Source organism: Cupressus sempervirens, chromosome 5 (assembly GCF_028749045.1).
Source record: "Cupressus sempervirens isolate cs-2001-9-10 chromosome 5, ASM2874904v1, whole genome shotgun sequence".
In the NCBI taxonomy this organism is placed as follows: Eukaryota; Viridiplantae; Streptophyta; class Pinopsida; order Cupressales; family Cupressaceae; genus Cupressus; species Cupressus sempervirens.
Genome location: NC_143122.1, coordinates 308,832,757 through 308,890,604, shown reverse-complemented (window position 1 = coordinate 308,890,604; position 57,848 = coordinate 308,832,757). Strand labels below are relative to the sequence as shown.

Here is a 57,848-nt window from a genome sequence, read left to right as displayed (position 1 = left end):
ATAATAACTTTATATATGAAAAAAAAAATTTGAACATGCACAGAAGATAAAATAACCAAAATTGTCGATAGGAAATCCAATAGAACCTACACAATGTCAGAAATGAGAGAAAAAATAGGTTAATTTATAAACATTTAAGTTAAATAGAAGAAGAAATAGAAACTTTTGAAGAAGAAATAAAAGTTAGAAACTTTTCTACAGAACTAACAATGATAAAGGAAACTCCAAATTTTTTTAACTGAGTCTTTTAGATCAACGAAAAATCATAAAACCGTGAAGGCTTACAATATTTTCATCCTGTCTTACAACATTTTCGTGCAAAAAAAGCAAATTGAGGAGCGAAGCTCCCACAATAAGCCTATCAGCTTAATTAGAAATTGAAATCGATGTGAAATGAAGATGAAATTAAATTAAATTTAATAAAGAGGAATAGATTAGTTAATTTAAAAAATGAATAATTATTATTGAAATTGTGGGAAATTGAATTTAATTAACTGATAATGATCAATTAAATAAATAAATTGGATTAATTTAATTAAAATTAGGGAATGATTAAATGATGCAAAGATTTGATTATAGAAAAAATAAGATGATTAATTAATAATTAAAGAATTAATAATTAATAGAAGAATAATAAGTGTGTTAAATGTAAATTTGCAAGTCTGTCCATTTTTGGGTGTCTACAATTAGACCCCATATTAGTGAAAAAAATAATTGTATACATACACATGTACCGAAAAGAAATAGAAGTGATTTAAGGATGCGCAAATCCTTAACCTTTATTAATTTCTTGATAACTCTGCCTTTTACCTCACATTGCCTAGGGTCCTCACATTCCCCATGACCCTAGTGTTAAATTTTGTAGCGAGAAAGTTGTCTAGCCCTACTTAAATAATTATTTATTTTATCGAGAACCTTGGTTAATTAAATACTTGTTTAATTATTAGATGCTTACAACCAATTTAATTATGGTTGTTAAGATTTATTTTATCTCAGCCAATGTCAGTCGTTATTTTCTTTTCAATAAGAGTAGAATAAAAGGAGGGCTAGGTGGTATTTGTAATCATCAAGTTTGAAGATCAAGTCTTGAAGACAGATTTTTAGTAATAGCATATGTATTTGCACTATTAGCAGATCAAGTAGAAGATCAAGTTTTGAGAAATCATTTGCAGTGAAAGTGAATAATCTTATAGCGGAAGTGAGGGCATAATGCTAGCATTGGGATAGTAGTGGGGGATATCAGCGGGAGACATTTGGAGTTTGTCAAAGTTCTGCCAGTGAGAGGCAAGGGATTCTTTTATAAATCTTATATTGTTGAAGATTAATATATTTTCCATCTGAAGAACTGGTTTTCCCTTAGGGGTTTTTCCAAGGACAATTTTGTTCAAAAATATTGTGTCACTGTGTTCAAATTTCTTTTCACATAAATTTTGTGAACTTGCAATTTTGTTGTTATTCAATATTTGGTTGTGAATTAGTTTTCGACAATTAAATAATCTTTCAAGATAGGAGATTAATAATCAATAATTGCAATAGCTCTTTTTCATAGAGTATTAGAGCAATGTTGAGTGTAAAGAATGTTAGGATTAACCTCAGACATAAATAACAATTACATGCAAATATAACCAATACCAGAAAATAGTAGATTGCATAAAAGAGAACACAAGACACCAAGAGTTAATGTGGTTCACCCAATCCTTGGGCTATGTCCACCAACAAGAAGTCCAATATTATTATTATCCAGTGATTACAAATTAATTATGATTCGTGATCTCTTACAGATCAATACCGTCGCAAGCAGCTACAATATCACCATTCCTCATGAAATCCCTAACCTTGAGCATTTTTGTACAAGCTTTTGTTGTTTACAAAATTAGTGCTAGAATGATAGAAAAATAGTAGCCTATGCCTTTTACAATATAAGGGCATTTTTGGTTTTTCGGGGGCATTGCCCCTTGACCCCACCCTGTATTGTGATAGGGAGCACACTTGGGGTGCTACCCTAGGACCTTGCAGGGGCGCTACCCCCAACCCCCCATAGAAATAATCTATCCTAGTAAAGAAATTAAGGGTTTATTAAAACCTGATCTCTTTAGATTTATTATTCCTTTAATCCCTTAAGATGGCTTCAGCTTTTGTGAGAGATCGAGATAGATTGGATGGTGCCTCAAATTTTGGTGTCTGGAAGGCTGGACTTTCTTTATTGTTGGAAGAGAATGGTATTAGCAATTATGTTACTAGTGTTGTACCTATACCTATAGATGTGACACAACTTGCAACATACAAGAAGGATGATGCCAAGGTGAGGACGATAATCCTTGATTGTGTCAAGGATCATATTGTTCCACATATCTTAGAGCTAGATACATCAAAGAAGATGTGGGGTGCCATTTTGAATATGTACCAGAATGCTACCACCAACATGAAGATTATTCTTAGAGAAAAGTTGAAGAATACCCTGATGAACCAAAGAGAAGATGTCACAAGATACCTCACCAGGATTAGACTTGTCAAGGATGAGTTAACAGTTGTTGGAGATAGTCTTAGTGATGACGAGCTAGTGAGAGTAGCCCTAAATGGGTTTACTAAGTAGTGGAGTGTCTTTGTTCAAGTTGTTAGGGGACGATGCACCTTATCAAGTTGTGATCGACTATGGATTGATTTCACTCAGTAGGATTGTAGACTATGTCTTGTCAATGAGGCCAACAAGAGTCAATGTCTTGAAGACCAAAGATGAGGTTTTTAGTCGATTCTAAGAGTTGAAGGGTCTTGTGGACAATGTGACAGAAAGAAGATAAAGGTTCTTTAGTCAGACAATGGTGACAGGTACAAAGGAAAAATCTTCCAAGAGTTCTGTACTAAGGGAGGAATCAAGAGAGAGTGGATTATTCCTTACAATCCACAATAGAAGGGAGTTGCTGAGAGGGAGAACCATTATATATTAGAGGTGGCAAGGGCTATGCTACATGACCAGGACATGCTTGACTATTAATGGGAAAAAGCATGTAGTAGAACACTTTACATTCAGAATATGGTTCAGCGCAAGGTGCTAGGGAAGATGATACTAGAGGAAGATTTCACAGGAAAGAAACCAAATGTTGGTCACTTTAGAATATTTTAGAGTTTTCCATATTCGCATATTCTAGGTGATACACGTACCAAGTTAGATCAGACAATAGAGAGGGGGTACTTTATTGGGTACAATGAAACCTCAAAGGCATATAGGATTTTTAATCTATGGATCAGAATAATTATAGTTAGACGTGATGTTAAGTTCATGGAGGACAATATATTTAGAAGGTCCAAATTTTTTCTTGTAGATGATCAGAGTGAGCAACCAACAGAAGCTCCAAGACCTCTAGTCAAGGGTAACAAAGCTCAAGTATAGTTACTAGTACGAGCATAGACTTAGGTGGTGAAGATTCACAGAGTATGGAGTAACATGCGCAACAGGAAATGCATCTAGAAGACTTAGAGGTTGATATTTCATCCTCTATAGTTGGCAATAGGAACCATGAGGTTCAAGAGGCACAAAGGGATACTCGGGAGTTTATGGGATCTCCTAGGAAGAGTACTATACAATGGAGGCAACCATCCAAGTTCAATGACTATGTGGCATTAGTTAGTCAATTGATAGACAATGAGCCTTCCAGTTATCAAGAGGTTGCACAACATCAAGTTGAGTATGGGACTAGATATGTTCAAGGTGAAGGTATCAAGTTGATGGGCTATATTGACACAGATTGGATAGGCAATGCGATAGACATAAGGAGCACTTCTATAATGCCTACCCCTACTTGACTTTTCTGATTTGTTTTGATTGGATTCTTTTAGGCATGTTCTATTATTATGTTTTATGATTAGCGGTGTTAGATTACCAGAATTGATTAGTTGTATTTCATATTCAGTTGATATCTATTTATCTATCTATCTATCTATCTATCTATCTATGTATGTATCTATATATATTATTTTAGTTATTCAATGATGTTAGTTAGACGAATGATTTTTATGCGATTTCTAGGGATACTTATCCCATAGTTGCATGTGTATGGTGTGCGTGTATGTTTTCTTTATGTTTAATGTTTCTGATGTGGTTGAGGAAGGGAGTCATAGTCACCTGCTAGTCGAAATCGGCACGATGAACCACTTCCTTCCATTGCTTTTTTAGTTTAGAATATTGTGTTTGTACATGTGTGGATTTTATGCAGATTATAGGTATCGGGTATCGACTTCCCTCAATTGCCAAGATGAGCGCACCTTATCACAGTTTTTCAATGGTATAAGTGGGGATATAACTCTTGAGTCCAACTCCTAAACCCTAAGCTAATTATCCTACAAATTAGGACAAATATTCAAGTTAGTTTACCCATCCGAATTTGTCAAGTGACGTGAATTCGTGATTTTGACCCTAGTGTTTGATTCAAGTGTTCTTTGCCTTCAGTTGAGTTGTCATTTTTTGTTTTATGGGTATGTGGTGATTTTTTGTTATAATTAAATAAAATTAAAATATAATTTAATGATTTAATTTAATAAAAAAATTATAAATAAATTTGATATTCAATTATATTTAATTAATTGAGAAATTAATTAAATAAAAGAATTAAATTTAAAGATTTTATTAAAGTTCTATTTTGACGTATTTATATTTATTTAATTTAATGATAATTATTTAGGAGTTTTATTTTAATAATAAAATCTAAATAATATTAATAATTAAGTTAATAAATATATTATTAAAAGTGTCTCGTGGATTAATTAAATAAAAAAATTAAATTTAAATATTTTATTAAAGTTTTATTTTTGATGTATTTATATTTATTTAATTTAATGATAATTATTTAGGAGGTTTATTTTAATAATAAACTCTAAATAATGTTATTAATTAAGTTAATAAATATATTATTAAAAATGTCTCGTGAATTACTTAAATAAAAGAATAAAATTTAAAGATAAAGTTATAGTTCTAATTTTGGCATATTTATAATTATTTAATTCAATAATAATTTATTTAGGAGTTTTATTAATAAAATCTAAATAATATTATTAGTTAAATTAATAAATATGGTATTAAAAACGTCTCATTGTTAATTAAAGTGATAAAAATATTAATTTAATAAATATATTCTAATTTAAATTGCTTAAAGTTGTCTTATAAAAATTGTATATAGAAAATTCAATATTTAATTAATTGAAAAAATAATTAAATAATATAATTAAATTTAAAAGATTAAATTAAAGTTCTAATTTTAGCATATTTATATTTATTCAATTTAATAATTATTATTTAAGACTTTTATTTTAATAATAAACTCTAAATAATATTATTAGTTGAGTAATAAATATTATTTGATTAAAAAGAAATATTAGAATATGTGAATATTTGATTAATTAAAAGCTAATTAAATTTATGATTTAAATAAAAAGTCTAAATTTAGAATATTGGTTAAAGAAAGATTAGAATATGATATTTTTAAATTAATTAGAAATTAATTAAATATGTACTTCAGTTTAAAATATTTAGTTTAAAAGTCTAATTTAAGAAGTTGGATAAAAATAGAATTAAAAGATTAAAAGATTAAATATTAAATATTATTTTATTATGATTATTAAATTAATAAATATTAAATTAGAGTTGCATTTAAATAATGAGCGCTAATTATTCTTATTAATTTAAATAATAAACTATGCTTTAAATAGTGCTTACACTAATTAATAAGTGGAGGAAAAGAAAATATAAAAGAATATTTTAATTAAAAAGTTCATTAAATGTGCATGAAAGAATTAAATTTAAAAGATTTGATTAAAGTTCTAATTTAGGCGTATTTAAATTTAATTAATTTGATAATAATTTATTTAGGAGTTTTATTTTTAATAAACTCTAAATAATATTATTAGTTAAATTAATAAATATTATATAAAAATCGTCGCATGATTTGATAAGGGAGAGAAAGCTTTAATTTAAAAAAGTTTATTTTAATTAAATTGCATAAAGTGTGTGCATGAAAATTAAAATATAGTAATTAAAGACAAAGGCTTTTCACATGATTGCATGATCAAAGCCTTGATTTGGGGGAAAAACTCTTTATTAAAGAAATTAGAGCTCATTTGTAGATACACAAGTTTGGAGGAGACAATTTTTGAAAATAGGGGTTTCAAAGGAAAAGGAAGATTCTTGTGTGTTTGTGCGTTCATTGTTTTAGCATCATATCCATGTAGGATAATGTGGGTTTGTGCAGTAGTTGCTTATTTTTCAAATTCATGTCTTCTTCATGTCTGTTGTGTTTCTATTTTCAGAAGTTCTTTGGGTTGAAACTCTTGTTTGAAAAAATTGATTTCTATTATAGAATTGTTTGTGATTTAATCTAAAAACTTTTAGTAAATATTGAACTTTAGGGTTTTCAAAACCTAATGAATTATGAAATTCACTTTGGTATGCACTTTATGTAACGTGTGATTTACTGGTGTTTGGGTTTTCGAGTTAGACTTAGATTTGGCGAGTCAAGATGTTTACCAGAGGCTCGAGAGTTCTATTTTGTGATGTCATGATGATGTTTTGATCTCCATATTTTATACTCAACCACAATAATGTGTCTGGTATGCTCTATGAGATATTTTGATGCATTGATTGTTGCTTTCCAATGTTCTTGTGTGAAACTGACGTGAATGGTGTGACTTATCTAATATAACCTTTGAGTCTTCGATGAGTTGTATTTGGATTTCTTTCTAGTCACTTTTATAGGACTGAGGTGTTTGTATGATTTGTTCTTGGTGATGTCATGTTATGACATGGATTTCTTTCTGTATACTTGATTTTGGGATCAGTCCCGTTATGATGATCGTATTGGTAGAATCTATGATTATGATCAATATTTTTTTAGTACTTGTCAGTTGCTTGTTTAAGAACTGATGTATGGTATGTGGTCTTTTGTGATCTTTTGATTTTATTGAGCTTAGAGTAAGTTATTTATAATGTCATGTCGAGAAGTGGCTTATAATGGAGGTGAGGGCCCAAAGTGACTGCTAGGGTAACCCATTGTAAGTTGTTTAATAAGTGAAAACATTACAATAAATGGGAATAAAATGAACCTAAGAAGAGTCTTTGTATTTCCTCGCCCATGCCTCGAATTCTAGTACAGACTAGGATGGGTTGACTAATTTTCTTTCTAATTTTAGAAGCAGAGTTAGAAATTAAGACCATTTGTGTCATTGGGGTTGGAGTTCTATCTATGCACTTTAAACTTATGGTAGGATCACAAAGTGCTTAGCACTAACGTCAATATTGTATTTATGTCATATGTATAAATTTATAAATTCTTAAGCCTTAACATACATCTGGGAGATGGTGGAGAACAAACATAATTAGTATAAGTACGTAATTTCTGGATTTGATTGTGTAGAGTTTTTTTATCATTAATATTTTGGATCATAGTACATGATTCATCAGTATAAGTACGCAATTTTTTGATTTGATTGTGTAGAGTTTTTTTACCATCAATGTTTTGGATCATACTACATGATCCATCATCAAGATACAAGAGAACGAGAAGATCTATAGTGAGGACAAAAATGAATACTCCATGCAAAATTTCTATCACGCCCTTTGCCAAAAAAAATTCTGATGTGGGACTCTATGTATGACAGAAGTCAAAATCCTTCTAAAAGTAGGAACCACCTTTATAAAAAGTTTAACATATTATTAAAATCAATTTGGACTATACTTATGTTTGATAGTTTTTAATTTTTAATTTTTTGATTGGTACATAGTTTTTAAATTTATTATCATGTAACTAAATTTAATAATATTGTTTTACTTTTGATAATTTAATTGAATAAGGGACTTGTATATATATTCATTTACAATTAATATACTATTATTTTATTTCAATAAATAATACATTTGACTTTTTAATTTTATAGTATACTATAATTTTGTATTAACATTTTAAAATTATTTTGACAATTAGTGGAATATATATATATATATATATATATATATATATATATATATTTCAATGTTGGTGAGCTAATATTTTTGTTATTCTAGAAAGCTTTGTACATTGTTATTAGTCCTTGCAAATTAATTTACGGGCATACAATTAATTTTTAAAAAAAGAAATATCTTAATAGTCCAAAATTGAAAATGATTTATTTTTAAAATATATTTATGTTTACTAATTTCATCATTCTTATTGATTGTTACATTTTTGTTAGGGGCTAAAAGTATTTTTACTGGGACTAAAAAGCCTCCATCAATCTAGATATTCTGTATCATTTTATTCTAGGGACTTACATCTTACCCAAAATATACTAGGTATGTTCAAATCAAATCAATTTTACAAACAACACTTAAATTGGTAGGGAATTTTCTAGCCTCAACCCAAAACCAGCCACTGTAAATTGAAAATTGAGAAGTCATTTCTTGTAATATGAGGCCCAATCAGCAAATCTTATGGTACGATGTCTGCTTCCCCGTGAAACTCTCTCTTTTTAATTGGAAGAAATCTACTTTAAACATCAAAATTTTTAGTTTTAAAATTATGAACCCTAGTCAATTTCCTTGTACTGATCAATGCCTTTTGAAATCAATTTGGTTTTGTATCTTTTCTTACCTGTCTTCTTATGTCAATAAAAATTTCTATTGATTTTTAAAAGCTTAGTGCTTTAGGAGAAGTGAAAGGAAATCACAAGTGTTATTTGCCACTAGAGGGTACATTTTCTCTTGCATTGTTTCCCTCCTATTGTCAGACTTTTCAAGCAATTATTAAATTTTGGTGGCTTGGCTCTGCTTCTTCTAAGAATAAAAACTCATACATTGAGATTTTTTTCATCCTCAATCTTAGATTATTACTTGGATCAGTAATCTGGTTTGATTGTTATTAATTAATATTGTCTCTCTTACCAACAACATTTATTAGTACCCCTCTACCTCTCCACTTACCTTACCTTAGATCATTTTCCTAATAAAATATAATATAATACTTACTCTGTAATAGAAACAAATTTCTAGATTAGTCAGATATGAATAAAACATATTTAAAAAGGTGATAAATGCTACTCCGTGCAAAGACCAAAACCATGACCTGCAACCTGTAACTACACCCTTTCATGAGACCACGGGGCATCCAACCAAACTGTTGATGTGACTAAATTGTTAGGATGCCCATGGCTTGTATTCGTTGCATTAAGTAGGAAATGTTTGAAAATATCTCAATGCCAAGTTAGATGACAATATATTGTCATTCGCTTTTTTCTATGCAATCGAACAGGTTGGAACAAAAAATTGTAAAAACTCAAACGTTAATGACAATTATTTTATAAACTGAAATGAAGCAAGGGGAAGAAACGAGCCCACAACCATCTAAGCAGTCAAAGCTTAGTGTGTTTCTTAAGCTCGACCATTTGAAAGGAACACATCTATTTTCCAAAGAAACATGGATGTAACTAAATGTCAACAAACCAAGATGTTGGTCTTTTCACTTAAAAAGGAACATAATGTGGTAACATACAAACTTTTACACTTATGTGGAGCTCCACGAAGATCATGACATAATAAGGATACCTATGCATAGGACTAATCTTAAATAATAAAAACTTAGTTGGGAATCATAGAGGATGAAGAGAGATAAAGGAGGTTGGAAAAAACTATATACTCTTCAAAACACATGCAGGTATCCAAGAACATGGGTTACTTGTCATGTCAATGGAGCTTTATGGATGGGATGTTTGGATAAGCAGCAAATCGAATCTCAAATGTAGGTAGACAAAAGAACTCAAAAGCAGGTTACCATGAGCAGATTCAACATTAAAGACTAAAATCTTATATGAGATCCCTCTATAGAAAATGGGTACTTGTCGAATTGCAAAAGTAGCTATAGTTCACCTACTAGGGTATCTCAAAAAGATCATGAAATCTGACAAGTGGCCCATTCTAGTATGGAACGAAAGTTGAATAGAATAAATAAAACTTGGATGAACCAAAATAATTGGTGGATTTTTGACCAAGTCATTAAAAGGCCCGTGGACTGATCAAGAGATAAAATACAATGAAAACATCAGACTAATCATATAAAATCAAACTAATCATGCAGACAAAAACAACTTGGGAGAAAGTGGCAAGCCATATGAACATGACCAAAATGTTTACATGGGTACAACAATCAGGTGGAAAATGAAGATACTCACTAGTCTAGCTATAGATTAGATATTAAAAATTTAGTTATGAGATTGGTAGATTGACAAACTTGAAGACTATAACTATAAATGGAAGTGACAATATATTGATATTGTAGGGACTGGGCTATTTTAGTGTGTTGGGGAAAATATCGATTAACTCTGTGTCAGTAGGAGGCTCAGGTTTTCATAAAAATGATTTATACTTTAGTTCAGACATAACTTCCCCAATCCCCTCTCTATTTAGACCTCTATAAAAAAAACTAGTTAGTGTATAGGCTTAAATCTACACACTCAATAAATGAGGATTAGTAACACCAAATGATCTAATAATGAAATCACATAAGCTACCAAACATGAGCCTATGAATGTTCAACAAAATAAGAAGCATTAAATAATTGGAATCACATAATAAAATATCCAAACCAATCAAATACTCCAAGATTTTGTTACTTCTCTTTGGTCATATGAAGTGTGCACACAGCTGTGATTTTGGTAGCACTTAGACTCCGAGCTCCAAGAAATATGATAAAAAGATAGGATTTCAAATGATAGCAAAATGACATAGGTTCGATCTGAAAGTCAGTTATGAAATTAAGATATATGAGAGTTGTTTATATAGATTTTTTGGAAATCTATAAATGGTTGAGATCAATTTGGGAAAATAATGATGAATGGACAAGGATGAAAGAGACTGGAGGAAAAATTGGAAAGTTTCCAATTTTAAATTCAAAAAGACAAAGGATAAAATTTGAGATATTTTCAATTTTGGAGAGATAAAGTTTCCAAAAATTAAAAATTGATACTTCAGAATCATTTCTGATTTCGTATTTTTAGAAAAAATAGATTTTTCTGTTTATGAAGATTTTCTAATTTTTAAATTTCAATTTCTCATAAAATTAATTTTTCAGATTTTAGAAGATTTAATTAAATTAAAACTTCAATTAGATTTGAAAGATGAAATCAACTAGCAATTGCGCATTTATGTACGTGCAACGATTAGCAATAGGAATGATTTGTGTAATTGAATGAAAGGAAACAAAGAACTATTATGGTTAAATTTAGAATTATAATTAGATTAGGTATACAATTTAACTTAATATTTAATTAGGGTTAGAGTTAAGTTTGACGTTACATGTTTCAAGTTGGCCAAGATTAGACTTAGGATTATGATTTAAATATATCTTAAATTTTTAATATCACTTAGGATTAATGCAATATTACACTAACATTTCTTAAAATCAATTGCATAGTGTAAGATTAGGGTTAACTTGTTTATGTGTAAGTATTCAAGTTAGGTTAAAAGCTTAATTTATTGGAGAAGATTTTGGACAATATTGAAAACTCATTATTTCTAGAGTAAGGGTTCAATTTCTAAGTATAATTTAATAAAGCTTAATTTTAGGTTAATGGTTAATTTATTAAGATAGATAGATTTATATTTTTAGCAGGTGAATACAATTTTCAATCCATAGACAATATTGAATTAAGTTAGGATTAAGATTATGTTTAAGGTTTAAGCCATAGTTAAGGTCATATTGTAGTTACATTATGGTTAAAGTTTGGATTAAGGTTTAGCCTAGGGTTAAGGGTTTGGGAAAATGATTATTGTTAAAATTGGGATTATGATTATAGTTAGGATTGAGATTATGGTTATTGCTAGGATTTACATAATGGATAGCTCTATAAGTTGTGAGAATATGATGATCTTAGAATACGTTATTATAATATAGGTAAATAAATGCTTATATTATGTATTATGTTGAAATTAAAATAAAATAATTTATTTTTAATAAATAAATAATTGTGAAAATTATGAAAATAAAAAAGAAATAGAAATTAATTTACATATATGACAAACATTTCTAAATTTCAAATCCTTTTAATGTAAAAAATTTCAAATTATAAAATTAAACTATAATTTTTCAACTAAAACCTAGATAAAAATAAAATCTCTCTATTTATTAAAGGTATGTAAACAATATTTAATTGCATGCATTTCATTTTTATCTTAATACTTACTAAATTAAAAAATAGAAATGATTTTATTTTAAAATAGAAATAAATTTGTATAACATATATTTTAATTTTTTTTCTAGTTTGTAAATCATTTCAAATTTTAAAACTAAACAAAGTTCTACATCTATTTCTCAAAATGAATCAACATAAATTAAAAACTAAAAAATTGAAATCTATACTTAAATGTTACCTTTCTATATTTATTTATTTTTAAAAACATTTCTACTTTATTTTATGCTTTTGCATGCATATTGATAAGAAAAAAATTATTTTATATTTATACTCTAAACAACATTTGTATTAGAATTTATAAAAAATATAGAAAGTAATCTATGTATATAACAAACTTTTCTAAATATGAAATTATTTTTGTGTAAAAAATCAAATGATAACATTAAACTACAAATTTAAAACTAAAATCTACTTACAAAATAAATATGTTTATATCTATTGAAGATATGTAAACTATATTTTTTCATACATTTTATTTTTATCTTAGTAATTACTATATCCAAAAAATATAAATATATATGTGCTAGATATATATATATTTTAATTTTTCTTCTTCCTTATATATTATTTAAAAAATTAGAATTATATTAAATTATATTTTCAATTTTCTAAAATGAACCAATTTAAATTTAAAACCAAAAAACTAAAAATAGAGACTTAATGCGAACTTTATATATTTTTTAACAATATAAATATTTGTATTCTATTTTATATTTTTGCATGCATATAATTTTAAATTGTAATTGAGTTTCAATATTTTTTCTTAATCAACAGTTCTAAATATAAAATCTAGATACAAATGCAATCTTTTTTTATCTTTTAAAATTTTGTATTCTATTTACTTTATGCATTTCAAGTTTTAATTTAAGATAATTTAATTTTTTAATTTTAAAATCAAAATGTGTATATAAATGAACTATCTTTATTATTTTTAAGATTTATTGAAAAAAATATGAATCATTGCCAATATATTTGATAATAAAAATAATAGATTTTTAAGATCTTTCATGAATAACATAGATTTATGAGTACATATATTTAGAAATGGATATATTTGCAAATCAAATCGAAGCTATGAAAAATGATTTGAATAATATATAAATTGAAACAAAACTAATATGATTTAATCTTATTCATATTTATTTTTTGTCATGCATGTATTACCATTTCTATTTGCTTCCTCAACTTCTCTATAATCAATATGCATGCATTTTGTAATTGCTCACTAAGCATTTATTAGTATATGAAACTTGTCAAACAATTCAAACGAATATATAAACTTGTTATAATTTATATGCATACATTTTGTAACTACTCATTATGTACTTATTATTATGATAAACTTGACAAGCAATTCAAACCAGTATATAAACTTGTGACATTATAGTTACATTATGGTTAAAGTTTGGATTAAGGTTTAGCCTAGGGTTAAGGGTTTGGGAAAATGATTATTGTTAAAATTGGGATTATGATTATAGTTAGGATTGAGATTATGGTTATTGCTAGGATTTACATAATGGATAGCTCTATAGGTTGTGAGAATATGATGACCTTAGAATACATTATTATAATATAGGTAAATAAATGCTTATATTATGTATTATGTTGGAATTAAAATAAAATAATTTATTTTAAATAAATAAATAATTGTGAAAATTATGAAAATAAAAAAGAAATAGAAATTAATTTACATATATGACAAACATTTCTAAATTTCAAATCCTTTTAATGTAAAAAATTTCAAATTATAAAATTAAACTATAATTTTACAACTAAAACCTAGATACAAATAAAATCTCTCTATTTATTAAAGGTATGTAAACAATATTTAATTGCATGAATTTCATTTTTATCTTAATACTTACTAAATTAAAAAATAGAAATGATTTTATTTTAAAATAGAAATAAATTTGTATAACATATATTTTAATTTTTCTTCTAGTTTGTAAATCATTTCAAATTTTAAAACTAAACAAAGTTCTATATCTATTTCTCAAAATGAATCAATATAAATTAAAAACTAAAAAATTGAAATCTATACTTAAATGTTACCTTTCTATATTTATTTATTTTTAAAAACATTTCTACTTTATTTTATGCTTTTGCATGCATATTGATAAGAAATCAATTATTTTATATTTATACTCTAAACAACATTTGTATTAGAATTTATAAAAAATATAGAAAGTAATCTATGTATACAATTAACTTTTCTAAATTTGAAATTATTTTTGTATAAAAAATAAAATGAGAACATTAAACTAAAAATTTAAAACTAAAATCTACTTACAGAGGAAATATGTCTATATCTATTGAAGATATGTAAACTACATTTTCATGCATTTTATTTTTATCTTAATAATTACTAAATTCAAAAAATATAAATATAAATGTGCTAGATATATATATTTTAATTTTTCTTCTTCCTTATATATTATTTAAAAAATTAGAATTATATTAAATTATATTTTCAATTTTCTAAAATGAATCAACTTAAATTTAAAACCAAAAAACTAAAAATCTAGACTTAATGCGAACTTTATATATTTTTTAACAATATAAATAGTTGTATTATATTTTATATTTTTGGATGCATATAAATTCAAATTGTAATTGATATGAAAACAATCTTTCAATATTTTTTTCTTAATCAACAGTTCTAAATATAAAATCTAGATACAAATGCAATCTTTTTTTATCTTTTAAAATTTTGTATTCTATTTACTTTATGCATTTCAAGTTTAAATTTAAGATAATTTAATTTTTTAATTTTAAAATCAAAATGTGTATATAAATTAACTATCTTTATTATTTTTAAGATTTATTGAAAAAAATATGAATCATTGCCAATATATTTGATAATAAAAATAATAGATTTTTAAGATCTTTCATAAATAACACAGATTTATGAGTACATATATTTAGAAATGAATATATTTGCAAATCAAATTGAGGCTATCAAAAATGATTTGAACAATATATAAATTGAAACAAAACTAATATGATTTAATCTTGTTCATATTTATTTTTTGTCATGCATGTATTACCATTTCTATTTTCTTCCTCAACTTCTCTATAATCAATATGCATGCATTTTGTAATTTCTCACTATGCATTTATTAGTATATGAAACTTGTCAAACAATTCAAATGAATATATAAACTTGTTATAATCTATATTCATACATTTTGTAACTACTCATTATGTACTTATTATTATGAAAAACTTGTCAAGCAATTCAAACCAGTATATAAACTTATGTCATTATAATAACTGAGTATATGAAAAAAAAATTGAACATGCACAGAAGATAAAATAACCAAAATTGTTGATAGGAAATCCACTAGAACCTACACAATGTCAGAAATGAGAGAAAAAATAGGTTAATTGATAAAAATTTAAGTTAAATAGAAGAAGAAATAGAAACTTTTGAAGAAGAAATAAAAGTTAGAAACTTTCCTACAAAAGTAACAATGATAAAGGAAACTCCATATTTTTTTAACTGAGTCTTTTAGATCAACAGAAAATCATGAAACCATGAAGTCTTACAATATTTATGTCCAGTCTTACAACATTTCCGTGCAGAAAAAGCAAATTGAGGAGCAAAGCTCCCTTTTATCGGCTTAATTAGAAATTGAAATTGATGTGAAATGAAGATGAAATTAAATTAAATTTAATAATGAGGAATAGATTACTTAATTTAAAAAATCAATAATTATTATTGAAATTGTGGGAAATTGAATTTAATGAACTGATAATAATCAATTAATTAAAGGTTAAATAATTAAATAAATTTAATTAATTAAATTAAAATTAGGGAATGATTAAATGATGCAAAGATTTGATTATAGAAGAAATAAGATGATTAATTAATAATTAAAGAATTAATAATTAATAGAAGAATAATAAGTGTGTTAAATGTAAATTTGCAAGTCTGTCCATTTTTGGGTGTCTACAATTAGACCCCATATTAGTGAAAAAAAAATTGTATACATACACATATATTTAAAAGAAATAGAAATTATTTAGGAATGCCTAAATCCTTAATTTTTATTAATTTCTTGATAACTCTTCCTTTTACCTCACATTGCCTAGGGTCCTCACATTCCCCATGACACTAGTGTTAAATTTTGTAGCGAGAAAGTTGTCTAGCCCTACTTAAATAATTATTTATTTTACCGAGAACCTTGGTTAATTAAATACTTGTTTAATTATTAGATGCTTACAACTAATTTAATTACAGTTGTTAAGATTTATTTTATCTTGGCCAATGTCAGTCATTATTTTCTTTTCAATGAGAGTAGAATAAAAGGAGGGCTAGGTGGTATTTGTAATCATCAAGTTTGAAGATCAAGTCTTGAAGATAGATTTGTAGTAATAGCATATGTATTTGCACTATCAGCAGATCAAGTAGAAGATCAAGTTTTGTGAAATCATTTGCAGTGAAAGTGAATAATCTTATAGCGGAAGTGAGGGCGCAATGCTAGCGTTGGGATAGTAGTGGGGGATATCAGCGGGAGACATTGGGAGTTTGTCAAAGTTTTGCCAGTGAGAGGCAAGGGATTCTTTTGTAAATCTTATATTGTTGAAGATTAATATATTTTCCATCTGAAGAACTGGTTTTCCCTTAGGGGTTTTTCCAAGGACAATTTTGTTCAAAAATATTGTATCACTGTTTTCAAATTTCTTTTAACATAATTTTTGTGAACTTGCAATTGTGTTGTTATTCAATATTTGGTTGTGAATTAGTTTTCGACAATTATATAATCTTTCAAGATAGGAGATTAATAATCAATGATTGCAATAGCTCTTTTTCATAGACTATTAGAGCAATGTTGAGGGTAAAGAATGTTAGGATTAACCTCAGACGTAAATAACAATTACATGCAAATATAACCAATACCAGAAAATAGTAGAATGCATAAAAGAGAACACAAGTCACCAAGAGTTAACGTGGTTCACCCAATCCTTGGGCTATGTCCACCAACAAGAAGTCCAATATTATTATTATCCAGTGATTACAAATTAATTATGATTCGTGATCCCTTAGAGATCAATACCGCCGCAAAAAGCTACAATATCACCATTCATCATGAAATCCCTAACCCTAAGCATTTTTATACAAGCTTTTGTTGTTTACAAAATTAGTGCTAGAATAATAGAAAAATAGTAGCCTATGCCTTTTACAATATAAGGGCATTTTTGGTTTTTGGGGGGCATTGCCTCTTGACCACACCCTGTAATGTGATAGTGAGCACAGTTGGGGTGCTACCCTAGGACCTTGTAGGGGCACTATCCCCAAACCCCTGTAGAAATAATCTATCCTAGTAAAGAAATTAAGGTTTTATTAAAACCTGATCTCTTTAGATTTATTATTGCTTTAATCCCTTAACATGGCTTCAACTTTTGTGAGAGATCGAGATAGATTGGATTGTGCCTCAAATTTTGGTGTCTGGAAGGCTAGACTTTCTTTATTGTTGGAAGAGAATGGTATTAAAAATTATGTTACCGGTGTTGTACCTATACCTACAAATGTGACACAACTTGAAACATACAAGAAGGATGATGCCAAGGTGAGGACGATAACCCTTGATGGTGTCAAGGATCATATTGTTCAACATATCTTAGAGCTAGATACATCAAAGAAGATGTGGGGTGCCATTTTGAATATGTAACAGAATGCTACCACCAACATGAAGATGCTTTTTAGATAAAAGTTGAAGAATACCTTGATGAACCAAAGAGAAGTTGTCACAAGTAACCTCACTAGGTTTAGACTTGTCAAGGATGAGTTAACAGTTGTTGGAGACAGTCTTAGTGATGATGAGCTAGTGAGAATAGCCCGAAATGGGTTTACTAAGTAGTGGAGTGTCTTTGTTCAAGTTGTGAGTGGACGATGCACCTTATCAAGTTGGGATCGACTATGGATTGATTTCACTCAGCAGGATTTTAGACTATGTCTTGTCAATGAGGCCAACAAGAGTCAAAAAAATGAGGTGGAACATGAAAGTGATGCCCTAGAAGGAAAAGGGAAAGAAAAGAAGGGGTCTAGCAAAGGATCGAATTCACAAAGTGAGAAGAAAAAGGACCTTTGTAAAGTCAAGTGATTTGGTTGTCATGAGTAAGGTCACTAAGTCAGTGATTGCTCAAAAAAGAAGAAGGCAAAGAAGCAGGTAGCAACTTCAACAAGTGCAAAAGAACTTGCTAGTAGAATGGACGATGAGTTTGCACTCATAGCTTGTTTGGTTAGTTCAACCTCATATCGTTTTTGATATATAGATGAGGCATTATTTCATGTTATACGAGTTAGAGAGTACTTCTCCAATTATAAGGAGAACACCAATATCTAGATTTCTATGGGAAACTTGTCCAAACTCAACCCAGTTGGGAAAGGGATTGCTCAATTTTAAAGGGAGAATGGAAAGATAATTCCACTTCATGGTTTGTTGCATGTTCTTAGCTTAGGTATGAATCTGATTTCTATATATGTTCTTCAAGATAAGGGGTATAGTATACTCTTTAGAGGGACTCATGTGTTGATTAATCATAAGGATTGGAAATCACCCATAACTATTAGGATTAGGAGTGGTCGCCTTTATAGGTTGTGGTTTGATACTCCTAAGGCACTCATAAGTGGAATTAATCCTAGAGATCTTTGAGAGTTATGACATAGGAGGATGGGCCATATTCATTGTGGAGCACTTAAATTTCTTGTTGAGACAGTGATAGGTGTTATAGAGGTGAGCACAAAGCATGATGATGTATGCAAGGGATGTGTGTTGGAAAATTTTGTGAAAGCATCTTTTCCAAGGAGCGATACCAAATTTGAGGGTGTTCTTGATCTAGTGCATTTAGATGTATGTGGACTGATGTTGATGAAGTCTCTCAAAGGATATGAGCACTATGTTTCTTTTATTGATGATTTCTCCAAGAAGACCTAGATATACTTCCTGAAGACCAAAGATGAGGGTTTTAGTCGATTCTAAGAGTTGAAGGCTCTTGTGGAGAATGTGACAGAAAGAAGATAAAGGTTTTTTAGTCAGAAAATGGTGACAAGTACAAAGGAAACATCTTCCAAGAGTTCTGTACTAAGGAAGGAATCAAGGGAGAGTGGATTGTTTGTTACAATCCACAATAGAAGGGAGTTGCTGAGAGGGAGAACCATTCTATATCAGAGGTGGCAAGGGCTATGCTACATGACCAAGACATGCTTGACTATTAATGGGAAAAAGCATGTAGTACAATGCTTTACATTCAAAATAGGGTTCAACACAAGGTGCTAGCGAAAATGATACTAGAGGAAGCTTTCACAGGAAAGAAACCAAATGTTGGTCACTTTATAATATTTTAGAGTTTGGCATATTCTTATATTCTAGGTGATACACGTACCAAGTTAGATTAGACAATAGAGAGGGGGTACTTTTTTGGGTACAATGAAACCTCAAAGGCATATAGGATTTTTAATCTATGGATCAGAATAATTATATTTAGACGTGATGTTAAGTTCATGGAGGACAAGATATTTAGAAGGTCCAAATTTTTGCTTGTAGATGATCAGAGTGAGCAATCAACAGAAGCTCCAAGACCTCTATTCAAGCGTAACAAAGCTCAAGTATAGTTACTAGTACGAGCATAACTTAGGTGGTGAAGATTCACAGAGTATGGAGTAACATGCGCAACAAGAAATGCATCTAGAAGACTTAGAGGTTGATATTTCATCCTCTATAGTTGGCAATAGGAACCATGAGGTTCAAGAGGCACAAAGGGATACTCAGGAGTTTGTGGTATCTCCTAGGAAGAGTACTATACAATGGAGGCAACCATCCAAGTTCAATGACTATGTGGCATTAGTTAGTCAATTGATAGACAATGAGCCTTCCAATTATTAGGAGGTTGCACAACATCAAGTTGAGTATGGGACTAGATATGTTCAAGGTGAAGGTATCAAGTTGATGGGCTATATTGACACAAATTGGATAGGCAGTGCGACAGACATAAGGAGCACTTCCGTAATGCCTACCCCTAATTGGCTTTTCTAATTTGTTTCGATTGGATTCTTTTAGGCATGTTCTATTATTATGTTTTATGATTATTGTTATTGAATGATGTTAGTTAGACGAATGATTTTTATGTGATTTCTAGGGATACTTATCCCATAGTTGCATGTGTATGGTGTGCATGTATGTTTTCTTTATGTTTGATGTTTCTAATGTGGTTGAGGAAGGGAGTCGTAGTCACTTGCTAGTGGAGATCGGCACGATGAACCACTTCCTGCCATTGCTTGTTTAGTTTAGAATATTGTGTTTGTACATGTGTGGATTTTATGCAGATTATAGGTACTGGGTATCGACTTCCTTGAATTGCCAAGATAAGCCCACCTTATCATAGTATTTCAATGGTATAAGTGGGGATATAACTCTTGAGTCCAAATCCTAAACCCTAAGCTAATTATCCTAAAAAATAGGACAAATATTCGAGTTAGTTTACCCATCTGAATTTGTCAAGTGACATGAATTCGTGATTTTGATCCTGGTGTTTGATTTAAGTGTTCTTTGCCTTCAGTTGAGTTGTCATTTTTTTTTTATGGGTATGTGGTGATTTTCTGTTATAATTAAATCAAATTAAAATATAATTTAATGATTTAATTTAATAAAAACTTTATAAATAAATTTGATATTCAATTATATTTAATTAATTGAGAAATTAATTAAATAAAAGAACTAAATTTAAAGATTTTATTAAAGTTCTATTTTGATGTATTTATATTTATTTAATTTAATGATAATTATTTAGAATTTTTATTTTAACAATAAACTCTAAATAATATTAATAATTAAGTTAATAAATATATTATTAAAAGTGTCTCGTGGATTAATTAAATAAAAAAATTAAATTTAAATATTTTATTAAGTTTTATTTTTGTTGTATTTATATTTATTTAATTTAATGATAATTATTTAGGAGTTTTATTTTAATTATAAACTCTAAATAATGTTATTAATTAAGTTAATAAATATATTATTAAAAATGTCTCGTGAATTACTTAAATAAAAGAATAAAATTTAAAGATAAAGTTATAGTTCTAATTTTGGCATATTTATAATTATTTAATTCAATAATAATTTATTTAGGAGTTTTATTAATAAACTCTAAATAATATTATTAGTTAAATTAATAAATATGATATTAAAAACGTCTCATGGTTAATTAAAGTGATAAAAAAATTAATTTAATAAATATATTTTAATTTAAATTGCTTAAAGTTGTTGCATGAAAATTGTATATAGAAAATTCAATATTTAATTAATTGAAAAATTAATTAAATTTAAAAGATTAAATTAAAGTTCTAATTTTAGCATATTTATATTTATTCAATTTAATAATAATTATTTAAGAGTTTTATTTTTGGGACTTGAGACTATCTTCTCAGCATGGTGGGAGTGGGATTTTTGGGATTCCACGAGGTCGAGTGGTAGTACTTTTTCTTATACCATTGAGATCTGACTGTCAAATATCGCTGGTGGATGTGTTTGTGCAGATGTTCCTTTCTATCTATTCTTGTATTTCTATGATGGATGGTTGTACTATTGTATTGTATTTGATTTTATAAGATCTTAAGAGATGATGCAATTTATTTCATGATGTATATTATTTCAGCCTTTCATACCCTATGGCATGTACAATGGATGATTGTGCATTTTGTTTATTGCCAAGTGGCATCATATATAATTGTATATTATTTAAATGGATTCATAATAGTATACTATTATTTGATGTGGATTTATAATATATTAGATTTATTATTAATTAAACTTAAATGTGATTCAACGTCATGGAAATCTTAAGAGTTGTAACTTGTTTATGTGTTCTTGATGTATGTTAATTGCTTCTGCTATGTTATAACTGTTGTTATTAAGTTATTATCTTTAACTTTAAAAAAACTGTTTGACAAGCTTAGCAAAACTTTAGGTTAACTTCTTTTGGGTCACATCGTGGGGTATTACAACTTCAAGGTGTTTTTTCAGTTTGGGATTACTAGTTGTTTCTTGGTTTAGTAGGAAACAAAAGTTTGTGGCTTTAAGTTCAGCAGAAGTAGAATACATAACAACTAGCATTGTGACATGTGAAGCTATATGGATTCAAAAGTTGTTGGTAGCCTTGTTTGGTTAGAGAGTTGAAACTACTATAGTACATTGTGACAATCAGAGTTGCAGCTAGCACGGTGACATGTGAAGCTATATGGCTTTGGAAGTTGCTAGTAGCCTTTTTTGGTCAGAGAGTTGAAACTACTGTGATACATTATGACAATCAGAGTTGCATGAAGTTGTTTCAGAATCCAATGTTTCATGATAGTTCTAAACTTATAGGCATTAGATATTACTTCATTAGAGATTGTGTACATAGATAGGTTGTTCAGCTACAATGCATACCTATAGATGGGTAGGTAGAAAAAATTCTGACTAAGGCATTGGGGAAGGCTAAATTCATCTTCTTCAGGGATAAGTTGGGTATCATGTAGAACAACTTCCTTGCTAAGAGGGAGTGTTAATTTTTGTAGTGAGAAAGTTGTCCAGTCCTAATTAAATAATTACATATTTTACCGAGAACCTTGGTTAATTAAATAATTGTTTAATTATTAAATTCTTACAACCAATTTAATTATGGTTATTAAGATTTATTTTATCTCAGCTAATGGCATTGATTACTTTCTTTTGAAAGAGAATAGTATAAAAGGAGGGCTAGGGGGCATTTGTAATCATCAAGTCTTGAAGACACATTTGTAGCAATAACAAATGTATTTGTAGTGTCAGCAAATCAAGTAGTTGATCAAATTTTGTGAAATCATTTGCAATGATAGAAAATGCATTCACAATGAAAGAGAATAATGTTGTAGTGGGACAAGGGCACAATGTTAGCATTGGGATAATAGTGGAGGATATCAATGGGAGGTATTGGGAGTTTGTCAGAGTTTTTCCGGTGAGAGGCAAGGAATTATTTTGTAACTCTTATATTGCTGAAGATTAATATATTTTTCATTTGATGAATTGGTTTTCCCTTAGAGGTTTTTCCAGGAAAAATTTTGTCCAAAAATATTGTGTCATCGTGTTCAAATTTCTTTTTGCAGAATATTTGTGAAGTTGCAATTGTGTTGTTGTTTAATGTTTGGTCGTGAATTAGTTTTTGAGAGGTAAATAATCTTTCAAGATAGGAGATTAATAATCAATTATTGCAATCGTTATTTTTCACACTTTGGCAATGTTTTTGAAGGCCCTCTTCTTGAGGAAAAATATAATAAAAGCACTAAATTTGAGAAAAATTAGCATAGATTTAAAAAAAAATATCGGGTGTGAAAAAATCAAAATTGAATAAACATTATTTATAATTTTTGAATGTATAAAAAACCATAATGACAATGGAAAAAAATTGAACAAAAAAAACCCTTAAATGAGATGATCGATACCTTGTGAAAGAGGTGTTTCAATAACATCTTATTGCTTAATGTAATAACCAGTGAAACAAGTGGACTCCACCCCCCCACCTTTGCCATTCTACAACCATGGTGCAACTAGGATAAGTACTTGAATATCTATTTGAATTTTAATTTTTGAATGTTACTAATAGATATGTAATATGTTACCATGTTAAATGATCAATGACCTCGTCACCATCCCATCCAAAATTGAGATCCACTGTTGCCATCCCAAAAACTCGTCCAAAACATCCCGTTGTACCCCAATACGAATATTACAAATTTTACACTGGCAATAACTCGTTCTCTATACTAGAGAAACGGGGAACGAAAAGCAAAAATTGGAAATAATAATAATATATTTTCTGATGAAATGAAATGAATGATTCTTATGGAAACGATGCTTATTGTTCCTTATTATAAGACTCCAGTTTGAAGTGGAGCTGGACATGGAAGCTTTGCATGCAAAAAGAGTCCATGAAACAGAGGTGAAACAGTGGTCAAACTGCATTGTTACCTTTAAAACGCATAGGAATGACCCTAAAATTATTCGAACAGAATGCTTGGAAAATGTGGAAGCAGAAGACAAGGCACATGGTTTTTAAAAAGTGGAAGCAAATTGTATTTTAAATAGTAATTCAAACATCTATTTTTCTATTATGATAATAGTTTATTACGCAATAAAAGATTTTCAAAGGTGTGAGACCATTTTACAGTGTAGGATAGAGCGTCTAGTATGATATCAAATAACAATCAAGAAGAGCACCAAGGAAACCACTAAAACCATTACCAAAACTTGTAAATCATCCATCTGGAGGAGGGTGCTTTGTTCTAAAATTTAACCACATTACGAAGATCATTTTCCATCACAAAGAAAATTTCATAGAAACCACTAACAGATGTAGCATAAACAAAGAAACCAGAGTATGATATCATTCAGGGACTAGTGGACTAGTGCTAACCCCACCCCAAACAGGGACTAGTGTTGCACGCACAACAATCTAATACAACAGGTGTAAGACTCAAAAGGCCTACAATAAGTAGACATGACCGTAGAAACGCACTAATAGTTTTATTAAAAAAACACTTATTGAATACCCCTAAAAACTACTATTATATGCTGCAGGTGTAGAACAGACAAAAAACTTGCACTGCAGTCATAAGAAGCGCCACTGACCCTGTGCACGAAGCTGTAATCAAAACCCAAATTTCTCATATAGTAGTTATAGAGGCCTTTCCCGGCATTGTTGACAAGTTCACAGATTGGATTCCATGTTGATCTGCTCAATCTTTTCAAAATCTCCACAATCTCCTCATCGTCCATGCCCAAGGTTGGAAAGATTTACTTTTTCCTCAGCAACTCCACATCATTGGTGTCGTGGATAAGCTCCTTCAACAGCCGAATAAAAGTATTAACAGCGTTTTCTTTAATCTCTGGTGAGCATACCTCAAATGCTATCAAGTTTCTAACGATCGTCTCAGTCATAATACCAATCTTTAGCATGGGAAGATATAAAGTAGAATGAGTGGTGTCAAACCGTATCAGCTCAATGCCTCCATTGAAACGGCTGAATTTTACTCCGATTTTGCTCAAGTCTAAAGCGGACGGAATACCAATCTTTCGTTGGTTGTGAAGCCTGACCTCTTCTGATTGTCGCTCCTTGTGATTTCTATTTCTAAGCCATGCAAGAGGAGACCAGCCATTTTGAGTAGGGCATTGGTCAGAGCCCTCATGATGGCACTTCCTATAGAGCCTCGCATGGATGGAATGCAGGAGATGTCGACAACTATCTACATCTAGTGGCTCTTCATGTCTTTGTTCAATCCACAAGGGGGAGTATCTAGAGCATATGCCTTCAACAAAGTTCTTGAAATTAGACTGATTTAGTGGACAACAAATAAAAGCATAGAGCGACTCTAAGGCAAGTAGAGGGATTTGATTCTCCAATTTGAAGACATCTGTCATCACAGGAAACCACAGACCTTCACCTAATTTTAGATCATGGAATGGGTTGCTATACTTATCTGAGATTTTTTTTTGGTCGATGGTGGGAGAGGAAAAGGAGGAGGAAGGAAGCATCCCTAAACACCATCGTGGCAAAAGCCTCATCGTTCAGATTTTTGAATAAATGAGCGTCCCCATAGAAGTCCCTGCAACGAGGGACTGCACTTGCAAAGAAATTGTCATCCTTAAGATCTGAAAGACTCCCGCCATTTCGAACTTTTTAAAGTGGGTCAAAGAAATCTCAGGGAAGCTTGCTGATAACCATCCGTGCAATGACTTGAGATTTCTCAGACTCCATTTCAGCAAGGTGTGGTTTGAGGAAGTGATAAGGCCCTAACAATATCGCCTGAGGAATGAAGATGGCATCGTTTTCTCTGAGAGTAATTGGCACCATGAAAATGCTAGCAAGCCCTTTATCACTACCCACTTGTAAGATGTATGAATCTTCTTGGTTTTTGGCCAACAATTGTGAAACGTCAATGGGATCTTCACTGTCCATGATACCTTTCAGCTTAGATGTGCACAAACTTCACCAGGATGCAGTAACGAGCTTAAGGTTATTATGCCCAAGACGTTTTTCTATTTGAAGAAGCTGATTTTTCCATCTAACGGCGGATAATGTTGTACATCATCGGCATGACCACAGAAACGATCCTATCGATCGCGTGTTTTGCCTAGATAGTGATTGACAGGCACGGAGACCTAAATGTGGAACAACTGATTCAAAGAAAATATATGAACCTCTCTTTATAATCTTTAATTGATGTCGGCATCAAGAGAAAATGCTAAAAATACACAGACAGCGAGAAAAGCCTTACCGACTTCAAGATTAGATTCCATTTTGCCCCAGCGCAGTTCTCACAATCTCAACACAATCAGCAGCAATTATTTAATTACTTCGCTCTATTGAAAGGCATGTTCATTCTGTATTCATTCGGTTTGTTGGAATAGTGTACTTTTTTTTGGAATGCTCGCAAATGATATTCTGTTGTCTTTTACTTAGCTTGCGAAATAATCACATAGTTATTATGTTGTTTAAGGCAAATCGTATTCTGTGGCTTTATGCTTAAGGTCTGTTTGGTTCCTAGAATTTAAAAAATTGGAATTTCTATGAATCTTGGTTTAGACAAATCAAGGTTTTGCAAATCTTCATTCAAATTTTTGGGATTTTACTTAAACGGTTTGTTTCACTTGGAAGATGCATGTGAAGGCACATTTTTATGAGTAAGCTTAGAGTTGAAGACAAATTTCAAAAAGTAGTCCAATCTATTGTTTTCACTTGGTCGAAAGCAAGCGACTCAAAAGAAGAGAGGAATGTTGAAAGACAAATGATGCATTTGTAACCGAATCGAGAGATTCTCGGACGGGTTGGCAACAATCGAAATTAAATCCCACGCAACAAATGAGGTGGAATATTATATTCAAAATATTAATCTCATTTACCTCATGTATAATAAACAATTTTAAAGTATGCATGATTAATCTAAATATTAAAGGGAATTAAAAAAATATCAGAGAAGCAAAGGCTATGCCGTGAGAAATCATGTGACGAACTTCTACTTCATGGAAATATTTCTCCTTCGTGCAAAAACTATTGCAGATACAAATCACTACAATCTCCTCAAGCAAATTCTCATTTTAATGAAGATCGACCATGCATGAGGTTCGACCTGTGGAACGTTCAAAATCCTTGAAAACAAAAAACCACTATCAGTTGGATAAGATAAATCAGAAAACCTTTCCCAACAACCAGGAAATCACATTTCTGGTGCGAAACCCAACTTTAGCAGCCTGAACATCTGTAGGGAGAGTTAAACAAATAAAAAAAAAACCCTTTGCTTTTGTTAGCAGTGTGAAAGAGGTCGAAAAACATTGTTTATCTACAATGCGAGACAAATCCAGTGGGTAGTGCCCACATAGGGAATTCCTTATCAATTAATTAAAATTGTTAGTACATGAAGAATATAGTATCATTAAAAATTATTATATCATTATTTTGTGCTTACAATGATAAACTAGTACGTTTTTAATAATACAATTATTTTTTAGATATAATTTAATGTGAATAAATTAAATTGTAATTAATTTTTTTAATGATTAATAAAGTCTTTATATTAATACTAAAAAAGAAATTATATATCAAGATATGCCATTAGAGGCAAGAAGACCCTTCCATATGTCATGGACATATCCAAGCCAACCCAACGAAAAAAAAACCTTCCCAACAAAAATTGGCACCCAACCCTTTACATACATCATAGCAAAATGACCACATAATTTACATAAATATGATCCATACACCTAGGCTTCCAAAACCAAACTAAATGCTACTGAACCTAAACTTATTAAAACCACTTCCCTACATCTTTTTTGGCAAAACTTAGAAACCCAATGCTCGCCCTAACAACACCAGCCTTGCCATAAGCCTACCTCCCACCAGAATCTTTCATACAAGAAGAAGCAAAGACATATCAATGCTTGTTCTAGACACATCTATAAACTTAGCTAGGGAACCCATCACCAGATCAACACCTAGCCCAACTCCTTGCTAACTAGAGGCATTTGAATCCATAGACAAAAAACCACCCCCAGAACAAGGGACTTAACCGACACACTCGAACCATCGACTAATACTGCCTAGCCAATAGCTTGAGCCTAATGCATAATAGTGGCCCTTGACTATTGGCTAAGAGTGGCTAGGCCCATGTTCGTATGAGTCGGTTAAGCCTGGCCCCAACAGAACCAACACCATCCCGCTCGAAGCTCCTATACTCTGTCTTACCAAAATTTGCCTTCAGATTCTCAACTTACAATCCTCACCCATAAGCGCATTCAACTTCTAGGGTGTCACTTTGCGCTTCCTCACTACTCACTACCTAATGAAAACCTGATCCAACTCCATAGCATGCAAGAACTCCAGCAACTTGCACAACCCTTTTCGAGAAAATGGGAGATGTACGTCAACAAGAGCGCTAGCTGACCACACCGGTAAGGGTTGCAACTCACTTGGGGCACCACCAATCATCCACCGAGGTTGATTTTCAATGCGGATAATAACCCCCAACTCCGCCCTTATGAAAACATCTTCGATTCCGCCGCCCCACTTCGGCTCTACACATTCTCTCACCAAAAACATCACCTCTGGTTTCAAATCAACCACCGTAAGTGATAAAGCGAAAAACAAAGATGAAATATCCAAATTTAACCTTGGACGTCAATCTTTTTGTAGATATTGTTCACTAAAAAATAACTTTAGCACCTCCTAGAAAAATTCTCCATCGAGCATGAACACATTCTTGAGCCACATGGTTGAAATCAACCGCTTGAAGCATAGGATATTCCCATCTGTAGCCAAGGAAAAGTTTGCCTCCATCTTGCCTCTACACCTCTCTTCTATGCCTCAAATTTTTAGATAAAAATAAAATTTGGAAGGTGAGTATTTGAAAGTTGTGACAAGGAACAACTCCTAATGTTAACTACCATGATTACCCAATCTTGCCAATCTACCACACATGCCAAAACTATGGGTACTTAGTCATCTATGATCTCATCTACCTCCATTTGCATAAGGAATGTGTACTTTTAGAGATTTTGATGCAATGGTGGCATCAGTTTGCACAGGTCTAGGTTGCAAAAATCCTCCTCTAAAATACAAATTTTTACATTAGCTCCCAACTTTGACAATGTGTATGCCACCTCGTTGGCTTCCCTTATTACACGTGATTAATATAATTCATCAAATTTTTCCAATGAACTTTGTATCAACATGCCATGTTTATCTAATTACCAAGTTTCCATTTCACTCTGGGCGATGTCATTCAACACTAGTTGCGATTCACCTTCCAAATGGATTCTTCGACCCCAATTCTCATGCCCAACAATACTACTTCTACTACAACTAGACACTCAACCTAATTATTGGTTCTTCTACTATCCTTTTTATCACTATTGCTAGTGTTGCCAGTCTCATCACAGACAACTACACCAATCCTAGAGGGTCCCAAGTTTCCTTTGGAAGTCCTTTCAAAATTGACTTTGATCCAACCTTCCTCTGGGACCTTCCACACATTCTTTCCTTGTTGAATCTAAGAGGATTAACCCCACGAGATTCATTAACACAAAAATTAGAAGTAATTTTCAATTTAAATAAAAAATTTACTTTTAAAATATATTTTAAATAGATTAAATATGTTATTTAATTTTTATTTTTTTATATGAGTAAAATGATCATTTAAAAATTCTCTATGTTAAAAAATTGTTACAAAAAATTAATAGAAAAATAAAATGAACAAAATAGCACAAATAAAGATAAGAGAAAAAAATAATTATAAAAATTAAAAATTCAAACTAGTTTAAAAATTAGAATTAAAATAATCCAAGAAACAAACTAAATTAATTTTAAAATAAAAAAAATTAAATTAATTAGCAAAATCAACACGGATAAAAGTAAGAAAATAAACTCAAATAATTACAAAAACTAAGAACTAAATACTTGAAGGCTTGGGTGCCTGAGTGCTAGTGTGTGTGGGATGATGTCATGAATGCATGATGGAAAATGGAGCAAATGGATGGGCTTATAAAGGTTTCAAAGTGAGCTTTATCCCACAAGTTGACTAAACCTTAAATAACTCCTTAAATCAATCCTTGAACAGGGCTTGAGAGGGGACAAAAATGGGTCTCAAGCATGGATGCACATTGTGTTGATCTCTAAGCCCAAGTTCCTATTAGTGTTTAACACTTATTCATTTCCATGGTAGTGTTGGTCAGTCATCACTATGGCTGAGCCATCTAGAGAAGGTCAAGCTACAAAGGACTTGTTTATATTTCTTCACATGTCGAACAAGTCAAAGGTTGTCGAGTACCCCAGTAGAGACAGTGTCAGCATGCCAAGTAGAATAGTAGAGATTGAGAATTTGGAAAGTTAAGTAATGTCGAGTGAATTAGTATATGTCAAGCATATAGAAGCTAAGTGCCAACATGAATGTTAGTTATGATTGAGCGTTAGAACATGCAAGCGCTAAGTAAACTAGGTCTAACATATGAGTTTGTAATGATGCAAAAACTTATGTAAATCATTTTAGCTGACTTCTACATGATATTGAATGATTGTAGAGATAGTTAAGGAGAAAATTACACATTTTGAATGAAGACATTAATCCCAAGATAAGCATATTAACCAATCAAAAAATTAGAAGGATAAAATGACAAAAGGATGAAATATGGATTGTTGATTATGATCTACAACTTTCTACAATTATCTATTTAAGGGGGGGTTCTAACCCTAAAATCATTGTGTGATGAATGGAGAAGCGGAGGAGTGAAAAAACTTAGATCAGAGTAAGGAAAGCTAAGTTTGATAAGAGATCAGACAAAGCAACCAAAGTAGTGAAGGATGAAATAGAATATATCAGATAAGTAGGTCAGATAGAGATATTGAAGAGAGGAGATCCATAAATATCTTGTAGAGCAAATCAAAGGATCAAGTACTGAATCAATTTTTATAGACTAAGTTAGGGAAAATCTCTTAACAAAGTGGTTTTAGTAGTCTTATTTAAATCTTCTAATAGAGTCCTTACTTTATTGTAAGTATAAAATCCTTCGATTAAGGTATGACCTAATATTCTTAAAAGATTTTAATAGAGCATACCTCTAACAAGGTAGATCGTTATATATGATCAAACTGTAGCCCTAACAGGTGAACTTTTATTATTGCAACAATAAAGAATTATGGGTTTAATCCAAGGATAACTTTAAGAAACGCCCTACCCAAAAAAGTTATAAAATGTTGGCATATCCATCATTTTTTAGGAGGAAAAAAATTATTTTCACTTGGCAAAATTTTCAATGTACAGAAACTTTGTTTTAACTGACTATTTTTTTCCAATGTGGAAGAATTTTATAAAATCAGTGTGATTAATTCATTTTTTTTAGTGAAATACATAACTTCGGAAGCAATTTTTTCTCCTTGAATGGAAATAATATATAAATTATGAGGTGATGTTTACCCATTTGATGGAAAAAATTACATAATGAATGAGGCAATTTTTCCCCTTAGCTGGAAAGGGTACATAATTAATGAGGTGATTTGGTGGCTATTAATGCAAACAAATGTAACACATTGGCGAATATTGTACAACTTGTTTTCAAAGCATGTGAAACATGACAATTAATTTCCTTTTGGCATTAAATCCATGCTTTATAAAACCAAGTTGGTGACAAAAAATGAGAATGTGTACTCAAAGAACAAGGTTTTCTCTAGATTAACAACTGCAGTTGGGAAATTTGATGAGCATGGGACTTCATATTCATGAGCATCCAAAAGGACAGGCACCAGACCCTGTAGTGCACCTAGGGTAGGTTGGGTTTGAAGAAGATCAGTATGATATTATTAGTAGCATGATGAACATTATGTGGGATCTCTAGATAAATTATGCTAGGTATATCAGTGACCAACATGAACTAGAGCAGGAGGTAGAAAGGGAGGTGTTGGACCAGCAATTCATGATTTGCGATGACAAAAGAGGCTCAATCCACATGCTGCAAACATAGAACACCTTGACAATTTATTGGTAATGTTTCAAGCTATGCGATGGGTACTTCATTAATTTCTTGTTTCCAAAATCATTTTGTAAAATTTTTGGTAAAATTTTGCAAATTAGTTATTAGTTACCAAAGGTACTGAAGCTTGTATGCATTCCTTCATTTTCTATAAGAAGGGGTACCAAGACTCTTTGGAACTTGTATTTATAGGATATACAACATATAATACGTACAATTATAAGTTATTGTACTTTATTAAATGTTCATAGAATATAATTTATAAGGTTATGCAACTATTTCAATTTTCTAGCTTGATTGTACTCATATTTTTCAAATTAGTATAAATCCAGACTATTGTATGGCTTATTGGATGATGTTTGATCAAGGTATTTTTTGCCTACTAGACTTTATCTCGAAAGGCCCTCCTTGTTTGGAAAAAAGTACATATTATAATGTATTACATAACAACTACAAAATGGAAATGGGTAATAAATACAACACAGTGGAGTTGTATCGAACAATAATATATCGTTTGATGATTACATATCAATGGTGGAAGTCTTATTTTGGGTCGAATTCCTGAAATGAAACATCAATCTAATTTTAATTTCCATAATGGTGACAAGTGTCCACTATCCTCACCACCACCTCCACTTTACACTTGCAGTGTGAGTTGTGTAGTGCCTACCCTTGTTCACATCTTTCTAGACACAAATCTGTTATTATTGTCGAACTATGTTAGACTAGTTTTATGTTGATGGTTAGTAACATCATTTTGAGACTATCAGATATTGTGCTATGGATTCAATTGATAGATGAGATCACTTAGACTCTACATTTCATGGATGCATGATGATTGTTACTTTATTTCCACTTATTGACGAAGATTAGTTAGATGATTTATTATCTGATGTGTTTTATTATGGATACTTACCCCATACTTGCATGTGTATGGTGTGCGTGTTTGTTCTTATGTATGGCATTTCTAATGTGGTTAAGGAAGGGAGTCATAGTCACCTGCTAGTCGGGATCTACACGATGCACCACTTCTTGCCATTTCCTATTTGGCTTAGTATTATATATATTGTATGTACATGCATGGATTTTATGCAGGTTTTAGGTACCAAGTATTGACTTCCCTGAATTGCCAGGATGAGTGTACCCTATTGCACTGTCTCAATGGTAAGAGAGGGGACCTAAATTCTCAAGTTCAAATCCTATACCTTTAAGCCATTTGTCCTAGAGAGGTAGGACAAGTATTTGTATATTTTACCTTCTGAATGTGTTGGATGACATAATTCATGATTTTTAATCCTTTAGACTGATTTTGTATGGATTGTTCTATGATGGGTTTTCATATTTTATCTTGGAGGTCTATGGTAAATTTTCTATTAATTACGTCTAAAATTAAAAGATTTAATTAATAATTTAATTATTTGGGAAAAATTAATATAATGTCATGATCTTTAGATATTTTGATTTTAATTAATTAAATGGAAATTAATTGAAAAAAGAATTAAATAAAAGAAATTAGAAATTAGAAATTAAAATTAATAATAATAATTAATAATAATAATAATAATAATAAATAAATAATAATAATAAAAGTAATAACACAGGAGTTAGCGCACTAATTAAGCACATGGTGTCTACAACCTTGTGAGTCATCTAGAAGGTTGGAAAAGACTCATGCTTAGTTGTTAACACCTTCTGGTTGTTTCTAGAGACATTCTAGGTGCTTCCTGAGAATTCTTTATATTCAGGCACTCCTAGAAGCTTAGAGAGGGTGTTTGGAGGACCTAAGAACATGGGAGAAGGAAGAAGCTTGCTCTACAGATTTTGAGGAGAAGTGAATTAGCATTAGTGTCCAGGTAGACACTTGTGAATTTTGCAAATGATATTTTGCTTCTGCACTTCCTGTCTTCTTTGTGTCTTCTGAATGCTTTATGAGGATTTCACGTGTTGAAAATCTTGGTTATATGAATTCTTGTTATGGGTAGATAAATTTTATAAGGAATAAATTTCACATGCGTAGATCCAAGAATTCTATGGACTAGGGTTAAAAAGTTATAGTCAAACCTATTAGAAGGATTAATAGGTAAATCTAAAGATTAATTATTATAGGGAGAATTCTTAATTTATAGAATTGAAAAACCCTAATTTATTTTAAAATTATGTTTATGCTCACAGGCATCATTGCAAATGTTTCTTTTGCATATATGTTTATAAATTTTGCAAATATATATATATATATATATATATATACATATATATATATATACATATATATATATATACATATATATATATATACATATATACATATATATATATACATATATATATATATACATATATACATATACATATATACATATATACATATATACATATATACATATATATACATACATACATATATATATACATATATACACACACACATATATATATATACATATATACATATATATATATATATATATACATATATACATATATATACATATATACATATATACATATATATATATATATACATATATATATATATATATATATACATATATACATATATACATATATATATATATATATATATATATATATATATATATATACATATATATATTCATGTATATTGAGAAAATGCTGCTTAAAATTTATTTAAAAATGTTATTAAAAAAAAAAATTAACAAAGTTATACCAGGTCGGGAGGGCAAGCCCGTACCCCGCCTGTAAATGAACGCAAAGTACCTGTGTCACAGGTACTACATCGACAACAAGTACTTTGCACCTACTATCGCCACAAGCCCTGTGACCGTAGGGTACTTGCGTACCGTGACAGCGGTTTCACATATATGTAATATGTTTATTTTTATTTTTTTTAATATATATTTAATATATGTGATTCAAATTTGATGTTATATTGATATTATTAAGTATTAATAACTTTTAAATATTAATTAATATATATAATTAAAATATTAATTATTATTATATAATATTAATTATTATATAATACTAATTAATATACATATTATAAATAAAATTTTATTAATGGATTATCTCTTTAATAATTAATCATTTTGCAATATTTTAGTTTTACAATATAAATTTAATTTAGTTGTTTAGTAAAATCTAGTTGTGAACGATAGAAAATAATAAGGAGAAATTGGTAATCATTCTTGGTAGTTTTCTTTTACAATGTGTCTTAATGGAAACACGATGGGGGTCTTTTTCAAATATTATATTCTTAGAAACATCTTAAGATAATGATGGGGTAAATATTTTTATCTACCAAACATATATGTGGGTTAGGTATAATGTACAAATTTCTCCACTTGATATCTAAATTTGAAATGAAAATTGAGACCTCCACACTTAGTTCAATTATAAGATTTTAGCAAACCAAAACATGTGCTTTCATTGTGTTTTCTCTATGCTTCTTTTTTTGAGTTTTTGAGTTGACTAGTGTTGACCAGTTATAGGACATGTACCAGAGGCTTGGGTGTTATGATTGTGGTGTCATGATGATGTCTTTTGATCTCGATCTTTTAAACTCAACCATGGTTATGTGATGGCATGCTAACTAACATTGTATTTAATCTTCTTGTGTAAGTTGTGATATATGTAACCTTTTTATGAGTTATCGATTAGTTGTATTGGATTACTTTCTAGTTACTTTGATGGGAATGAATTGTTATCTGATCTTGATGATGTCATGTTGGGACATTTTTTGACTCAACCATTTTGGAGTTTTTGATTAGTATTATTTTGAGATGCTTTTTTGGTTGCTTATTATGAACCAATGATTATTGTGATTATCAGTGATACCTTCAGTTGCCAATAGAAAATTGTTGTGGTCATGATTATCTATGGATGCTTTTTAGTTAACTCATGGAGATTTGATGTTTATATTGTGGATTATATTTTGGTATTTTTTGTTTTATGATTCCATGAGCTTAGGGTAGGTTATCTACTTGTAGTGTTGAGAAGTGGCTTGCAACGGGGGCCGGGGCCCTAAGAGGTTGCTAGGGTAACTCATTGTAAGTTTTTTTAATAAGCAAAAACATTCGCACCTAATACTGACTTAATGAACCTAAAAAATAATTGTTTGTTCTCGCCCATGCCTCGAGTGCTAGTACAGACTAGGATGGGAGTAGAGAGAATGCATGGTTGCGACCTTGCATTCCGTAGTATGCCTCGTTAGTATGAGAGGATATTAGTGGCCACACAAGGATCACTAGGGGGCCGGGGTCTATTGGGAGACTACCAAGGTAGCTCTAGCATGACTCGTGCGATGACACTTTCTCGCTTGCATAGTAGGTTTCCTACATGTCTTTGTGTGCCTATGGGATTAGATGTCAGTTTTGTGATTGGAACCTTTGAGTTAGTATACTTTTAGGATTCTTGGACTTAGACAGTATTTGTGCTATGTGATTGATAGCCTATTTGGGACTTGAGATTATCTCCTCAGCGTGATGGGAGTGGACCATTTAGGTTCCATGTGGTCGGGTAGTAATGCTTTTCCACTCTTATCATTTGAGATTTGTTTGAGACACCATGGCTGATGCATTCCTTGTTGGCATCTATCTTCATTCTATTCATGGATTATGATGGTGGACACGTTTCCTTACATTGATGTTTTGCTTATGTTAGATGATGTTATCTTATGCTTTACTTTGCATGTTAGATTTCTTTTCTGCATATGATGTAGTATAATTTAGGAGTGACATTCCTACTTGATAATACCGATGATCCCTTCGGTGATTTGGAATGTTACACATGAAGGGATGGCTAGGGCCCATGATGGTCTAATGATGCTATTTATGGTTGGGAGGAACCGTGCACTTAATTAGTTATGTTGTGATTTATGGTTATCTGTTACGATGAATGTTTATATCTTTTATGATGATGTATCATGTATGTCATGTGATTACGTTTACTTTATTGCATCATGGACTAGAATTAGGATGAAGATGTATTTTATTTTCACATATGTATATTCTTTTAAGCCTTTCATACCTTGTGGCATGTACAACGGATGATTGAGAATTTTGAAATGTATTGTATGAACATTGGACTTTTCATTATTATTTTATGTGGATGTAGTATTAGATGGAAACATTAATAGTTATGTTAGATGTGATTTAACGTTAAGGGATCCTTAAGAATGTAACTTGTTATGTATCTATGCTACTTTTAGTTGGATATAGTTATTTCTTTTGCTACTATGTTATGAATGGTTTTACTTTCATGTTTTTAAAAAAAAAATGCTACCAAACTTAGTGAAACTTTAGGTTAATTCTTTGGATCCCTTGGCGGGGCATTACAAGTTGGCATTAATTATATGTCCCATCACTATCAATTACATTCCCTTTACCATTCAATTCAAATGATTCACTTTTTCTTTGGTGTTGAAGAAAAATTATAAACTATAATCCTACATATGTGGGAAAGATTTCCAAAGATTTTCTACTAATAGAATTTGACTTTAAGGACTAAGGTATACAAAAGGTTAAATGAATGCCATGGCTATCGACCTTATTAAGCTATTAGTAGGTTCTTTTCTTTTTCATTTATCAAAAAAAAATTCAAAGTGACTATGGTAGTGTTTTGTAGTGATAATTTTTTTCTAGTTTAGGAAAAATCTATCTAGCTTAGGTGAATCCTCCCTGCCTTTGGTGTTGGTGGTACAAATTGTTTGGTTTAGGTAAATTACCTGTAATGGGAACTCGAATAAGATTGAGGTACAAATTGGAAGAACCACAAAGGGAATTTTTAGGACCTTTTCTTGATGAAAACCTAAATGAAATTTGCAATGATGTTGGTCCTTTTGTCAAAAAGGCCGTAAAAATGGTGCATAGTCACTAGTCTATAGAGAATGAAAATGAGTACTATGTTAATGTGAACATTACTTCTTGATTTCTACTGTATCTCCTAGATATTAGAGGACAAAAGGTGGGCATGCTTATGCTGTTGAGGAAGAAATTCAAAGAAATGTATTTGGGTGATGACATGGATGTCATGCATGCAGAATTAGGGGTGGGCATCCCTTGGGCTTGTCAATTGTGTAAGCTTTTACAACCTTGCCAAAATGTGACAACACAACCTTTTCTGTTGGACCTCATAGTTGGGTAGTTAAGGCACCATGTGAAATGGGTGCAACATGGAAGAGACTTTTTAAGAAAATAGTTTTATCTAGATTGTGGATGGCTCTGCATGGAATACATATCTTGATGAATTTACAGATTTAATCCTTACATGAAAATTTTGTACTGATGATGGGAACCACCACTAGGGTTTCCTAGGGTTGAGGACCTGTAATTGTCATATTTTGGGTTTTTCTTTGTTTTAATAAATTACAAGAAAATATGCATCATTCCTTGTGAATATTATAATTATTGTTTGAATATTAATGAAAATATGCAATTTCATTTCAAATTTTGTTTAATGGATTATGGGCTTACAGACTCCTTAAAAGATTTGGAAATGTGATATTAAAGTTAAATATGATTAAGCTTTCATCTTTAAAATTTTTGCATTCGTAATGAAGTTAATCCCTTTAAAAGTTTTTGTTGTCTTCCCCCACAAACAAGACACATTTCGAGTTTACTCAAATAGAAAATTCACATTATTATTATTAATAATACTAATACAAACATCAATTAATGTTTTCACTTATGAAGTTTAATGCCATAAATAATGAACACTCATTTCCATCAGTTCAATTTAAAAAAAATCAAAGGCTCAAATTGTATTTCGAACAAAAGTTTAAAGTTAGGATTCATTTTTTTAATTGTCCTTTGTAAGGAAGAAACGTGTGCATGTTTTTTTGAGATAGTTTGACATCATGTATCTCTTCTTAAGGTTTATTTTCTTTTACATGGTTCACATTTACTCTTCCTTTCCACATCTCTCGCTAGATGGCATCTTTACCAAGAATATCACCTTACAATATATGCCTTCTTTATTGCTTTCGTGTTAAGGGCAATACTTTTCGGAAAATTTTCTCAGTGATTAGATTGTATGCCTTTATGGCATTTATAGTGATAGGTTGGAAAGCTTCCCTTCACCTATTTATCTCAAGGGTTGGCTTTCTAGGGTCCACTCTTCTTCAATGGATACTATGATCAAGCTTTCTTTCCCATCTCCACTCATGGTTTTCGACAGAACAATCAAAATAGAGTGCATGATGTGAATTGTCAAACTTAAGAACATGGTCATTTGGTAGGTTATCCTTCAATTCTTAGGGACCCAACTTCTTAATAGTCTTAATAGATTCTAATTCAACCCATATATTATATCCATTTTCATTGTAGTCATTCACTATTTTTATGCAGACCATGATCTCATAGACATCTTATGTAGGGAATTGTTTGAAGATGCCCTGCTTGGTGACTTGGACACTATCCTCCCAACTATTAGGGATGACCTTACCATCCCATTAATAAAAAATTTCTGATTCTTTATGTTTGTGGGGAACCCATTGTCACTTACCCAATCATCTTCATAGAAAATCCGATTGGCTTCTAGGTAGAAAGTGATTCCTACAAGGGGAACCTATGTTTCCTCAAATATTTTTTCTCAATCATTGGTCCCTTAGAAGAATATTGGTTGGATTTATACTTCACGGAGGAAGATATCCTATAGGATAGAACCCTTAGGGCTTCTATTAAGGACCTTCAGGAGGCCTTTAAAGTGGGCTAGTGACCATCTTGTGCTTTTTGTTTTAACTTAATTTATAGAGATTGCTGAAACTCAAGCTCTAAAACTCTTGTTACATTTTATTTTATTTCACTTTACTCCTATTTCTTATTTAAATCTTAACATTATTATTAATCTATTAGCAAGAAAATTTTAAATAACTATGTTGACTATGGAATCATGGATGGTTTTATTGGAAGTTGTTTTGAGTTCTTGTCAAGTATAATGATGAACAATGTTCTCTATTATAATATTCTTGGAACATTTGGTTATTTAAGGGCTTTTGTGCAATGCCTTGCTTGGTAACCCAAAAGAAATAAACCTAATGTGTTACAAAGTTTACTAATTTTTTTTTTTTTAAAGTTTAAACAAAATCAAAGTGACAATAATGTAGAAGCAATATATTCATACACATCAAGAACACGTAATCAATTACAAATATAATTTCAATTCCTCAAGGGTTCCTTCATGTTGAGTCACATTTAAGAAAGTTTTATTAATAAGTTTAATTCTCAATTACAATGTCCATAATCATAAAATGAATAAACACATATATAGTCATTTAAGAAAATGCATAAGTACAACTAATAATATGAAAGTACATCTAATGAATAACATCCACTGCACATGTCATAGGGTATGTGAAAATAGATACAAGTACATCAATATACAATACAATATCTCATAGGATCCTAAAACACATGATACATAGATAAATCAAATTAATAAAATTCTTCAAGATAAGAGGAAGAATGATAATGGAACCACTATACGAGGGGGGGACAAATAGTAAGAATACACTACCTCTTGATTGCATGGTCACCTAATCAAGCTCTCTCTCCCACCGTGCATGAGAGATAATGTACGATCCACACATAGATAATCAAATCATAAAATAATCCTAGGCAAGGAATCTTGATAGCCAAAACTACCTCAAGGGTAACACAAACTACTCAAGAAGAAGAGATAACCAAAATCAAAAGGACACTCGGTCCAATACTAACATCTCATACCAAGTCAACATACACATACCAAGACCAAAAATATACAACCACCTTGAAATCAATGTCAAGTGTCACAAACACAATGACCAACAAATAACAAATGTCATCAATAAAAGTAAACTACCAATCAGTAACTCCAAACAATAAAAACTGTAAGGATTTGCCATGGTCTTAAGAGTCCTAATCCTCATAGCTGCAACATCTATCTTGTGTGCACTGAATGCTGGTGAGTTATGAAGATCAATCCCCTCAATTCTATAAAAGTTCTTAAGTCTTCTATCAACATATTTGTTCTCAAAAAGAAGACAAATGTCATCAAGAATATCTCCCACATCTTCAATGCGAGACTCCATGAACAACTGTGCAATGTCTAAGAGGAAGTCTTCACATGAAGGTAGATTAGGAAGACATAAAGTATCCTGTTGCACTGATTCGGAAGCATCTATGGCTAAAATAGGATTAGTAGGAGCAACGGGAGCTGGAGGTGTGATCTCATCTGAAGAGGAGTCAGTTGCAATTGGTGGAAGAAGATCTTTTGGGAATGGAGGAATAGTTGGATCTCCATAATGCTCCCAAAGATACATCCATAAAACATATGGATCAGATGACTTAATTTTGAATGTCTTTTTCAGGACTTTATACTCCATATAGTGATAAAGAGTAGGAATAAGGAGGTCAACTTGATCAACAGTATACTCAAGATCTGGCACATATGGCAGTACATTGTGTTGAAAGAGATATCTAACCATAAGTTGACTCATTCCTTATAGTTATCTGGGTTCAAGTAGATCAAATCTAACTCTTCCATGATGGACCAATCAAAGAAACCTCCAAAAAAAATCAAAGAACCCCCCCTGAAAAAGATGTTGTTGGCACTTGAAAGCCACTTGCCAATTTAGGGCCTATTTCTGAAAGTAGCATTTCTGTCTGCTAAACCTATAATGTGATTGCAAATCTAGAAAGTAGACAAAAAAAAATGCACTTTCCAAAAAAATGGAACTTGATTTGGAGTCCAGATGAGCCCGTACCAAGCATTTTAAGTGGAAAAATTTGAGATTTTGGAGTTGCAAAAAAATTCAGAAATAGAGATCTCAAACCACCTGCACCAATGTGTAGATCACACAATCCTACCCCAAAACAAAAAAAAAAATTGCTCTCAAAAAGGAGTTTGTATGAGGAAGATATCGTTGTTTGAAAATCGTTGTTGCTGTTATTTTTTCTAAATCGTTGTTGCGCCTCCAAAAAAAAAATGGCTCTAGATTTTGCCATAGATGTTCGATTTGGATGAAACAAAATTTGATCTAGGGCTTTTTGGACCTTCTGAATGTGATGCAAATATTAGATTTACACTAGCAAGCTTTAATCTTCACCTGCCAAAAATCTCTCCTATGGCCCCATGGCCAAAAAATTTCCAAAAAATAATGCAGATCTGAAAAAATAGTAGAGATGCAGATGAAAGAAATGTAGATCTAAAAATTAAATGTACAGATCTGAAATGATCATACTAGTTCTACAAATTGATCCTTCGGGTGTCAGTTCGCAAAAAAAAAAAAATTTCCTCACAATCGACTTTGGCCTAGGGTAGGTAGCTATATAGTTGATTTTCACCGAATCAACATTCTGGATGCCATGGTGAGGTCAGATCTAATGCTAGACACTCCCAATTTCTACGATGCTCCAGAGTTGGGCTACGGTGATGAAGCAAGATGATGGTCTCAAACGTCTATGTGATGAGAAAATCTCCAAGTTGCTCTGATACCATGTAAGAATTTTCCTAAGGGAAAAATTCACCCAGGAATTGAGAACTTAAACACAAGCACAACTGTAGACCAAAAATGGATATGATCAATTAATCAGAGTATGTCCAAATACATTGCTCTATTCATAATGTGATGTTCAACACACTAGGAGTGCCTGTATATAAAGGCCTCTTAGGAAGCCCCTAAAATGTCTCTAGAAACACCTAGAAGATAAGACAATTAAGCACCTTATCCAACATTCTAGATGAATGGATAAGAATGACTAAGTGTCATATGTGTGTAGAAGATTCCTTTGTTGTAGACAACATATGCTTAAAAGAGGTGCAAACCCTTGTGATGTCATCAAGACAACTCACAAGAGTGCACAAAATCCTAAGTGTCTCACAAATAAAATAATGCAATATAATTAAATAATGCATTAACCTAAGTAAACTTAAGTAAGTGTAATAAGTAAATACTTATTTACACCAACAAAAACACCACTAATGAATAAATGATCATTCATTAATAAAAGTCAACTATCAACAATAAATGACATCGAATCAATGAGTAACAACTCACAATAAATGCACCATCAAAAATAATATCCAACAGGTACACCACTACAAACAAATATGAAAAAATCATGAAGGAGATTTAGGCTACATACTATAGAGTGTCATCGCATGAGCTAACTCTAAGGTTACCTTGGTAGTCTCTCAAGATCTTGGCCCCCTAATGACTCTATGCGAAACCAGAATACCCTCTCATGATGATGAGGAAGGTAGTCATACCTTTCACTAGGTATCATTCCATTCCCATCCTTAGCCTGTAGAAGCACTTAAGGCATGGGCGAGGCAAACATTTCTAACTTATCTTTTTACTGTATCTCAAGGAAAAGGGCTAGGAAAAATATTTTAATTACTATTTTATCACTTATTACACAACTTACAATGAGTTACCCTTGCAGCCACTTTGGGCCCCAACCCCCATTGCAAGCCAATCCCATAGACATGCACTTAGACTACCTTCCCAAAAATCACAAACCACGATAATGTCTCATACCACAAGAGTAATATTGATCGAATTTGGTTCCTTAACAGACAACCCAAAAAATAACATTGGTTCTTGAAGCCCAAGTTCTCATAAATGCTTAATAGCATAAAGCTCATAAAACATAAATCTCAGTTCAAAACATAAAGTTCATCATGATATCTAGTCAAATAATCATAAAAGATACCTCAAAAATGCCTCTAGTGCACATCCTAACTTGGCCAACTAAACGACCCACAAAGAAAAACTACTAAGAAAATAAATATCACAAGACTATAAATAGAATATTAGAAAACACATAGTTTTCAACCACATGATTTAATTCCACCGATTTCTCTTGTTTAGTTTGGGTCATAAAGATGTGTTTAGAAATAAAGTAAGAATATATATGTTAATATAAATTGTTATGCTAATATACTTATTTAAAAAAATAAGTATTTAAATATCTAATCTTTTCTGTGCATATAAAATATCATGCAATATTAGCATGTTATTAATTTAAATAATCTTAAATCATAAATGATTTAATTAATAACATAAATGTATATTATTAGATTAATTATTAATATCAATTTCATTTCTAAAATATTAATTTGACTTCTATTTGTGTCCAATATTAACATTTACTTTTCCTTTAATTCATAATGCAACTAGAGATAAAATTATAAATTTAATTTAATTATTTATAATTTCTCTCATAAAGTCAAATAGTTATTAACTAGATGATTACAAAATGAACTCTACACAACTTCTCCTAAAATATAATAAAAATCTAAATATTTATTTACTACTATAGATATCTTAAATAAATCTATCTAAAGAAATCTCTATAGATATCAACTACAAAATTATTATAATTTAATTTACTACACCTAAAATTATTTATATTTCTTTTATCTGTATTTATTTAATTTTTTACTAACTTAAGCTTTTTATTTTTATTTTTTTAAATTTATATCTCCAAATATTATAATTTAAACAAATATTTTATGTGGTATTTATTAAATTATTTTTAAAAGTATATTCTATTTATAATAAGATTTAAACTTTTGACATGTAGATGGTTGTCAAATTTAACCTAAAAGAATAAAAGTTAACATTACCACGCTCACACCATCCCGCTCCACCCATTCTGCCATTGTGGAATGTCTATCAACATTTTTTTTTTTAAAAGGTAAAAGTGGGGTAGCCACTGAATATATTTATAAATAAAACGGGTTCAAAAAGCTCAACTAGGAAAGAACCAAAAAGAAAACCTAGAATCGTCACTTATATACAAATTTATATAAAGATATTTGTCAATAATTACAATAAATATTATATCGACAAAATCGAAGCTCTTAAAACTATACCATTTTCTAAATTCTACCCATATGAGCCACTTCAAAAACGTCAAGATATTACAACATTAGAGGTAATCAACTTAGACAAAAAATATATACATTCAAACTATAGAAATCACTCCATATCAACACAATCATCTTCAATGGTAGCAAGAATATTTGCAAATTTAGAAACACACCAATAGACCAATTAAGAAGACCCCAATTGGAATAAGTGTATTCATGAAAAGGCAATGCATTTATGAATATTTATGAATTCAGCTTGGCCAATCCTTCAATTATAACATCTCAGGCCAACCATTTTTTTGCATTCGACCCTCTGTATATCCTTTGCAAAAATGATGGATACTAATCTCAACCTCACACCAATCCAAGTAATCAATAACCTTTATTGTCTTTGTCTCATCATTGAATTTTCCATTAATGATTTCCTACACAGCTCGCCACAATACCATTGGCTCCCAGCTCAAATAAGATGTAAAAAACTTATGCTGATACAACAATCAGCTTGGCAAGGTACCAAGGGAAGGCCCTTTTGACCCAGGATGGTAAAGGCTAAATGAAGTATCCCATCAGTCACTTAAGATGTTCAATGGTTTCTATACTGCATCTTCAAGATACCTCTCTGCAGCTTCACACTCGCACCTCTTTTCCTCAATGGCCAATTTAGCAAGATACTTATCAAGTGGTAGGTGCTGATAAGTCTGAAAAATATTTAATATAGGTTTAGTTTTACTCTCCACCTCTTTCTATTTATAAATCATTTGAATCAATGCACCATGATACTCAGGAAAATACCCCACTTTGTTCAATGTTGTCTTAAATTTGCAAGTTGCATCACATATTGATTTTCTTTTAAAGCCATAATCTTCAAGTTGTGTTGTCTCTATTGAATTATGTCCTCACAAATACTTGCTTCTTCTTAAAGTTCAATCACAGTTCTCTTCAAAATCATGTTTGATAGCCTTATGGTTATTTCCCAAAAGTTTTTTCAATTCCTTATCAGCTTTGTCTCTCTTCTCTTCTGCATCAATCTTCCATAGTAGAAGATCTCCCATTCCCACTCAATTTAGTATCCTATAGATTTAATGAATTTTCCACCATTTCTATTACTTTAGTTGAAGCCATTGCATTCTAAAAGAGATCCTCAAATGCTAATCCACACTATCCAAGATTGCTCTCACTCGTGCAGTTTGACTATGATATTCTAAACTATTACAAGCTCACCTCTAATCCATTACTTCTGAAAATGCTGAAGACCTTCTTTAACATTATGTGTGGTAGGAGAATATAACAAATTTCCATTTTTGTCATTCCTACATGTTGCTTGGCGTATATCAGAAACCTAATCACCAGTTTTAACTCCTTCAATCTTCCTACACTTTTTTGGTCTTTCTACAATCTCAAGGTTTGGGACAGAAAATGGTTCATAGTGCCTTAAAAGACTAAAAATTGAAAGCCTCACATTCTTGTTTGGCATTCCCAAGTTGTCAGTGAAAAGAATTAAAGCTGTTGGACTTTTATCAATTCTAAGCTCTGAATGGTAATCCTTAACTTTTTTATTAATAAATTCTATTGACCGAAGAACAACATTCAAGAAATCAGCTACTGCACTTAAAACATGAGGTGATAACCTGTAATGTTTTGCAAAGTTTATGTAATCACACATATGCATTGACAGAGTGGAAGTGTTATCTCTTAGTAACTTCAAGTGAAATATCAATGTAGATCCTATAATATACTCCCACATTTTCCTTGGATGATCTATGACATTTTTTGTTTTAGCTGTCAAAAAATTATTTTATAGCCAAAGCATATTCCCACAGTAATGATGCATTGTCTTCTGAAGAAAAGAAGTATGGATAGCACCTAAGTGCTTCCCAAGTAATAGGTGCTTCTAGCAATAAAGTATTTAGGTCCAGATCCACCTTATCAACCTTTCTAGCAATAATTTTTTTTTTTATAGGCTTGATGACTCATATCAGAAATGAATAGACATTTCCTATTTTAACCAGTAGTAGGCCTACCAAGAGAGCTTGTGTTTTTGCTGAATAAACTACCTTTATGAAATGTACTTTATGAGCATGATAAATAGCTTTCAGATGCAATCAATAGATGTAATGATTCAAATTGTTCAATAAATGAGTTGGGTTGATGTGTATTAACAATTACACCATCACACCCGTGGTTAGATATGAAATCCGCCACTTTATTTCCTTCTCACAGGGTATGTGATAAGGTGACCTCTGAAAATTGATCAATCAGGTGCCGAATTTGCTTGAAGATATATTACAAATGCCACGAATAGAATTGATGTTTGATGCAACTGTTAATGACCATTTTGGAGTCACCTTCTTATATTTTCCATATATTTCATATGGAAAATGGATATGAAGGTTGCTTCAAGCTCTTAAATTGCCGCTTCAACCATAAAGGTAACAAGGTAAATTGTATGTTTTCTTCATATATGATGAAATAATTATTACTATCCTTGTTATTATTGAGACATTTGGATATTTTGATGAATATTGAATAGTTTAAATATTTACTATCAATAATTCTAATCAAATAAGGAAATGACATTGATTTTTAAGTTGATAATAATCAAAGAATGTTGTTAAAAAGGTCATCATCTTCCAAGATAAGGTAAGGCCTGCGGTGGAATGGGTTAGGTAACATCACTCGAGGTACCGAATAAAGCCTATGGGTACCGGGTAAGGCCTTGGTGACGAGATATCTCAGGGTACATCATACAAGGGCGTTATCTTGGAGATGATGGTCAGAGAGAGATGACAATAATGAGGGAGAACGGTGAGGCCCACTGATTGGGTAATAGGGCACCCCATTATGGTTTCTCCTCCTATAATTGAGTGATAAGATTATGTATCTGATATTTCAAAGATTATGCTTTAAAATACTTCTTATTGGAAAATAGTTGATAGAATCACCTTAGGATCATGATTCTCCAAGTCGAGATAAGGCCTGCAGTGGAATGGACTGGGGGACATCACGCGAGGTACCAGATAAAGCCTATGGGTACCGAGTAAGGCCTCGGTGATGGGACATCTTAGGGTACATCATACAAAGGTGCCTTCTTGGAAATGATGATCGGAGGAAGGTAACGATAATGAGGGAGAATGGTGAGGCACACTAGTTGGGTAACAGGGCACCCTATTATGGTTCCTCCTCCCATATTTAGAAAATGATGAGTTAATAAATGGATTGAGACTATAAATACCCTATCAAGGGATTGATTTTTATATAATGTGTACTAATGATTTTTTTTGGTTGCAAGTTCACAATTAAGGAAATGCATAGTGTGTATCTTATGTGCTTGCATCATGTTTGCTTCGTGTCTTCATCTGTCTACATCGTGTCTACTTTGTGTTTTCATGATCTGTCTACATTGTCTATGCTTTGTGTTTTCATTCATAAATCTTTCTTTTTTAATGCAAATATGTTTTATGTCTATGTCAAAGCTTTTGTATGAATGATTTGCTTGAGGACAAGCAAATTCAAGAGGGGATGGCTGTGATATCCCCATTTTAGCATACAAATTAATTATACATAAAGGGTATAATATTAATAATTGATAATTTATATAGAATAAATTATAATTATTTTAAGTTACAAATATAAATCATTATATATTATATAATTATAAATATTAATTATATATATATGAATATTATTCATAATTAGATATTTATATGTCATAAATAATTAATACATATATATTTGTATAACAATAGTATATGACATTATATCCTTGTTATATATTAAAATAATATTTAATTAAAAAGATTCATATATTATTATAATCTTATATATAATTAATATTAATCTATATATATAATAAATAGTTATTAATATAATAAACCTTATTAATATATAATATAATTATTAATATACTATAACTATTATTATGAAAAGAGGCGATCCTTTAAAAATACATACATACATACATACATACATACATAGATATATATATATATATATATATATATATATATATATATATATATATATATATATATATATATATATATATATATATATATATATATCACACAATCAAAAGGATATCAGATAGAAAAATAGGAAATACTATCAAATTATACAAATAAAATGTTAAATTTGAAGATGCCCCAAAAACGGGACATTATAATGGACTCTATGAAAATTACCTATTTTAACTAGTACTAGGCCTACCAAGAGAGCTTGTGTTTCTGCTGAATTATTAGTCCCATTTGGTAGTGGGAAGCATGTAATTTCCAGAACTATACCTTTGCTATCTCTGACACATGCCTTGAGACCTGATTTACCTGGATTTCCTCTTGAAACGCCATCAAAATTAAGTTTCACTACACCCAACTTAGGAGATAGCCATTGCACAATTGTTCTATCTATCTTGGAATGTTGATTATTGCTAATTCCACTCCCCCATGGAATAAGAAGAAATTTCCACTCTCGAATGATGAAACTGTCCCAAATTGAGATTGTAGGATTGATTTTGGATCTAAAAAGGCCTGCATTAGTGACTTCCAATATAGACTTTTCAATGCATTGTAGCACTATTTCTATCTCTACAAACTCATTTTTGAATATCCTCTTGTTTCTCTCCCACCAAATAGCCCAAATAACCAAAGTTGGAGTACATATCCAAATACCTACAAATAAAGCTTTTGAAAAAAGAAGTGGCCAAGACTAAAAAATATCCCAAAGGTTATTTTGAAGAGGAGCATAATAATGAAGTTTTCTGAGAATAGAAACCCAACAATCATATGCGAAAGAGCAGGTGACAAACAAGTGATCCACTGATTCATATTCTTCATTACACAAGACACATTTAAAAGGAGGAGCAATATTCAACTTAGTCAATCTGTCACTTGTAAGAATTCTATGTTTAAGTGCAAGCCACGCAAAACATCCAACTTTTGGAAGAACAACATGGTTCCAACAAAATTTATAAGCTCTAGATGGATTCTTTTGTGCAACCATTCTCTATAACAGCTTATACCCCTCTTTGACTGAATAATAACTATCTTTAGCTGGAGCCCAAAAAAATCTATCTTCCCCATCTAAAATGTAAACAAGTCTCTTGTCTAAATAGTCCCTAAACATTTGTTTCTCTTGAAAAGACAAAGGCAAGGGATCCGGATCTTTCCAAGTGACTTTCCTAGAATAGGGACAGATTTTATCTATAAAATCTATGACTTTGTTACCCCAAATTGATTCTGAAATGTTCATAATGTTCTAAGAAAACTGTGAAGTATGAAGAGGTGGAAATCCATTCCATGAGTCCCTCCAAAATTTGACTCTATCTCCCTTATTCAACTCCCAAGAAATATATTTAAGAACAATATCTCTGGAAGAGATCATAAAATCCCAAATCACAAAATCTTTAGGGGGATTAAGAATTGAAAAAAATTGTGTGGGTTCATTATTATCTAAATACTTTTGTTGCATTATTTGACACCATGTTGATTGAGGTTTAGTATACATCTACCAAACGAGTTTCCCACCAAAAGCTACATTTCTCTTAGTCAAATCATGAATACATACTCCACCAATGGCTAGAATATGGGCCATGTCATGAAGTGATACAAGCTGAATCTTTTTATCCCCATTCATGTTTCCTACCCAAAGGAAACCTCAAATCAAGCTTTGGATTTGTGTTAAGATTGATATCGGCACTTTAAGGACTGTAATATAGTAATTTGGGATTGTTGAAAGTACCAATTTTATAAGTAGAATTCTTCCTGCTAAAGAAAGCCATCTGGCTTTCCAAGCTACCACTCTAGACTTAATTCTTTGATCAACCGAGTTCCAGTAGCTTGTCTTATTTGATCCCATGAAAAATGGAATTCCAAGATATGTTGATGGAAGAAAGTCCTCTGAAAATCCCAAAATTTTAACAATTATGTCTGATATCACTTTGTTTATGTAGAAAATAAATATTTTTGACTTATTTGAATTGATTTTCTGCCCCGAGACACCTGAATATAACTACAAAATCTTCTTGATCTTTCTAGATTCTAACACTTGTGATATACCAAAAATGAGTGTACCATTTGCAAATAAAGAATGTGTAATGGAAATAGATGTACCACTAATGTTTGTGCCCTTCCATTTACCTAAGAGATGATAGTGCCTTATGGTCCTACAAAGGCTTCAGCCATGATAATAAATAGAGCTAGAGAAAGGGGATCTCCTTGCCTAATTCCTTAGGTAGAAGAGAAGAAACTAGAAGTTGTCCCATTAATAATGACTAGAAACCAAGCCTCGAAGATACATGCTCTAATCCATTTGCACCATTGATGTGAAAAACCCATATGCTGAAGCACTTGAAGAAGGAATGACCAAGAAACAATTTCATAAGCTTTCATCATATCTAGCTTGATTACGAAAGAAGATGACTGATTAATGCTTATAGAATGAAGAACTTCATGAGCAACCATTGCTCCCTCCATAGTTTCCCTACCCAAAACAAAACCCCCCTGTTCTGATAAAATTAGTTTTGGAAGAAGATGCTAAAGATGAGAATATCTTACCTTAGTTATAATCTTGTATGTAAGATTACATAATGAGATAGGCTTGAAATCAACAAAAGTTTTGTGCTCTTTCAACTTAGGGATAATTGTCATGTTGGTGGTATTGAAATACTTGAGCATTGATTTACACTTTCTAGACTCTTCCACTACTACCAAAAGATCATAACCAATAAAATCCCAGCTGCTTTGAAAAAATAGTGTTGTGAAACCATCAGGACCCGGTGATTTGTCTATAGGGAATGAGAAGAAAAACTTTGAAAGTTCTTGATAAGAAATCAAAACCATAAGAATATTGTTATCTTCAAAAGATACCAATGTGGGAATGGCCTCAAGAAGATCTGCCACTTGTGAAGGGGAAGGTGCTGGATATTCAGCTAGAGTAAGAAATTTTTTAAAAAATCTAACACCTTCCTCTCTAATATGCTAAGAATTTGCTAAGACATTACCCAATTCTGAATGCTTCATATGGAAGATTGTTTTAGCAGCTCTTTTTTGTTGTGCTGAAGCATGAAAATATTTGGTATTCTTATCCCCTTGCTGAAGCCATAACTCTCTTGATTTTTGATGCCAATATTCCTCCTCTCCCACACAATTCTTCCCACTCTTTTAGAAGGTTTTTTTGATTAATATAAGTATCATTAGACATCCCATTCTAAATGATATGAGTGTGAATATACTCTAATTGTACCTTGACAATCTCTTTTTGTTTGAAGACATTTTTGAAGATATTATGATTCAATATTTTAATGTGTTTTTTAAGACGTTTCATCTTCATTGCAAACTAATGCATCTTGGAACCTGGGACAAAAGGCGCACTAACCCACCACTACTTTAGGTACTGGAGAAAATGAGGATGACGAAGCCACATTTGTTCAAATTTGACCAAAGATTTACCCTGATTATGCTTGATTTCAGCAGATCAAAAAATAGATAAAGTGATTGGATAATGATCTGATTTTGGATAAGATAGAATTTTTGAACTTATCTAAAATTGTTGTAATTTCCATTCTTGAGATAGCAAAAATCTATCAAGCTGAACAACAATTTGTGCAAAATCATCTCTCCTATTTGTCCAAGTACAATTTCCTTGAGTTGGAGGAATATCCATAAGCCCATTAGTATCCACAAAATTGAAAAAATCTTGAATTTTTCTGAGAGGAGGAGAGATGCCACCTATATTTTCTTCTTGACTCAACACTGCATTAAAATCTCCCCCAAGCATGACTACCTGAGATTGTTGTGATTGTATTGACTGAGTCAAACTATCCCAAAGTTTTAACTTATTGTGTGAAGTATTTGGCCCATAAGCATTAATAAGGACAAAAGAGATATGAAAATTTGAAATTTGCACCATTTTCCAATTTGATTTTTGTTGAATGGGCTGGCCTTGAATTGACAAATGGTTCCACAAAATTGTAAGGCCTCCTGAAGCTCCACTATTGAGTGAATGAAAAGAGGACCAATTTGACCATTTGAATAATGTCTTTTCATATGACTCTTGCGAAAGTTTTGTCTCTTGAAGCAACACAATATCTGAATTCATACCATCTATTAATCGTTTGATCCTTTTCCTTTTGGCAGAGGCATTAATATCTCTGACATTCTAAGAATTTATCCTCATTTTGGACAAGGAGAACCTTTTTTTCTCCTTGTCACTCTCTTAGTAACCATAAATTTATCATCTAGAGTAGTTCGAATACCAAATTCAATTTTAATTTTGGTCTTGGATCCTTTAGGTCATCATCTTGATTTTGGAGTTTTAATAGTTTGCTAATTATAACAAAAAAACCTTAAAGGAGTTTCTTTTGACTGGTCTTCTAGAAAATGATCCTTTTTATTCTCAAACTATCCCAAATTGACATCCTCTTGTAGTGAAGACTGATTGATGGCACAGTCTTGGATGTCTTTATATATGCACTCTTCAATTCCCAATGGATCCATAGCAAGTAGAATATCTTCCTTAGGCTGAGAAACAATAGCATTTGACTTGTTCCCAAGTACAGGTATTTTATTAGTATCCTACAAGCAATGAGAAGACTTATAGAACTAGAAATGATATTGTTGAAAAAGATCATCCAAATTTCTCTTCTTATGGATAACTCCTGGAAAGCCTTCCTCTTCTGGAATACCAAATATTATTTTGGAAGCAATTTTTGAGACAATCTGATCTTCAATTTGACAGGTCTTCCAATTAGCCAATCCTTTGTAAATGTCAGAATCTGATGGTACAATGGCCAATTGAGAAATTGTGTTTGGGATATTCAAATGATATGTAATCAGGGAAGCTCTCTTGAGAGAAACAATAGTTGTCCTATCAGAATGATCCATCAGAGAATGAATGGATGGCATAAGTATTTTTAATAGATAAGAGAACATTACATCTGAAAATTTATAGACAACAAAAGATGTGAATGTGTCTGGTGTAATATCATGGTGGGATTCTTTAATTGGAATTCAAGAAACTACTACTGAAGGAATTTTTCCAACTATAAATTGGGGAACTTCTATTGAAGGCTGAAATCTACAAAGATTTGGATCTAAATTATGATTAGAACACATTGTTATTGAATCTTGATCACCATTTAGACACTAGGTGTTAAAATGACCAAGAATAGATTGGAATCTATGAATTGTGATTGCATCCTGAACCAGAATAGGTTGATTCCATAACTCCCACTGAGAATTAATCTAAATATTAGATGGGATGTTTTTTCACATATCTAGAAGCAAACAAACTCTGACACATGGATGTGGTCGATCATATGGGGTGAGATCACGTTTTAAGAAGATGCCAACTTTGTTTGCAAGGACTTCAATAATGTTCAAATCTTTGTATTTTAAAGGCAATCGAGGAAAGGAAATCCAGAATGGAAAAAAATGAATCTCTGATGATTTTGGGTTAAAATTTGGAATCTAGTTCATAGTAAACAAACCAAAACCACTATAGAACTAGCCTTTAAATCTATGCACAAAGTCTCTAAATTCTTTAGATTGGAAAATTGCAACAAAAAAATGAGATTGTTGATCTATGTAAAACAACTCTTTAACTCCTATCCAATTCTTAAAAGCCCACTATTTAATATCAAAAATGTCAATGGAATCCAAGTTGAACTTACTAATAAGGGCATATTGTCGAAGAGTACCAACTAATTCTTGCAACATATGACTTGGAAATGTAATGGATAGCTGATCTATTTTATGCTGTTGAAAAACATTTTTTGTATTACCTGGGCAAGATTTCTTTCTCCAAACTAACTTCTACTTCTTTGGATTGAAGGGAACTCTATTTAAATTAGGCAATGAATTTGAAGGCATAGTTTTAGCATTGACAACAACTAGCTTAATAGGCACTTTACCATGCTCTTCATTAGGAAGGAGCACTTCAGACGGGGGCTTGGTAGTTAGTATATGAGTAGGGGACCTTGGCGGAGCTCCATAACAAATGTCGAAGACAGGTTTTTTCTTGAAATGTCTGGGGCCTGATGTAAAGTGGTTCCTATTTCAACCGTTACAACCCTACAAGTGATGCCCTAGAAACTTTCTTCTTGAATTTATGATATCCTGCGTAAAATTTTTTAAATCCCTCTTTTTCGAAGATCGTTGCATGGCCCATTTAGATGTCTCACCAAATTCATATGAGGAAACACCTTGCCAAATCTAATTCTTTTGACCATCAACAACAGGGGGAATCTTCAATGGTGGATCTAGGGCTTCATTTCTGGGGTTTACAACAGGGGATTTTCTATGGCAGTCAAGAAATCATGGATTGACAAAGAAAGGCTTAGCAAGTTGAACCAATACCTTGCCACGAAAAATAGACTTAAAACACTGAACTGAATTTTTTTCCAAAAATTTGCAAGTGTGAAATTGGGGATCAAGCATTGCACCCTAACTGGTTGAACAACAGGTGTAGAAGAAAATATACAGAGTGGATCTTAAAAACCATAACTTGTATTGTAACCATTGCTAACATTACCAGTCTGTGCACCTATAAAATCCCTTGAAATCTCAACCTTCGAATCGTGTCCTATTGTAGCTGTTCTTGGAGGTGCCATCCTAGATCCTATCGGCATTAATTAACCTACCTCTTGCATTAATAAATATAAAATCATTTATATGCAACTAAGAGTTTGATTAGACTTAAATAATCACTAATACTAACATTCACTTTATAACTAAACGGATAATATTTATTTAATTTTAAAAATCAATAAATTATTATTATTAGTCAAAAAAAAATTAAGATGTTTTTTTAAATTTTTAAAATTAATAATTAATTATAAGAAAAAATTTATTATTATTAAATTTGAAAATTAAATTAAATTTTTATAAAATAAAAATAAACACACAATTAGTATTTCCGCATGTCTTTGATCTCTCAAATAATGCAAGCATACTATACTAGTTTTCTATTTTCAGCATATTTATTTTCACATGCATGTAATCATACTATACTTAGCTTTCTATTTTAGCATATTCATTTTCACATGTATGTATACGTTTAGTTATAATGTGCTTTCCTCTCAATTAATCTTTTGCTTTCCAAATAAATATTGCAATTAAGTTATTTTAGATGTAAGAAAAATATTCATCTGTATTTAGAAAATTCATGATAATCACATAGTTCTAATGACAAATTTAAAGTTGAAACCCTATCTGTTCAATTTTTTATTTTCTTCCAGTTTTCTATGATCGAATTTCCCCTATATTAAAAAGGAGTTTAAAAGAGTACAATCATAATAATTTTTTTATAGTTTTTCCACAGTCAAGTTTTCTTGATTAATAAGTTTTATTTTTTGAAAAATCTACTACACAATTCTTATCCAAAAATCAATATAATAAATTAATAAGTATTATGCAAGCACATAAGAAGACACAAAGTAGACAGATCTTTCAATAAAATTCTGCAATGGGTTTTCAAACCCTACCTCAAAACAACAACTAAAATCTAAGATAATCTGTGAATGCTTACAAATCTTCACCCCCTGAAACTTTCAACAATTCTTTTGATCCAATTCTAAATTATGCTCCCCAAAACCTATCTATGTAGAAATAAGCTTGAATCTCCTAAAAAATCATTTAACTCTACCTAGGGTTTCCTATTTTTGAACATGCAAAGGCCTCTCCTTAAAATAAACTTTTACTATTTAATCCTTTCATGCACAGTTGAAGAACTTTTTAAATTAAAATATTATTTTATATTTTATTTTCCTCCAGTTTATTAATTAGTGCAAGCACTAATTAAATCATAGTTTATTATTTAAATTAATAATAATAATCAAAGATCATTGTTTAAATGCAACTCTAATTTAATTATTATTAAATAAATAATTATAGTAAAGTAGTATTAAATCTTTCATATTTTAATTCTTTTTTCATCCAACTTCTTAAATTAGACTTTTAAAGTAAATCTTTTAAATTGAAGTACATATTTAATTAATTTATAATTAGTTAAATATCATCATATTCTAATTTCTCTTTAACCAATTTTCTAAATTTAGACTTCTAAATTAAGGCTTTTAAACTAAAGCACATATTTAACTAGTTTTTTAATTAATTAAATATTCTCATGCTTTAATATTTTCTTTTTAATCAAATAATATTTAATTATATGATTAACCCAAATATTATAATTAAATCATTTACCAAATAAATCACATAGTGAAATCCACATAAAAGAAAAATTACCAAAACATACCAAAGCTCAAAATCAAACAAAACAAACAGATAAACTCATGGGTTTATAAAAGGTGGAAAATCAAATACATGTCCTCCTTCTCAGGACAAGTAATTAGGCTATGTTTGGGATTGGACCTGAACATTATCTCCCCACTCTTACCATTGAGTTATTGTGATAGGGTACGCTCATCCTGGCAATTTAGGAAAGTCGATGCCCAGTACCTATATTTTGCATAAAAGACGAGCATGTACATGTATATAAATATATCTAAATAAACATGCAATGGTAGGGAGTGGTACATCATGTAGATCTTGACTAACAGGTGACTATGACTCCCTCCCTTAACCACATCAAACACGACAAAAAAAAAAAGATAAAATAGACACATGCGCCATGCACATGCAAGTATGGGGTAAGTACCATAATAATTATAACTCAAACATCAAATGCTTAGATAAAATAATGCATCATTATGAATATAAAGTAATCATCATTAAAGCATCATTAATGCACTGGTAACCATAATTATTAAGCAACGCATGAAAT

General features: G+C 30.9%; 1 protein-coding gene and 1 pseudogene across 1 annotated transcript; both read right to left on the bottom strand.

The window, feature by feature from the left end:
• Positions 1-25,016: 25,016 nt before the first annotated feature.
• LOC149555848 (putative UPF0481 protein At3g02645) lies at positions 25,017-25,784 on the bottom strand. Its single transcript, XM_089829567.1, has one exon. The coding sequence runs from the start codon at positions 25,782-25,784 to the stop codon at positions 25,017-25,019; it is 768 nt and encodes a 255-aa protein (XP_089685693.1).
• Positions 25,785-45,640: 19,856 nt separating this feature from the next.
• LOC149555847 (AUGMIN subunit 1 pseudogene) lies at positions 45,641-55,677 on the bottom strand (annotated as a pseudogene).
• Between the last annotated feature and the right edge of the window lie 2,171 nt (positions 55,678-57,848).

Bases quoted from the DNA above. Each gene is read 5' to 3' on its own strand.
- LOC149555848 (XM_089829567.1), bottom strand. From the start codon at position 25,784: ATGAGGCTTTTGCCACGATGGTGTTTAGGGATGCTTCCTTCCTCCTCC.